Here is a 72,089-nt window from a genome sequence, read left to right on the forward strand (position 1 = left end):
ACCTTATTGAGTCACTCCCAGCCCGTCTAGCTGCTGTCCGTGCTGCACACGGCGGTTACTCTGCATATTAGCTGGTGGTCATAATAATGTGACTTGACTGTGTAGACACATGGTCATGGTTGGAAAGAGGAATGCTACCAACTTTAGATTCAGTCAAGAAGGGATCGTGATGTACTGACAAGTAATCCAGTTGATGGTAAGTTCTGTGGGGCGTAAAGAAAAAGGTGCAGTCTCTAACTGAAAGGTGTAGCAATCTCCAAGCGTCTGTCAGATGGTAGGAAGCGAGGGTTTTCTTCAAGGTGCTGAGTTTACAAAATAAGATATGAGAGGCATTGTCTTGTATAACCAGGGTATCTAGTTTGTGTTGGGGGCGTATAGGTTGGCTATGGAAAAGAGTTTGTTTGCAATTGTCCCCTACAAAAACAATCTCCCTTGAAGGTCCGCTTGCATTGCTGTTTTCGTGAAGGGAGTATGTTTGCTAACTACGATACAAACCCCTCTAACCGCTTTTGAAACATGTGTGCTATGAAACCATTGGGAGTAATATGAGCGAGTAAGGTTGGGGATATTGGAGGCCCTGAAATAAGTCTCCTGCAGTAAAATGATTTCCTCTCCTGATTTTTTACCAGAGGATAGTAACTGTGAGTGCTTTTGTAGGATGTTCATCCCTTTAACATTGAAAGACATGACAGTCACGATAAGTCTGTAAGGAAGTATTGAGTAGCTATCAGAGTAGTTCTGCCTGTTAGAGTGGCGATATATAGCTGTAAATAGGATAGCCAGGGAGGGAGGTCAGAGTAAAGGGGTTGTAGAGAAATCATAAGAAAGTAATGTAACAAAGACCATAAAGTAATAGAACACAAAAATATATAATATAGTATGTGCATTATATAACTGTAAGGATGAGATACAATTGCTAATGTATAAGCAAAGAGGAGCAAGTCATCCAAGGATGGACTCTTCATCTCAGAGGGAGTGTAAGGGGAGGGAGGTAGAAAAAAGGGGCCTAGAATGTAGGGCATATAGCCAAATCACTAATATACAACCATGGACATAACAGATATATCGGGTACGTTATAGTAAAGCAAACATCACGTATCAAATGTAATATAAAGAACAATAGGGCAAAACTTTGGTATGCTTCAGCACAGCATACTATTTCACGGGAGGCCCATTAAGGTAGAAAAGTCATATACTTATAAAAACATCAAACAGGTGTACTCACGAATTTACGACAAGAAGGCGAAAAGTTGTTACAGAAATGAAAAACTCGGAAACTGCATTAAACCCTAGCAAAGTCTCATGGATCTTCCTTGCTGTTGCAATTTATTTTCTGTTTTGGAGACTTTTTCTTCCAGTGAGTGTTCCAAGTTTCCATAATCAAATTAACACATAAAACGCTCCATAGTGCAGTAAAAAAGAAGGGTATGAAAATCCAATCGGCGGACCGAGCCGCTCTCACCAGAGTTGTCCAAAACAGCAGGCACAACTCTTGGATGCGTGTGTAGGAATATTCTCGCCCCCCTGATTAGTGTGGTTTCTGCCCCGCATGCACACCTCAAACCTGAGATCTTTAACAATATAACACCAAGCAAAGGGAAAATACAGGATCCACCGGGCGCCACCAAAATGAGAAAGACTTGAGTGAATGCTGAAAGATGATTTAATGAACGTGCAACACGTTTCAACGCTCTTCCTCAGGTCGGAGCGACCTTGAAACGCATTATACGTTCATTAAATTATCTTTCAGAATTCACTCAAGTCCTTCTCATTCTCGTGGCACCCAGCGGATCCTGCATTTTCCTTTTGCCTGGTGTTATAAGGTTGACAAGGGAAATGGTTCCATCGTCAGCAGAGTAAGAAATTTATCAGCGGAGGCAAACAGTAGCCAAGAAGGAAGGTCCATCTGTGTGATTTACAGATTCTCCCAGGCGTTTGCTAGATCATTTAGCATGACAATCCCAAGTCCTCCTTTAGAGATGCTAGCCCAAAGGGAAATAGCCAACGGAAAAGGAAAAATCTGTGCTCTCCAAGATGGAGAAACGTCCAGGCATATGTGGTATGGGTTACACTCATAATATAGATCTCTCTGCACTTGACCAGCCTGCAAAATGGCAGCAGTATCAGGATAAGTTAGAAGCCCACATATTATGTCTCTCGGTAGCTCTACTTGAGTAGGTCTGGGGTTTAACACTCTAGGTATTCTTTAAATTTTGATGGAGGCTGGCCTTTGCAATGCATAGGGCGAACTCTGCGACAAAATCCACATGAAACACATGCAGAATTTCCCGTGGATTCATTGCAGATTTGCAACGGATTCACTGCAAAATCTGCTGCAGAAATTATCCGCCACATCGTGCCTCACCCTTATACGCTAGTCATATGTTGTAGACAGCCCAAAATAGTCATTTTTTTTAACAGGAAGCTTTGCAGATTCACTTTAAAGTTTAGCTCATTGCATGACCGTTAAAATAAAATGTTGACATTTTTCATATTTAGTAACAAAAAAAGCATAGATTTCATTAAGAGTAAAGCATCAATATGAGATAACATCTGCAAACATTAGCAAATCCTCCACCTACATTATAAAATAAGAAAGAACAGGTATATACTCAGTCTGGTAAGGTATTGAACTACTGTGCTGAATCATGTAGTTGGGGAAAAAACGAATTACTAAACAGGGTCCCACTTTCTGAAAATGTTTCATGTTATTAAATGCGGCTTCCTGCCATCACTCTTCATTTGAGTCATGTCAGTTTTGAGAACGAGATATACAATTGTTACAGGAGAATAATTTCTAACATTGAAACATCAGTCTAGCACTTCTACCACCTGATGACTGTTTGGACATTTTACAACATAGATGGAAACATGAAAGGAAGTTAGATGAACCGATATGTAGAATGCAAATCTTTAACAAAAACTATGATCCCTATGCAAGAATCCATGATTTATTTATTTTTATTGTATTTTTATACCAGATGGAAGAGCTGCAAAGATAAAAACAATGCGTCTTCAGAAGAGAATTGTTGAGAGATGGTATATATCAGATCGATTCACAGTGCCCCCACAGCAGTTACAGCCACAGTTTTACTATGGTAACCCCAGCCACAATGCCATTATAACATTATCCTTATAACACTAACAGCCATAGTTTTACTATAGCAACCCCAGTCAGAATGCTACCTAAACAATGTCCCCACAACAAAGTCAGCAGCAGTAATAGCACCCTTCCTCCAGGCTGCACTACTGCTCTCCTTCTACAGTAATAGGAAGTTAGTTGTGAGGATCCATTCAATGGCTTCCCAGTGATAAATTTCCCATCTTTAAATAGACACTAACTTTTCAAACAACTTATGCTAATCTAATAGTATACCTGATAAAAAAAAACAAGTTTGTAATTTACTGCTAAAATTCTGTTGTTTTATCCATTCAAATTCTATGTAAAGTTACTGCCACTAGGTGTCTCTCTTCCTGTAATCTGCTGTCCATCCCGTTGTCAAGCATTGGCGGACCCCTGGTTACAGAGCAGAATTGATGGACTGCAGAAAGTGGAGGTTTGTCACTTCACTGCCTGGCTATAACTTTCTATGGAGAGGGGAGCAGTAAGAGGGAGCAGAGAGAGTGTAACTCAGCAAAAATACGCTGCATGAATGTCTATGGAGGGGGAGGGAGAACAGGGGGAGGGAGAACAGGGGGAGGAGTAGGAGCAGAGTGAAATACACAGAGATGCTTCTGGTAAGATGTAAATTGCACACCAGAGCTGGATTCTTCGCTACACTGCTCATTACTGCTGTATAATGTCCTCCATGCTGCAGCTTCTAAATATGTGATAGAGATAGGAGGATTCTCTTCTCTATGTGCGCAGTGTATAGAAGACATTATAGCAGTTGGGCTTCGCTCACTAGCTTTCAGACAACCTAGAATTAGGCTGGATTCACACGAGCATGTTCGGTCCGTAAAGGACGAAACGTATTTCGGCCGCAAGTCCCGGACCGAACACACTGCATGGAGCCGGGTTCCTAGCATCATAGTTATGTACGACGCTAGGAGTCCCTGTCTCTCCGTGGAACTACTGTCCCGTACTGAAAACATGATTACAGTACGGGACAGCTGTCCCGTAGCGAGGCAGGGACTCCTAGCGTCGTACATAACTATGATGCTAGGAGCCCGGCTCCCTGCAGTGTGTTCGGTCCGGGACTTGCGGCCGAAATACGTTCCGTCCTTTACGGACCGAACATGCTTGTGTGAATCCAGCCTTAGGCTTTATTCAGACGAACGGGAAAAACGTCCGTGCAAACATGTCCGTGATTTTTACTCAGCGTGAGTCCGCTGAAAAAAAAACTCACGACATGTCCTTTTTGTGCGCTGTTCGCGAATCACGCACCAATTGAAGTCAATGGGGGCGTGAAAACCACGCATGCCACACGGAAGCACTTCCATGCGAACTGAGTGATTCGCGCAACAGCTGTCAAAAGGATGAATGTAAACAGAAAAGCACCACGTGCTTTTCTGTTTACAAACATCCAAATGGAGTGTCATAATGATGGCGGCTGCGCGAAAAGCACGCAGCCGTGCATCATATGCTGCTGCCACACGGAACTGTTAAGTGGCTTTTGCGCACACAAAACGCTGCGTTTTTGCGTGCGCAAAAACGCCGCGCTCGTGTGAACCCAGCCTTAGAGTTAGAGCCTGCAGAGGGGAAAACTGATAAATAATGGCACATAAAAGTCGTATAATGGTTCAGAAATAGTGTTATTCCTCATGTACACACATATGACAGCATATCCTGAAAAGTCAGCTGAAGTTAGGTACCTTTTAAGACATAGGGCATGTCTATGTAAAGATCTGTTATATAATTACAGTGAACATTAAAGGGGTTTTCCACTCATTAAAAATTGGTGGCCTATCATCAGGATAGGCAATCAATAGCTGATCATTCCCAGGACCCCCAGCTGTTTTGAAGGGGGTGCAGCACTCGTATGAGCGCTGCTTCCCTTAATTTTTTCTTGCTCACTTTGAATGTTCAACACGCATTTAGCAGCAATTCACAGGTATTGCAGTCTTTTCTCTCACTTCAATTGCTGGCGAGGCTCCCAAGAAAAAAAGTTTAATAACCCCCTGTGTAGAATATGTAAAGTGTATATAGCTATGCAACTGGACATTACATATCTGCATGCACCACATGTCAGAGGGAGAGTAAAACTGTGAGAAAAGTAGTAGAAAAGGATCTGGGAGTACTGGTAGATCATAGACTAAATAACAGCATGGAATGTCAATCAGCTGCTACTAAGGGCTTAGTAACATTGCGTATTATGGATCTTTATGCGTAACGTTTTATTTATTTAAAAAACACTGCCAATACAAAAATGGTTTTATTCACATTTGCGGTTTTTTATCTGCATGTTTTTGTTATGTGCATGCTGTATTTTAATGCGCAACATAGAAGTCAATGGGTTGAATTTAACAAGGACCTGTTACCTCTCCTGACATGTATGTTTTAGTAAATAATTGTCTTTCTGATGAAATAACATTTCTAGAGCATCTTTTCTTAGTACTCTACGTTCCTGTTAGCGCCTGACAGAACCCCTCAAAGGAAAGACAACGCTGATGTGAACAGGCCCTTATTCCTCCTAGAAATGAATGAATGAATTGACAACTGAGTGTTAGGCATCATTTACACGAGCGTAATATACACGCATGCGACGCGCGTGCTTTTCACGCGTTTCGTACGCACCTATATTACTCTATGGGGCAGTGCAGACAGTCCGTGGGTTTTGCACAGCGTGAGTGCGCTGCCTAAAACTCACGACATGTTATATATTTCAGCGTTTTTCGCGCATCACGCACCCATTGAAGTCAATGGGTGGGTGAAAACCACGCAGGTCGCACGGAAGCACTTCCGTGCGAACTGCGTGATTCGCGCAACTGCTGTCAAACTCTGAATGTAAACGTGGTACTTTTCTGTTTACAAACATCCAAAACGGAGTGTCATAATGATGACGGCTGCGCGAAAATCACGCAGCCGCGCATCATATACTGATGACACACGCAGCTGTTAAGTGCATTTTGCGCACGCAAAACGCAGCGTTTTTTGCGTGCGCAAAACGCACACGCTCGTGTAAATCAGGCCTTACTAGTTTGGGATGTGTCGCTACATAGACTAACAAAGTCCCAACAGTGCTGACAGAGTCAGAGGGTGCAGGGACATGCCCCTTTGACAAGGGAAATGGTAACACTTAGGGTATGTGCACACACAAAATTAAAACCGTCTGAAAATACGGAGCTGCTTTCAAGGGAATTTTTTATTCAAAGTCGCGTTTTTGGCAGCGTTTTTAATGTCCGTTTTTGGAGCGGTTTTTCTATATAATCTATGAAAAACGGCCGAAAATAGCCGTGTGAACAAACCCTAAGTTGTAAATTCTTGGAATTGTTATTTCATGGGGAATACAAGTATGTAATAAAATAGACATGTCAGGAGAGGTGACAGATCCTCTTTAACTGTTCCGTGTTTGCATAGTTCACATGTGCATATTTGTTCTATTTTTTTTATCATCTGTATTTCTCCAACTTTACACATTACAAAAGCATTAATGAAAACAATATATTTTTAACAACATTTAATCCTGGATGAAATAGGGCTGAAAAACAAACAACTAAGCACTAGTGCGGTCTCATCTAGAATATGCACTTCCGTTCTGGGAACTAACATAAAAAGGATGCCCTGAAGTTGAGAAGAAGGGCTTGTTCACATCTGCCTGAGAAGCTCCATTAGGGGCCCCCATCACAGATCCGTCAGAAAATACCACCATGCGGTGCTATTTTTTCGGGTATAACCAGCTTCCAAAATTGTTGTTCTTCTGCTCCTCTGGCGGAGCAGAACAACGGAAACACCAACTCAGTTGTAAACCAGGCCTAAGGGGATTTTTTACATGATAAAATTTGTTCAAACATACAAATGGCCAATACAAAACAAGAACTAAACAGCTGTTCACTCACAGGTCATCTCAACAAACAAAGGGGCACTCCCTTTCGACTTTTTTCTCCACTCTCGTTCATGTCATTAACATTACTATTCCCTCCAATTGTTCCATCCTATTAACAAATGTCTTTTTTCAACCATATTAACCATTAAATTATATACATATATTCACTGTAAAAGGGAGCTTAAAGTTAAATCCTGTATCCAGTCTACATAGAAGCTGTATCGTTCTGTTTTAACCGAGTCCACCGGTTCAGCTGAACTGACGGCTTGGCAGGAAATTGTTCCTGCATGTCTCTGACACACAGGATCCAGCTTATAACAGTCACATAAAAGTTCATAACTTACATATGATCGTTATTAGCTGGATCCTGTGTGTCAGAGAATCCCGGGACCAGCTGTCAGCCGAGCAGTCCGTTCAACTGAACTGACAGAATTGTATTTTAAAGAAAGATACAGCTTCAATGTATACAGGATACATAGAACCTGTATCTTAAAACATAAAACAAAAAAATTACTAAAAGTCAATTTAAAAGTTTTATAAGAACTCCTAAAACTTTAATTTAATAAATAAAAAAAACCTTTCAAAGGTGTACATAGCCTTTAATTTTCAAATAAATGATTTGGTCCATAAAATAATCACACCTAAATATTATAAAGAATGCATTTTATATTTTAATGAATACAAATAAACAATAAAAAAAATTTAATACTTAAAACTTCACAAAGACATAAACATCAGTAGAGCTATGGTATAAACGCAAACGGAGTACTATATATTCAAGTTTGTATCCTAATATGCTTCATATTGAAATATGACCGTATTCATGTTATGTGTTTATCTTTGATTCTGTATTAGTAGCCTTTGACTCCCTACCCTGCATGGTAGCCACCTATGATATTGTACGGTTGTTGAATATGCATTGTACAATTATGCCTGGAACAAGACAGGGGGTAGGGGGGTTATGGGGTTTATTGAAATGTGTCTATGTTTTGATTGATTTTGAAAACTTCAACTAATAAAAATTATCTGATTAAAAAAAAAAACAATATATTCAAGTTTATTTTAAAATGGTAACACAATTTGGTTTACAGGGTACGTGAAATCTAGATAATTAAAGCTACAACATCCCGTTTCAAAAATTCCTGTCTTTGTGATGAGAAGAAGTGTACAATCAGCAGTTCCACATTTTCTTATCAGTGACCACATTCATTTATTTATTTTTCCATTTGTGTCATTATGGCTTTGTGGGCAGCTATGGTTTCCACAGGAAACTGAGCATTCCTGCGTTCTAGGAGCAAGTCGATTTTTACAGGAAATGCATCCAGTAAATGGCTAGATCAATGCAACTGTCACATCTCAGGTGATGTTTTTTTCCAAAAATGACCATGTAAGAGCTAGCACTACTTCACATACCGAGAAATACCCAATAGAATTATAAATTAAAAAGATCATAATGAAGAATACAAATATATAAGACACATATCACATGTAAACTATATAACCAAAAGTATGTGGACCACCCTCCTAATTATTGAGTTCAGGTGTTTTAGTCGCACCCATTGCAAACAGGTGCATAAAATCAAGCACACAGCCATGCAATCTCCATATAAAAACATTGCTAGTAGTATGGGCCATACTGAAGAGCTCAGTGACATTAAATGTGGCACTGTCATAGGGTGTCACCATTGTCGCAAGTCAGTTTGTCAAATTTCTTATCTGTTAGAAGTGCTATTATTGTGAAGTGTCGAAGAGAACACTACAGACTAGTTGTAAGTCTGTAGTGTTAACACTATCTACTTTATGAATACATATTACACAAAATATTGTTTTGTTATTCACCTTAATTTCTATTCAGTGCACGATTCAGTTATATATTTTTTTTATACCAGTATTTATTGTGCATATATATTTGCCAACATATATATTTGGGATTTCCCAGTTTTTTAAGGTTTCTAATTGTGTTTTAACGGTTTGGTCTTCCGTGTTTAATACAGGATTTGTTTTTCATAAGAACAAGGTTGAGTGCCTTTTGTATACTGCTTATCTTTATGATTTAGGATTAACAACAGCTCAGCCACAAAGGGGTCTATTCTATGTTGCATCACACATGAGAGTCCTAAACTGCCTCCGGAAGTAACATCATCAAAAGGATTCCGTCGGTAGCTTCATGAAAAGGATTTCCATGGTTGAGCAGCTGCACATAAGCCTAAGATCACCATGCACAATGCAAGCGTTGGCTGGAGTGGTGCCAAAACAGTGGAAACTCCCCAAAGGTGACCACATTTTGGAAACTACACCCCTCAAGTAATTTATCTAGGGGTATAGTAAGCATTTATACCACACAGGTTTTTTTGTAGAATTTAGTAGAATTAGGCCGTGAAAATGAATATATACATTTTTGTCCACTAAAATTTTTCATTTTTTAATTTTCACAAGGGATAAAGGAGAAAAAGTCGCCCTAAATTTGTAACGCAATCTCTCCCGAGTATAACAATACCCCACATGTGGTAATAATAAAAATTTTTATAGAAATTAATTAACCTTTGCAGGACTGATCCTATTTTGCTTTTCCATTTTAGTTTTTCACTCCACGCCTTCCAAACGCCATAACTTTTTTATTTTTCCATGGATTGAGCAGTGTGAGGTCTTATTTTTGGCAGGATGAGCTGTAGTTTTTATTGGTACAATTTTTTGGTACTTACAACTTTTTATTACATTTTATTTAGAGCTTTGGTGACCAAAAAACTGTGATTTTGGCGTTTTTAAATTCTTTATTTCTTACGGCGTTCATAATATAAATGACAATTTTACTTTATTCTGCGGGTCGGTACGATTACGGCGATACCATATGTATATAGTTTTTTTATGTTTTGCAGCAGTTGCACAATAAAATCACTTCTTTATAAAATAATTTATTTTCTGTGTCACCATATTCTGAGAGGCGTAACTTTTTTATTTTTCAGTCAAATAAGCTGTGTAAGGGCTTGTTTTTGTGGGACGGGCTGTAGTTTTTATTGGTACTATTTTCGGGTACATGCGACTTTTTGATCACTTTTTATTCTATATTTTGGGAGGGGTGGTGACCAAAAAATAGTGATTCTGGCATTGTTTTTAGTTTGTTTTTTTTGCTGCGTTCACTGTGCGGTAAAAATAACATTATAGTTTTATAGATTGGGTCGTTACGAATGCGGTGATACCAAATATGTGTACTGTTTTTTAACGGTTTCATTATATCCCTATAATAAGAAACTTATTATAGGAACAAAAAATCTTTTATTTTTACACTTTTGTAAAACATTTTTATTAACTTATTTTTTCACTTTTTTCTTTACTTTCTACACTTTCTTTTTTTACCTGCAGCTCTGATCGCTGCTAGAATACATTACACTACCTAGACGTCACAGTCACTCTGACAGTTAGTCTACGAGGACCAGCCAGAGGCTGATCCTCATAGGCTTGCATACATGGCAGACCCGGAGGCTGTTGTCTGGCCCCCAGTTGCCATCACAAGCATCAGCAGCCCCCACAATTGCATGGGGGCTGCTGATGTGCTACAAACCCCCTACATGCAGAGATCACAATCGAGCTCCGCATTTAACAGGTTAATTGCCGAAATCAGCGGCAATAAGCCGCTGATCAGCAACAGCTAAGCGTCAGCTGTCAGGGCAACAACAGTGTGCATCACGAACGGCAGTGACGTCCTGTCACTCTGACAGGAAGTCTATCAGGGGGCTGGTCCTGATAGGCTTCCGTACATGGCTTACACGGGGGCCATTACTTGGCCTCCAGTCGCCACGATAGCCATCTGCAAACCTCACGATTTCATTGTGAGGTCTGCCGATGTGCTAGAAACCCCTAAAATGCGGTGATTGCAATCGATCACCGCAATTAAGGGGTCAATTGCCAAAATCAGGGGAAATAAGCCGCTGATCGGCATACAGTGGTGTGTCAGCTGTCAGGGACAGCTGGCCTCCCGGTTCACACTGTCGCCGACAGTGTGCATTGGGAACTGCGCAGTAACTGTACGTCTCCGTGCGCTAAGACACTGGCCACATGGACGTACAGTTGCGTCGTGGTGCGCCTAGGGGTTAAAGAACTTTTATATTTGTAAGTGAAGTTTAAATGTGAATATTTTTTTTAGGAAAGTATGCCAAGGTTGTAAAATCCTCCCTGACTAAAAAAGTATGAGATGCCTTAATTCACAAGGAGTTGGGAATATTCTCATAGAGTTCACTGTTACTTAAACTTTCCTACACAAAAGTCAGTACATTTGTCAAAATTAAAACGTTTATCCAAAGAGAACCATAACATTTGTGATCATAATTTCAGTTCAGGACTATGGATCGAAATGTAAAAATATATATTGAATTTCTTTTAAAAAAAACATTAAAATACAGAAAACATTAGCACACATTTTTCAAATCTGTCTCATGATTGCTATTATAAAATATGTATACAGCATACAGCAGCTCTATTGGTTTGTCATTTCTTTCCCCAAAAGTACTCTTTTCTTTTCTGTGCACGCTCTAAAACTTGAGATGCCAGAGAACTTGAAGCTGCTGATCTAGCAGATATTTGTGAAAGTCGATCATCTGGGGAAAAAAATAAATAATAATTTGCTGTTAAGAGTCAAATATTGAAAAGTATTAAAAAAAAGCAGTAAGTACAGTGCACTTTATGGTTAGTAGTTTCCTGTCACTTGTGAAGATTGTGCTACTAGGTAGTGAACAACTGGAGTGTGTAGATGGAAGCTATTTACAATACTAGGAGGTTGCTGCTCCAGATGTATGGACTTACGGTCCTTTTACACTGGCCCATTTTGGACGTAACAACGAGCGCCAATCAACGAAATAGCTCGTTGATCGGCGCTAATTTGCTCCTTTCACAGGGAGCTATGGTCCGTAATGTATGGAGACAAGCACTCGTTACTATGATCGCTCGTCCTCATACATTTCTCTCATGCCAGCAGAATGTCTCCATGATTACACAGGGAGATGTGCTGCCGACAACAATAATATTTTCTGCTGTATAAACGATACGATCAGCCGATGAACGAGTATTTGCTTGTTCATTGCCCTGTTTGCACACTGCAATGATCAGGAACGAGTGTTCTGTGAACGCTCGTTTGACCGAAAATTGGCCCGTTTAAAAACCTCATGTTTTGTACGGAGCCATAATAGGACACCTATAGAGGTGCATGTGGCCTTACAGTACAGTTAAATACGATGCATAACTTATCTTGTACTGGTCAGGAGGTACTGTATTATAGGTCAGAGTTTCATTCATAATTCTGCAGGCCTCAGGGAGAAGAAATCCCCCAGCATTATCTGCAGGTGCCATTGAAAACAAACTGTCTCACCTGCATTACAAGAGCTCAGCTTAACTGTGTCTGACAACAATCTTGTTGACTGTTTCCATTGATTTATAGCAGTATTGTGAATGAAGCTCTGGAGTACAATACAGGTTGCAAATCAGAACCAGTTGGAGATAAGTAATGCAGTGTGTGTACAAAGTTACTCAACTTTTTATATAGCCCAGTCTCCCACCGTCAGTTTTAAACTTCTGACAGTGGACGGAAGAAACCCTTTAATGTATGTGTATTGTAGTTTATATCACAATTTAGGCTAAAAGTAAACTAAGAGAATAAGTACATATTTAAACCATACACCATACCTTCAATGCTATTGTCCTCATTGTCAAGTGCATTGTAAAAGCTGGAACTGTTAAAGTTTCCTGACAAGAAAGAAGAATTCAAGTGTTAAAGTGAAAAACCACATCAAACTCGAAAAAAAATTTTTTTCCGATTTAAGTGTAGTCCTACCTTCTAGCCACTGTACACGTAACATTAGGGAATTGCATAAAGTGCCATTCCCTAATACAATGTTATTATGGAAATAGTTCCATTTAGCCATATGAATTTTCTCATGATAAATAGAAAAGAGGGGACTTTTCAATACCCCTTGTTTGCACTGCAGACAGAGTGGTTTACAAGAGCTTGTAGCCCATTGAAAATTTTATAGAACATATTATTTTAAGGGAGGACTGTCACATATTTTATGGGAAAGATGACAAGTTATGACTACATGCAGGTGCACTGGAATCTACGGGAAGATTGGAATCAGAAAAAAAAACCTTACTATATCCTGTGGACAAAGTGACAGAATGCTTGCTTTGATTTCTCTTATTTATTTTAGGTAAAGGCGTAAAATGGTTAGTCACATGATTTCTTTAATCTTACCATTATGCTGAAACTCAGGATCTCGCAATGATCCATGTATTCGACATGTTGGATTCCACCGCTGAGACAATGGTGGTACAGAAGGTTTCTCCATAGGCTTGTTGACTGGATATGATAAAGTTGCTGGAGAAGTTTTACTGGAAATAAGTGGACATGGCCATGGATCCTCTCTCAATGGCAATGGATCAACAGTTCTCAGACCAGCAACAAGGGGAGATTTTACAGACTGTTCCTCCTCCTCCTGAAACATCAGGTAGTAATGAAGTCAGTCATTAATAACACATATTCCCATAGATTTCTACATGTCATTTCATACACACTGTAGAGGAGAGATAATTGATAGCTAAAAGCATAATTCACATCACGTTTATTTCCCTACTTTTGACGTATTCGCGGGGAAAAGCTTCTGACGTATTCATTAAAGAGGCTCTGTCACCACATTATAAGTGGCCTATATTGTACATGATGTGATCGGCGCTGTAATGCAAATTACAGCAGTGGTTTTTATTTAGAAAACCGATCATTTTTGACGGAGTTATGGCCTATATTAGCTTTATGCTAATGAGTTTCTTAATGAACAACTAGGCGTGTTTTACTTTTTGGCCAAGTGGGCGTTGTGGAGAGAAGTGTATGACGCTGACCAATCAGTGACCAATCAGCGTCATACACTTCTCTCCATTCATTTACACAGCACTAGCGATATAGCTATATCGCTATGTGCAGCTACATAAACACACTATAACGTTACTGCAGTGTCCTTACAATGAATATACATTACCTCCAGCCAGGACGTGATGTGTATTCACAATTCTGACACTTCGCTAACACAATCCCGACACTACAGCACAGGAAGCGTAATCTCGTTTGAAATGACAGTTTACAGCGTAATCTCGCGAGATTACGCTTGCTGTGCTGTAGTGTCGGGATTGTATTAGCAAAGTGTCAGGATTCTGAATAAACATCACGTCCTGGCTGGAGGTAATGTATATTCATTGTCAGGACACTGCAGTAATGTTATAGTGTGTTTATGTGTCTGCACATAGCGATATAGCTATATCGCTATGTGCTGTGTAAATGAATGGGGAGAAGTGTATGACGCTGATTGGTCACTGATTGGTCAGCGTCATACACTCCGCTGTACAACGGCCACTTGGCCAAAAAGTAAAACACGCCCAGTTGTTCATTAAGAAACTCATTAGCATAAAGCTATAATAGGTCATAACTCTGTCAAAAATGATCGTTTTTCTAGATAAAAAACACTGCTGTAATCTACATTACAGTGCCGATCATATCATGTACAATATAGGCCACTTATAATGTGGTGACAGAGCCTCTTTAAATGTAAGCTGTGACGGATTCCTAATTGTGGAATTTGTCACCATAGACTGTAATGAAATCCACTAGATGGATACATCATGAACTAGCGACATGAAAGATCATGACGTATTTGTTAAACGGATACTATTATAGTCTATGGTCTATAGCACCTATTAGGCATTAGTTACAGCCTGGCATCCGTCACTCATAGACTAATATGTTATCCATTTAACGTATAAGTCAGAAAAAGCTATTGAAAAGCCCATGACGTATGCGTTAAACATATGCCTGTGAAGTATGCCATATAGTGAAATACTTCACCCATAGGCTCCCATGTTAAAAAAAACAAAACGTATAACCGTGTGGTATAATTTTTTGCAGGATCCCGCAGGATGTAATAGTGTAGTCGACTAGGCTATTCCCTACTAAAAAAAAAGGTATACTATGGCATACTAGCCTGACAGGGGCCAAAAGAACACTTTTTTTTGCCTCTGTCAGGCGAACATAGCCCTATGGACACGTTTAGCATGTACGCCGGGAGATTTCCCAACCAACACGCAAAACATAAGGAACAAACGTGATGGGAAGAAGGCCTAAAACTGAAGAGATGCAGACAGCAAGCGCTTGAGTGTATTGTACATTCATATTCCCATTCTCACCCTGTGAGGAAAGATATTTGAAATCAGTCTGGCTGGCTATGATTTGATTCAAAGTGATGGTAATATGAGGACGGAAGATCCGGCTCTCTGTTGTTGAGTCACAATGACTTATGGAAAGGCTTACTAAAAAGTTGTAGTACGCCTCCACAATTTGTTTCCCGCATTTTAAAAAATATATAAAAATTGACATGTGTTTCAAGCAAGCTTTATTTTGTGTCATCTTGTACATGCATTTTTCCTGAAAACACCAGAAAAAAAATGTGTTTTGATAAAAACACCACTGTCCCCAAAAATGCTACAAAAAAACAAAACGCTATAGGAGAATGTAACAACGCAAACGTCTTCTGGCTGGCGTCAAATGTATTCAATGGTGCACGGACAGCAAAAGATGCAACAAATTTAGGAGTGTGCCTATTAATAAATTTGTTGTATCTTACTCTGGCTCGATGTAGTCTTAATACATCTCCCCCTATGTATGTATGTATGAAGTCTTGTATTTTAATGTTATAGAAACTTTAAAGTCTATGTACACCTTTGAAATTCTTTGGCTTTTTTTTAATAAAAAATGTCTATCAGTGTGATTGGTGCAACTTTCTAAATACTTTTTATGAAAAATTATTTTAACTTTTTGAGATACAGCTGCTTTGTATCCTGTATACAACTATATTGTGCGCTAAGACCTGTATCTGTCTCTAACAGGATCTATCTGTAATCGATCACATATAAGTTATGAACTTAGATGTGTTTGATTGCCGCTCGGGATGTCAGCGGGTCTCTGACACGCAGGACCCGCTGACACTGAAACCGTCAGTCCCCGCGAACCTGACATATACAGGATTCAGCGCTAGATACAGCTGCTCTGTGTACAGAATACAAAGCAGCTGTATCTCAAAAAGTAAAATTTTATTTCTAATAAAAAAGTATTTACAAAGTTGCACCAATCACACTGAAAAACGATTTCAAAGGTGTACATAGCCTTTAAACTCAAATCTGACCCTGAAAAACGCCACAAAAAAATGCGTCAAAACTATGTGAGTGAAACCGGCCCTACTACTAGACCAAAACCTATAATCTCCTGGCTGCTCACATGGCACAAATAACAGCCTTGCATTAGTCAGTATCTTATTTTTCTCCCTAACACAAAAAACATTAATACCACAAATACTGTGACTTACCTGCAAATACTTTGACCAGAGGCACAGCCTAATAGACTGCCAGCCAGTTTATGGCCGAATTCAGACGACCATAGTATACGTCTGTGTGACGGCCGTTAAAACAACGGCCGTCCCACGAAAGCATGTAATTCAATGGGGCCGTTCTTTCAACAGACCGTGTGAAGGGTCTGTTGAAAAATAGAACATGCCCTATTTTCTTCAGTTTTCAAAACGGGACCTGTACGTGTGCAATTTGGACGTGAAAAATGACTGTTTGCACTCGTTCGTGTGAATCTGGCCTAACAGTATACCAAAACATTACTGCCTGTCAGTGAGTTTCCAGAGCATTATATTAGCAATCAGATTATAGTGGGTCTAAAACAATATTTAAACACAGCGAAATAAAGTTTATTAAAAAAAAAAAAAAAAAAAGTGCACAGTAAAAAGAAATAAAACAAAAAAAGGTTTTATTTTGTAAAAATAAAATAAAATATATATTTATGGTATCACCGTGACCATAACAACACAAAACCCCTTTTTTTTCAGTGTTTTTATTGTGCAAAAGTAGTAAAACATAGAAAAATCTACAGACATTTGGTATCGTCGCAACCCATAGACTAAAGGTAATAGCATAAATTTTAAATGGAAAAAAATGAACGGCAGAATTGCTGTTGTTTATCCACCCCCCCCACCCAAAAAAAGTTGATAAATGTTAGACAATAAATTATATGTATCCAAAAATAGTGCCATTGAAAAAAAAATTCATACCGCAAAAAAAAGGCCCTTATACGTCGACGGAAAAATAAAAAAAACCTTATGGTTCCTGGAATGAGACGATGAAAACACAAAAAAGAATGCTTGGTCTTAAAGGCCAAAATAAACCATGTTGTTAAGGGGTTAATCACTGGATCATGTACTAAATTATTTATAAAATACTGAAGGATAGATCCCACTAACAATTAAGGTCCCATGCACACGAACGTGCTTTTGCGGCCGCAATTCCCCTGAAAGTCCACAGTAGAATTGCGGCCACATTCATTTCTATGGGGCCATGCACACGACCGTGGTTTTCACGGTCCGTGCATGGCCCAGGAGCCTGGACCTCAGAAAGAACGGACAGGTCTTATTACAGCCGTGTTCTCTAAGATCTGTTTTCTCATCTACTATAAAAGACTGTTACTATAGCAAATGAAATAAGAAAATCCAAAAGGAAATCACGATAACTAACTTTCCAAGAACAGAAACAAAGTTGTATTTGTCTCCCTATTGCTAGGGTGCAGTCACAGGTCACGTAAAAATAGGTCACAAAATACGCAACAGTAATTCGAAAACAAATTACTTTTGCAGATTTTGTGGCGAATTTGCTGCGTATTTGTGTTAAGTATTGAAGTGCAGAATTTCACATACCATTGAAGTCTATGATCACATTCCGCATCTAAAATCCGCAACACATACATAAAATGCTGTGTAATGCATTTCCGCAGCGTCAGAATTGTGCAAGTTTTTTTTTACATAGGATTACATGTTGTGACTGTATCCTTATGGATCACTGTAGAAGGTCATATGTTATCTGTTACAATATTGCAATCTTTTTTAACAGTATTGCGACCCATTTCAGCCCTTTCGCACCATATTTGCAAAGCATACATATTCTTACGTAAAAATTAAAATTACAGGTTGCCAGTAGTATGGGCTATGTTTACATTTCATAATTGATAATTAAAGGGGTATTCGCATCTTATAAACCAATGGCATATCACTAGGATATGCCATTCCTTTCTGATCGGTGGGGGGTCTGATGTCTGGGACCCACAAAAACCCTGAAAATGAAGAAGCTGCAGCGTTGATCCCTTCAAGAGTTTTCCCTGCACATCGGCGTCCTTGCCACACGTTTTGCAGGTAACAGAAACACAGACCCATTTAAGTGAATGAAGCAGACTGCAGTTACCTGCACAGCACGGTGGCTGGGAGTGCCTCTGTGCATGGAAAACTTAGAAGGCCAAAATCATTCGTATTTTTCCATTGGTGCCAAATTGCTGCTGCCTGTTAGTGCATGACAAAAATGTTCCTTTTTCAAAGTGGATTGCTTTATCTAGATTAGTCTGAGACATCTTGTAGCTTACAAACTACTCTGTTTCCCAGTCATATTAATAGTGAAAATTGACAGTTTCATAAAAATAAAAAAAATACTTTATTATGTTCTGAAAAGATCAAATATTTGCCTTACCTTTTTGGATCTTTCATGTAAACCTTTAGAAACTATTTTGCTTGGAGAACAATCTATTTTTGGGGATCTTTTATGCTTAAGTTCTGAATTGTCATGTTGTTTACTTGGGGATACTAAAATAGCACCACCTAAGAAAACAGTAATAATGTATAAAAAATGTTTACTTTTCCAGAAATGAAGCAAGGACAAAAGAATGGTCAATTTAGTAAAACAATATTCTTAAAGAGTAACTAAACCTTCAACAAACTTCTGACAGGTCAGAAGTTTTGATCAGAGGGGGTCCGAGCACTGAGACTCTCACGATCGCTAAAACGAAGCTGCGGAAGCGCTCAAGTGAACGCTAAGCTGTTTAGTTTCTGATCTGCTTTTTTTTGGAAAGCCGATGTTGCGGTGTACGGGGCCCATAGACTTTATATTGAGTCCGTACACCGCTACATCGGCTTTCCGAGAAAAGCAGATCAGAAACCTAGCGATCAGTGGGGGTCTCAGTGCTCGGAGCCCCACCGATCAAAACTTCTGACATGTCACTATGACCTGTTAGAAGTTTGTTGAAAGTTTAGTTACCCTTTAACTGGACAGCTTCCCAAAACAGCAGGAGTACTCACTTCAGAAAAAACTACTACCTGAGAGATATGAACGTGCAGAATGAAAATGCAGTGAGGAGGTGACCATTGGCAGCCACTACTAGGCTGGTCACTGAGTCATTCTATGGCAGAAAAAACATATTGGGGTAGATTTACTATTGGTGCTGTACCCGAATTCTGGCCTAAACGCACCTTCTTTTTGGCACAAATAATTTTAGACACATTGATCAATGAAATGCGCCAAAAAGAGCACATGTTTTTGACAAGCTCGACAACGGAGGTGTGATTTAATGGAAAAGGGCCGTGGCTTAAGATGCGCCAAATTGCACCAAAATTTTGGCACACAAAATGGTCTTAAGTTAACCAAGAAGCGGTCTAAAGGTAAAAAGAAGTGTCTAAACGTGCGCCAAATTTAGCATCCAGTATGAGTCACTGTGATAAATTTGGTGCATCTAATTGTAAGCGGTCTACATTTAAGACCGTATTAATAAATCTGCCCCATTATACTATGAGCTCCAGCAAACCACATTTCAATTGGACATCCCGTAAAAGGGTGATCTCTGGGGTCCTGGATCCCATTAAAAGTGAAAGTGTGTCTGTACATAGTGGGATAGTGCAAACATGCCAGTGCTAAATCAAAGTGTATAAAAGAAAGAAATACAAGGAAAAGAAAATAGCATTATTTAATATACAGAGACTGAAAGTATACAAAATCCATCTATTAACTGAATGAAATAGAAAATATAAGGGCCAGTTCACACCTGCGTTAGAGGCTCCATTAGGGGCCTCCGTCGCAGATCTGGCCGAGATTACTGGAAACAATAGAGCAGAATGTTGTGCTATTGTTTCCAGTAAAACCACAGACAGCCCGATGGAAAGCCGACGGAACCCATTAAAGTAAATGGGTTGCATCGCCACCGGTAGTGTATGTGGTGCAGCGGAACTGGTGCTTCCAATTATTCCCTTGTTCTGCTCTTCTGATGGAACAGAACAAAGGAATGGCAAGCGCAGGTGTGAACTGACCCTAATAATAATTTTCCCTTGACTGTCTTTAGTTGGTAATTATAATACACTGCCAATAGGTCTGTAAGGCCATACTGTATAATGCCCATATTCAGGGCTAGATGTACCTATAGGCATAGTAGGCCTGTGCCTATAGGTTTCCCTAGTAGATGGGCACCTGCTGGAGGAAAAATGTACATGTGAGTATACTGGACAGGGCAAATTCATATTTAAATTGAGTGAATATATTGTTAATTAGGTACTCTTTGCATTGTAGGAGTTAGAGGAAGACACATGGGAGGGACACTACACTGCAATGCTCTGCTTTATTTTGTAAGAAACATTTTAAAGCCATACATGACTTAAAGTGTGGCCTACTTCTAATCCGCCATACAATCTGGGTCTACAAGCTCCTACTATAGACTTAAAATCATGCATTTTACATTCTCAGGACTGACACAGGTTAATAGGAGTGGAACAGGGCAATGTGTAAGCTTCATGTATGGGCATCGTGTACTTCTCTCTGGCTCAAATGACAAATATAGCAGGAATAGCGGTGGTTGGATCAATGATCAGCTGAAATGGTGCCAGTAATCAATAGAACAATGGGAGGCTGTTGATTGAACTTGTTGCCATGATTTACTACGCTATGTTAATGAATAGATATAAAGAAAATGAATTGCAGGGGGGGTCACCAAACCATTGTTTAGGTCTATCCAAAACTGCACAGTCTCTGACTAAAATAGTTTCAACCCAATACAGTCTAGAATTCTCAGCGATACAAGCTATGGTAGCAATGTCTTCAGTGCCTTAAGTAAGATGTTACCTGTGGTTGGAGTAGTTCGGTCATGATGAGTCCTCTGTGCTAGCCCATATGTTTTTAGTTTTGGAGTAGGAAGTCTTCCCTCAACCATTGACCCTGAGGAAACCTCAGACAGATCCTCAGGAGGACTACATTTTGCATTCAATGTTCTAAAAAATATACAGAAAAGTTACATTATTTATAAAAACTGTAAATCATGTCAAATAAAAACAAAAGTAGAGCACTATCTCAGTATACATTAGGATTTTAAAAGATAACATCACCCAAAATATGTTTTTCCTCACAAAAACCCCCTGCCCTTTGCTGGGGGGCATAGACAGACAGGTACCATATTTATCCTACAAGCTAAAACAGGTTGCAATATTAAAATAGTAACCACAACAGTATACTATGGATGGCAGTTGCTGGGAGACATATTAACTACGGTAAGGCCTACCTAATAAAGACGGTCTTAAATGCAATTGAGTCTCAACCAATGCCTTATTTGATAAATTAGGTGTTTTGGTCACGAATGGATAATGTAGGGGTTAATTCCGGTTCTTCCATTCATTGTTCATGGTGTGTCATTTTTATTGGCCAAATGAGGTGGCTGCAGGGGAAAAACCCAAACATGCCAGAAAAGGCTATGTGAACTTTTGCAACCAATATTTTTTTATTGCCTTGTTTTTGTTGTATTGAAGCAACGGGTCTTAAAAAGTGTGACATGCTCCTACAGATGCTGAATTACAAAGTTATTCTCTCCCTAGAAACAATGGGGGAAATGTCATAATACTAGTGCACTGGCCTAGTAGAATACAAGTATCTCTCCCCATCCAGCATGAGCCATGTTGATGGATCTGGCGTAGGCTAAAAACAATGCCAAGTCTAAAGTAGAAAAGTGTCCGCAAATGAGCATAAACTGGTTGCTCTTGGTGTAACTCTAAGGCCTGATGCACACGACCGTGTTCGGTCCGTGATATACGGTCCGCATGTCGGCCGCTTGTCCCGGACCGTACAAAGTACAGGGAGCCGGGCTCCTAGCATCATACTTATCTATGACGCTAGGTGTCACTGCCTATCCACGTAACTACTGTCACACACTAAAACATGATTACAGTACGGGACAGTAGTTCCGCGGACAGGCAGTGACCCCTATCGTCATAGATAAGTGTGATGCTAGGAGCCCGACTCCCTGCACTGTGTTCGGTCCGGGACATGCGGCCGACATGCGGACCGTATATCACGGACCGAACACGGTCGTGTGCATGAGGCCTTAAGCTCTGCCGACTTTTCTCAATACATTAATTTGGGCTGGAAAAAGTAACAGAAGGGGCTTTATAAAGATGGTGTTTATCCAAAACAGCAAATGTATCAATGTATAAACAGCAGAAAACGGACGTGAATACATTGATAAATCTGCCCCATTGCTTCTCAGGGAGAATATTGTGCCTCACAGGGCCCGTTCTCCTAATAAATCTAATTTATATTTTGCTAATACCTGCTGTACTGAGCTTAATATGTTTGTTATAAATGTATTACCTGTAAATGTTTTACAATGTATATTGCCATGTAAGATGGTGTTACATAAATAAATAATAACTGTTATAGTCAAACATATAACAATGGCTATAAAATGAAAAAGGTTTTATTTTTAGTTAACATGTATAATACAAAGTCAGTGTGTTCAGCTATAATGATGGTTTCTGTTGCAGAATGTAGGAGGAAGTGAGTTGTAAGGGACTTCACTTTCCTCTTTCTACTGATTAATAAGCAAACATCTACAAACAAAAAAGAAGTAAGAAACTCTCATTCACCTTAACAGCATTCCTAACATATAGAGACCTGGAAATCAGAAAAAAAATGTGACTGTATCGTTCTGACATAACAGCAGAGTTTTGTGGTCAGGAGAGCTGTTCCTCTATGAATCATGGAGAATACTGAGCTCACTTCTTCTTGCCAACCAAAGAAACCTGGAACTTAGAAAAAAACTCCGGCTTCCTTATGACACTAGAGCAGCGTTTTGTGGCTAGCAGAGCTGTTCCGCTACGTGTTATGGTGACTGCTGAGCTCACAACTTCCTGCTGAGTCACCTCTCCGCTCTGACTCCAAGAATACGGACATGTAAGCTGTGCATAGTAACATTGATACTGGCAAATTAAAGGTTACAACTAGGGTGATTGATGGAAATTTTGAGAACAATGCAGAGTGCCCTTTAGTTTTAAGCAGCATTGTCCCAGTAAAGGAAAATCAATTACTTCATTTCACTTGTATTAAAGACTGGTATCATTAAATCATAAGGCAGGGGATTCAGAACACTTGTGAAATATATTGTTTTAATTAGTTGACTTTCTTTAATTAAATATCTTCTCCCCATAACCCTGGTTTAGGTTTCGACTTATGTTATCAGATTAGGGCACGTTCAGACGTGACGGATTTTCTGCAGAATTCCACTGCGGACAGGCCGAAGTGGAAATTCACAGGAGAAATTTTTTTCTTTGGTTTCTATTGCTTTTTAGGTAACTTAGTGCAGACGTTGTGGAAAATAACAGTGTGGAAACTAGGTTACGGTGCAGAATTTACATTCCACAGCATGCACAGTATGTTGCGGAGAGGCAACGGATTTTCACTGTGGATTTCAGCTTTTGTACTGCAAAGACTTAAATCAGTGGCAAGTCCATTGCAAAATCTGCGACGTCTGACCAAACTGTCAAATATGCAAATTTTGCTGCAGATTCTTTGCATAATTGCTATTTTACGGCAAAATCCACAGCAGAGAATTTACGCCACATCTGCTCTTAAAATACCAAGAGACTCTACTTACCAAAACCAATTTTATATATCTGAAAATCTAAAATTACATCCTGAATTGTGCTTGAGTCTTTTTTGGGAGAATTACCTCTACAAAAGACTATGGCATATGCCGCTGTATAGGCATACAGTGGCCTATGTCATCCATAAAACCCCCTTTGGAAGGTTATAGCAAAGTTCACTATGCTATTTCATACATGGAAAAACAAGGCATGCTTACAGATACCAGCCCGGCATATGTCAAAAGGACACCTTTTTGGCATACGCTAGGTGAATGGAACCCCCTTGGATAGTTCACAAAACATAATGTGAACACAGTCTTAGGATGGGTTCACACGGGTGAACGATAACCATATATAAGACTTTACTTATCAAGAATATACAACATAAAAAAAATATTTTTAATATAAACTGCCAACGTAACTAAGAAAATCCTACCTCTGTGTACCTCTCGTTCCATTGTTGTTTTCTAAGTTCTGTTCTGCTGTGTTTTCTTCTTCACGGTCTTTCTCCTCAATCTTATCGGGTTCATTCTCAATTCCCAACGGTTCAATATTTTCTACTGGTGCTGTATCCTCATATTCATCCCAAACTAATTTCCTTCTAATTGGTAGAGTGGAAGCATCTGAAACCCCTAGATTCCCAGTATTAGATGGCTTTTTCACTTTTGCTGGTGATTGCTGTGACTTTTCTTTCGTCAAAGATGTTTGCAATCTATACAATCAATGTACAAAAACACATCAGAATAATCGATGATAATAATAGGATCTTGTTTTATAAAGGGACAGCATATTTCACAGATCTTAAAGGGGTATTCCAGTGAAAAGTATTCATCCTATGCAATGTTAGAGTAGTGAAGGTCTGACTACTAAAAACCCACACAGATCAGTAAAACGGGGACCCTAGCCTTCCCCCCACCCTGCACTATTGGGATATTCAGCAGTGTTGCCAACTGTTCGCAAATTCCAGAACCGTCCACAAAAAATAGAGGACTTTTTTCTAGTGTCCATTCAAAAAATGGTGTACATAATTTTTTTTAAGCTTTAGGATTCATTTAGGTTTTCCAATTTGTCCATTCAAATTTAGTCTGTTTGTGAAAAGTAGTCTAGAGAAAAAAAAAAAAAATCAGGTTGGCACTCTTGACCATCAGATTAGCTTTCAATTGAATAATAATAATTAATAATAATCTTTATTTATATAGTGCCCACATATTCCACAGCACTTTAAATGACACCCAGCACGGTTTTACTAAGGACAGAAGTTGTCAAACTAACCTGATTTGTTTTTATGAAGAGGTGAGCAGAAGTCTAGACAGAGGGGCCGCTGTGGATATAGTGTTTCTGGACTTTGCAAAGGCATTTGACACCGTCCCTCATACACGTCTAATGGGTAAATTAAGGACTATAGGTTTAGATAATATAGTTTGTATCCAGAGAGTTGTGGTCAATGATTTCTACTCTGAATGGTCCCCGGTTATAAGTGGTGTACCCCAAGGTTCAGTGCTGGGACCACTAATAGGGCCAGTTCACACAGAGTTTTTGTGGCACTGATTTTGACGTGGAAACTGCATCTGAATCAGCACCAAAAATCGGGAGGCAGAGGCAATTGATTTCAATGGGAGGCAGAGTAATTTTTTTTCCAGAGCATCTTTTAACCACTTGCTGGAAAAATAAGCTGAATGTCCTTTATTGCCACGGTTCCACCTCTTACCTCCCATTGAAATCAAGTGGAGGCAGAAAAAGCGTTTTTCGCTGCGATTTTTACCCACGGTCCTCAATGGCCGCAAGCGAAAAACGCTGCGAAAACCACAGAAAGAAAGTGCAGGCAGGTCAAAATGTGCCTCAAAATTCCTGGAGGAATTGTTTCTGCTTGCAAAATACTCAGTGTGAACTAGGCCTTATTCAACTTATTTATTAATGATATAGAGGATGGGATTAATATCACTGTTTCTATTTTAGCAAATGACACCAAGCTTTGTAGTAATGTTCAGTCTATGGAAGATGTTCATAAATTACAAGTTGATTTGGACGTACTAAGTGTTTGGGCATCCACTTGGCAGATGAAGTTTAATGTAGATAAATGTAAAGTTATGCATCTGGGTACCAACAACCTGCATGCATTGTATATCCTAGGGGGAGCTAGACTGGGGGATTCACTTGTTGAGAAGGATCTGGGTGTACTTGTAAATCATAAACTAAATAACAGCATGCAATGTCAATCAGCTGCTTCAAAGGCCAGCAGGATATTGTCGTGTATTAAAAGAGGCATGGACTCGCGGGACAGGGATGTAATATTACCACTTTACAAAGCATTAGTGAGGCCTCATCTAGAATATACAGTTCAGTTCTGGGCTCCAGTTCATAGAAAGGATGCCCTGGAGTTGGAAAAAATAAAAAGAAGAGCAACGAAGCTAATTAGGGGCATGGAGAATCTAAGTTATGAGGAAAGATTAAAAGAATTAAACCTATTTAGCCTTCAAAAGAGACAACTAAGGGGGGACATGATTAACATATGTATTGTTGAATATTATTGTTATAAAGGCTGATGAGAAGCTTTTAGCTAATTTTGGCTAAAGAAGTTGTCTAGTAATTGTCCAGCAATATACCAGGATTCTGCTCAGTGAGACACCTCAACTGTCTAATAAAGAGTCTGCTGTCAAAAAGTCCCTCAGCCCTGAGGGGGTAATGATTGAAGGAAAAAAACAAGGTTTTCAATATTTTCTGTTTCCTTTTTAATATAGGTGTAACATAAAGAAGAGCTATATATAATATAAACCATACCCAGCCAGATCTAGAGCTTTAATATTTCTGCTCAGATCTTCCTCACTGCTAGAGATTGTAGACATATCCCATAGTCTGTTGCTATTAGAGATGATCTGATTGAGGTGTTCACGGGAGAAGTGGGTTCCCTGGGCACGACGTCTATAGTACTCCGCTTTCTCTCGTAATTCTTTCACCTAGTTACATAGAAGATTATTATCTTAACTATTTTCAATCACATATAAATAACATGCTTTAAAAATATCTAGAATTTATAATGTTTAAAGCAGTGCTTGAATGGTAAAGGTTACATTGTGTGTGATGTCAAATTAGAAATAAGGGATTAAACATATAAATGTAAAAATAGACCTCATAACAGCAAGCAACAATATACCGTACAGCACAAATAAAAGCGGTTTGCAGGACGCCTGTAGTTTAGTTGAAAAAACACCATAATATATGTAGATTTATTCATGCAGTTTGTATGTGTGTACATTGCTAGTAATGCAGGCCCATAGGAATAATATAGACCCAGGCCTGGGGCCTACACAGCTATATGCCTATTTATAGTGTGTAGGTTGCTCTGAGGGATAGACTTTCTACACACATGTAAACACAATGATAATCATTATGTCTATGGTACTATTGGTTTATAACCAATGGAAATGGTTCCTTGGGTTGTAAGAACTTGTTTCAGATGCTCAGTTGTTACTAATAAATGATGCAGCTTAGACAGGAAAAAAAATCGATGTGCAGCAATTTACTTGCAATATTGGGAATGATTTTGCACAAGTGGCACCTAGGCAGCTTATTGAAGACATATTTTTAATTGAAGCCTATGGGAGAAATATATATCCGTTATTAGTAGGCTCCCCCTTGTGGTAGCTGCTGGCAGCCAGAATTGAATCATTTTCCTCTTTGCAGAGATTGGAACTTTGTATGGGAAAATGTAACTGCAACCATTAGAAAGAAATATTATGAAATGAATTAACACATAATGGAATCAAACGAAGGTACATTTTAACCCGTTAAAAGGGGTTGTCCAGACATGTTTTATAATGGTCGATCCTTAGAATAGTTCATCAATATCAGATCGGCGGTGGTCCTACTCCCGGCACCCCCACGATCACCTGATTGATGGGGCTGCGGCGTTTGCCCCCGCAGCCTTTTCACAGTTTACAGGCACAGCGCCATATACATTCGGAGCGGCTGTGACTGGGATTGCAGGTCCAGTCTAATTTAAGTGAATTGGACTGAGATGCAATCCCAGGCACAGCCGCTACCAATGTGTACAGTGCTGTGCCTGGTTAACACTGAAGAGATTTCCAGCAACACCTTTTTTCTTTTTGTATCCCCAACCTCTTATGCTTTTGAATTTGTATAATGGTTAAATTTAGAATTTACAAAAAAAAAAACACTGAAGAGGCCGCGGGAACGAATGCCGCGACCCCATCAATCAGCTGATTGGCTGGGGTACCGAGAATCGGAACCCGGGCCGATCTGATATTGGTGACCTATCCTAAGGATAAAAAAAATGGCAATCCTTTTTTTTCCGGTAATTTCCTTCTTTCAAATTTTATTGAACATTATTTCTTTTATTTATTTTTGTACCACTTGGTTTTCATTTAAAAATAATGCATTGGAATTTCGCTGTATTCCAATACATTATTGCCTGTGTAAAACTAACAGGCACCTATCAGGCCCTGTTTAAGGCAAGACCTAATAGGCACTTACTCATGGCAGCCCTGGGGGCCTTTGTTAGGCCCCCGCCTACCATAGCAATCCATCGGCATTGCGGAATGTATAGCGTGGGGGAAGTCGATAGGTTGACAAAAGGGTTGACCTCCCTTCGTCTATACCTTTCGGTGCCATGGTCGCTATTGACTGCAGTATCCAAGGAGTTAAACATTCTGGATCGAAGTTCTCACATTTTGGCCATTACCCCAGGATGTTGGCTGTTAGTTACAGTCAACTTCCGCGGCTGAAGGCCCAAACTTATCACTGCACTGTACAGAGTTCACTGCAAACCGTAATTGGGGGGAAAAAAAAGTATCACTAACCCATGTGCAAAGTACACTATAGTGACATCTAGTGGACTGAAAATAAAATGTTGGTGGGAAAAAAAGCACTGGAAACATCAGGAAGTAATAGGAAGGTCTCAGAAAATTCTGCTGTAAAAATGAATATGGAGAAGCTGCAAGTAAATAACCTAAAAATATTAGGAGGTGCATTATACCAAGATTTCTCACCATCCTATCGTGCCATGTACTAGTCAGAACACAGTGCAAAAGTTTCTTTAATTTTAAAAGTTATGTTTAATCCCTTACTGTAATGAATGATAGATCATTATAAGAATAAAGAAGAATAAATAGAGCGCTTAGGAACCAACCTCAGCAACCCACATGGAGCCTACACTGAGAGAGGAATCCTAAAGAAAGGAACAGAGAACAGGTCAATATACAGCACTGTAAAATAATTCATGGTGAAATCAGCAAAACAGTTCCTTGCTGCCACCTAGCTGTGGGATGCGATACAAGACCGAGTATCAAACAAAACAGCCAACAATGCATTTCTTAGAGGGAATGTATTATCTTCATTTATATTAATATTTTTTTTTACTAATTAAAACTATATACAGAAACTTATTTTTTTCCTGTATTTTGTTTTTATTTTCCGATTGTATTTTTTTTTCTTTTCTATACATAATGCTTTGAGCTGTGAACCGCAGTCGAGCAGTTTTCTTTACACCGGCCACATGGACCTAAGAAATCTGAGTCACAAAATTACTTATTGACTTTTATGGGAGAGTGTTGTAGGCATGCTCAGGAACAAGTGCAAAAAAATACTACGCAGGGTGGAAGAGGAGGGCCAGTGTGTGAAAACAATACATTCCCTTTAATGGTCAATATCGGCAACAGCATCTAAGGTGTTTGATAGAGTTAGGGGGCTCCCTTTGTCAGATCATCGACCCCCTGTGACAAGATCGCGGGGCACCGATGAGTTACAATGGCAGCAGAGGGCCTAAAAAAGCCCCCAGGTCTGCTATTGGCATCTGCTTATAGGTTGTCTGTCAGTGTAACACTTATTTAGTATCACCGTATTTGCACGAACCTGTAGAACAAAGTTAACTTGTTATTTTTACCACATGGTAAACAGCAGGACAAAACCTCAAAAAACTGCTGGTATTTTGGCATTTCCCTCGTCTCCCCCTAAAAAAAAATTATCAATAAATGATATTTACCATAAAACAGTGACATCTTGGGAAGAGACGATAAAAAAAAAATGCTCAGTCCTTAAAGGGAACCTGTCACCAGCATTTTAGCTATAAAGCCAGCAATACCTGGTGAAAGTGGGTGAAAAATCATTGTCATCTAAGCTATAAATATGTTCTAAGTAAGCTCTGCAGCTTTAGTATTCCGTTTTTCAGTGGTCCCACGCCATATGCAAATGAGCAGAAAAGAGTCAAATCTTCATCTGAAAAGTCAGATTTTCATTCCTCCAGCGTCTCAGAGTGGACTCCACCTCCTTCTTTTTGATTGACAGCTCCTTAGCCAGTCAGGGCCGGACAGGTGCCGGTGGTGGGCGGGGTTAAGAAGCTGAGTCCCAGAGGGAAAACTAATTACCATAAAAGGCGGGAAAAGTTTAAACGACTACATTTACTGACAGAGGAGGACTTCAGGAAAGAAGAGAACAGGAACGAACTCTGGACAGCTGTGGCCATTGAGGGGTCAGGCGAGTTTAACAGGTAAGATGTTGAGGACAGGATCCCTTTAAAGAGTGACTGCACTTTCAAATACGTTTCATATGTCATAGAGACATTCGTTTTGATCAGTGGAGATCTGGATGCTGAAACCCCAACCGTCACTGAAACAAAAGTGCAGAAGTGATCAGCTAAGCGCTTTGCACCTACAGGTGTGATCAGCGCTCTTTGTCAGCTTACATAGAACGTCACCGATCCAAACTTTTCTTATGTTTCTGACATATCAAAAGTTGATGAAAGTGCAGATACTATTACTGCAATCATTTCTATTGGGATTTCTTACTCAACAGTAAGATGTTGACACCTGTAATTCCAGCTAAAAATGAAGAGTAAGGCCTCATGCACACGACTGTGTTTGGTCCGCGATATATGGACCGTACGTCGGCCGTATTTTCTGGACTGACCACAGCTCAGGGAGCCGGGCTCCTAGCATCATATGATGCCAGGAATCCTTGCCTCCCCACGGAAATACTGCCCCGTACTGTAATCAGGTTTTCAGTATAGGACAGTATTTCCGCAGGGAGGCATTGCGGTTACATCCTGGTGGTTTTTTATTCCCTTTCAGAACATCCACTTAATTTGTTTAGTGCTGGTGAGAAAAAGACATTTTTAGTTTGTAGATTCTTAATTTTGCTGGCCTTCACAATAGCAAAAACCACTCCGCCACTGCCACCTGTGTACAAGAGGATTCGGGCAGTGGGACTGAGCTACTAAGCATGTGTGCGAGCACCAGCTATGACGTTCTGAGTTTGATTAAAACAATCAAACACCAGGGGGCACCATATATCTGGAAACAAGAGCATCTTTTCTTTTTAAAACCGTTCCAATTGAGAAATTGTTATGTTCTGCATGCTCCAACATAGAAATGTAATACTGATTCGTGCAATATCCCTTTAACCCAATAAGTTATACCCTCACTAACTGCAACTCCTGAACTAAAAATGATTTTATTTATATCCTACATAAAAGGAAATAAATAGTCTAGATTCACAAACACGCAATATTGGTAGCACTTTGCACCACATGGTGCCAACCCTTTATTTAAAGTGCCTGTATCTTATGACAGAAGCACGTTGATGCAAATAGCTTGTATTAACTCATGCAGATATTAACCATTGACAAATCTGCTTAAAGAGGCTCTGTCACCAGAATAAAAATGCCCTATCTCCTACATCAGTTTATCGGCGCTGGAATGTAGTTACTAGCAATGTGTTTTTATTTTAAAAACGATGTTTTTTAACAAAGTTATGGCGTTTAGAACATTTATGCGAATGAGGTCCTTAATGCCCAACTGGGCGTTCTTTAATTTTCAACCAAGTGGGCGTATGACAAAGAGGTGTATGACGCTGGCCAATCCGCATCATATACCTCTCTGCCTTACACCCAAGCTAGATTCACTGAGCAGCGTGATCTCGCGAGACCGCTCTGTGACGTCACTTCCGCCCACAGGTCCTTCATCCCTGCGTCTGAAGACAACATCTTTTGTCTCCCTCCAGGCTGCTGCTGCTGCTACTACCGATCCGACGACTGGGACTTCTCATCGGCCTGGAGGGAGACAAAAGATGTTGTCTTCAGACGCAGGGATGAAGGACCTGTGGGCGGAAGTGACGTCACAGAGCGGTCTCGCGAGATCACGCTGCTCAGTGAATCTAGCTTGGGTGTAAGACAGAGGTGTATGATGCGGATTGGCCAGCGTCATACACCTCTTTGTCATACACCCACTTGGTTGAAAATTTAAGGCCCTTATTTGCATAAATGTTCTAAACGCCATACCTTTGTTAAAAAACATTGTTTTTAAAATAAAAACACATTGCTAGTAACTACATTCCAGCGCCGATAAACTGATGTAGGAGATAGGGCATTTTTATTCTGGTGACAGAGCCTCTTTAACTGATATTCCTCAAAAAAGCGAAAGGCTAAGTACAACCTCCTCTCCTCCTTCTATATGTTACTTACCTGATAACCGACTTGGTTCTTTGCCCTCATCCATGCACCATCCTTGTATTTATATTCTGAAGGTGATAAAAAGTTTGCAGAATATTCTGTTTTTGCTTTCCTGAAATGCAAGAAATCATTATCACAAATATTTTCGATATTGGACTGTTTTATATATTTAAAATATAAAAAACAGTCATTTTTATGGGGGAAGCAAGTCAGTGTGACACAGTATATACATTTGTTGTTACGATGTCTGTAGCCATATATGTATGTACAATGCTTACCCTCTTAATTGGTCTTATACTTATGCCACTGCTATACTTTTCATAAATGTACATAGGGAGACTTAAATAGATAGTTGAACATTTTCACAAGCTGACACTTTTCTCATTCCCTCCCAGTGATGACACACAAGTGAAGATGCATTTACATGAACAGCCAATAAGTGATCACAAATCAGAATATAAATTCAAATCAATTTTCACTTAGGCCTTGTTCACACAGAGCAGATTTGATGCAGATTTTGCATGCATTTTTTATGCCAAAACTAGAATTGGATCCGGAAACAAACATTTAAGGTCTTCCTTTATATATTTCTTGTGTTCGGATTCGCTAAAAAAAATGCATGCAAAATATGCAGCGCGGTGTGAACAAGGCCTTAAGGTGGAGGAATGGCCACTCTCCATTAGAGCAAATGTGAGATTAGTTAAGTACTTCAGGCATTAAAATGCATCATCCCTTTATATACTTGTAGAATGAAAATGACTCATACCTAGAATACCTGGGAGTTTTGAGTAGTTTAAGATATTTTTCTTTGCGAATCCTTCTATTAATTATTTCTTCTTGTTCTTTCTCAGACGTATCCATGAGCGCAATGCCAGTTTCAACTGTACTGATGTCTTTCTTTTTATCCTAAACAAAATGATTAATATATTATGTCTAAGGATAAATTACAATAACACGGAAAAACATGTCACAAGATTTGTATTTTTAACCATTAATGACTATGGAACTACGAGTCCAAATTCAATTCTGTTAGTCCCCATGCACACGGCCGTAAAAATCATCTGCAATTGCAGACCGTAATCGCAGTCCGCAATTACGGACCTATTCACTTCTATTGACTATGGACACCTTCCCGTATATTTGCATGTCTTTTGCTTTTTACGGGCCGTGCTCCCATACTTTATATGGGAGCACGACCCGCAAATGCAGGTGGTTGCCCGCGGCCGTCGGCGGCGGGCCGTGATTACGGGCACGGCCATGTGCATGGGGCCTTAGTCCAAATATTTTACACATTATTTCACGCTGGAACTGAACCTATGTCATGAAAGACTAGGGCTTATAGACAGCAGCCAATGAGAGCAGCAGTAAAAATGCATAAGAGGGGGAGAAACCAGCCAACACTGAAGAAACATAAATGGCAGGTAAGTCTGTGTTCACACACCGTTAGTGAGCAATGTTCGCCGTATGTGGTGGGAAATCTCCTACAGCCTCTTATGTGTGGACCGTAAGTCACTTTCTACGCTTACTATTGGAGGAAACTAAAACAAATTGCTGTGAGTACGTCTTAAAATGAAAATAAACTGACAGAGTCAAATGATCATATACATCAGAATAAGAATATGCATCTAGCAGTCCATATATAATAAGAAATGATGGCAGTCAAGCATACATAGTCACACTTGGCAAGTCAGTGGTACGCAAACCACATAGCCGTATGGGAAAATAAAATAAAACAAATATCATTAAATCGGCAAGCAGATAAAAGTCACAAATTAATGCATTTCAAATTGCCAGCGGATATGAACCAGCCACCTCCTTCAAAGGTCCAGATAGACATGACCATGTGAATCTGTGCCACCCACCAGCATCCCCTACCCACTCCCAATCCCGGCATGTGTTAATTAGTCGGTTAAACCCTGAACTATACAGTGAATGAGATTCGATGAGCACCAACCACCCCATATCAGGTTATATTTAGCCGGCCGTCCACAATGTTTATATACCACTTTTTCAAAAGGAAGAATATCATTACTCAATTTACGCCATTGCGCCACCGTCGGCGTCCCATCCGCCATCCAACATATAGCCACCACCTTCCTTGCCATAAAAAGTGATTCCCTGAGAAAGATCCTCTCATGTACCGACCGCTGCTCCTCTGAGAGCAATCCCAGCAAACACACCTCGGGCCTGCGAGGTACCTCCCTCCCCAATACTGCCGTTAATAAGGCTACTACACCCTCCCAAAAGCTGGGAATCCACCAACAGCCCCACATTAAGTGTATAAACTCAGCCCTATCCTCCCCACATCTATGGCATTGAGAGGATGTCATCCATCCCATACGCTGTAGTCGAATTGGCGTTAAATAACATTGATGTATGATATATAGTTGCACCAGCTTATTATTAGCAGAAGGCGAAACCAACAAATGGGACCTCTAAGCCTCCTTCCAATCCTCATCAGACAGTTGTGGAATGAGTTCCCGCCATCTATCTTCAATCGCTAGGGGTTCAAGTCGCAATTTAGCAGTCAATAAATATGAGTAAATCTGAGAAACAAATCCTCTCGTGGATTAGGCACCCAAAAGTGCCACCAGGTCATAACTAGGGAAAATAGTGGAGTTCGATGGAAATTGCGTGACCAAAGCATGGTGAAGTTGTATGCAATATAACGCATCCCCATGAGGTATATTAAAAGCCGCTAGAATCTCACTCACCGACATGACAGACTTATCTACTGTAAGCATTTGTGATAGGGTATGTACCTCTCTAGAAGTCCAATAATTCTTCCCCAATAATCCGAAAAGATGGGAAAAGCTCGGATTATCCCACAAAGGAGTTTCCGCTACAACCCCCTCAATTCCCGCTAGTCCTTTAGCTTGTTGCCATACACGTCCGGCTAACCTATGCAAGGGTAACAGAGAAAGGGTGCCTAGTCATGTGGCTCCAGCACTGGCCACGAGTTTTTCAATCCCAGAACACGAGCCAAATGACACTCCGCATGAGTTGTCAGGGGGGGCCCAAGATACCAAATATCAAAGCTGACCCGCCACATAATACAAAAATACATCCGGTAACGCAGCTCCTGCTTCATCCTTAGGTCTCTGAAGAGTAGAAAGTTTAAGCCTAGATCCCCCCCCCCCCCCATACAAACGGCACAAACAGTGAGTTCACTCTCTTGAAAAAGCGTTTAGGCACAATCACATCCATGTGTTCCAAAACATACAGAAACTTAGGCAAATCACTCATCTTCAGTATGTTAATGCGGCCTGCTACCGACAGAGGCAGAATTTTCCACACTTGCAGTCTATCCCGAAGATAAGTCAACAAGGGAGCAACATTTAACTCATATGATCGAGAACTGTCCCTAGCGATAGAAGTATTTGAAGTCAGGGGTTACTCTTAAACCACAAAATTCGGATCCCCACCCACAATCGTCCCGTCTCAGGGGCATCAAATATGACTTTTGCCAATTAATCAATAAACCAGAATACCTCCCAAAGTCATTGATAATGGAAATAGCCCTAGGGAGAGTGGCATTAGGATTAGCCATAAATAGCGCCATGTCATCAGCATAAAGACCTACACGGTCCTCTCTAGATCCTATTCTAATCCCCAAATATGCAGAATCTTGTCTAATTCGAATAGCCAGAGGTCCATTGGCTAAAGAAAAAAGAAGCGGCGAAAGGGGACACCCCTGCCTCGTGCCCCTATGGAGGCAAAAGGAAGGGGACAGTACCTCGTTCACCAACACTTGCGCTCTAGGAGACCGATACATCAGAGATATCCATTTAATGAACCCCTCCCCAAATCCAAAACTGCGCAGCACTGCTAGTAAATAAGGCCATTCAACCGAATCAAAAGCCTTGGCGGCGTCTAGTGGAGCCAAAGCCCAGTCTTGTTGCTCCTCCCATCCAATCTGCGACACAACCTGCACCCGTCATACATTTTCAGAGGTGGATTTGCCTGGAATAAATCCACACGGATCTGGATGAATGACCTCCTTGATCACCGTACATAGCCGGTTATGGGAGTACTTCTTTAACCCTTTCATCACCAAGATTTATTGATGCCCCGTGTCCAGGTCAAATTTTCCATTTCTGATCTGCACTTCTTTAACCCTTTTAGGACCAAGGGCCATTGATGCCCTTGTGTCCAGGTCAAATTTCCATTTTTGATATGCACTTCTTTAAAGAGGCTCAGATTATCAAATCCCTATCTCCTATTGAATGTGATGGGCGCTGCAATGTAGATAACAGCAAAGTTTTTTTGCTTTTTTTTAAAAACGATAATTTTTGCCCAAGTTATGAGCAATTTTATATTTATGGAAATGAGCTTTTCAATGGCCAACTGGGCATGTTTTCTCGTTTTACCAACTGGGCGTGTATTGTGTTTTTACCAATTGGGCGTGTATTGTGTTTTTACCAACTGCCCGTTGTGAATAGAAGTATATGACGCTGACAAATCAGCATCATACACTTCTCATCGTTCCCACCCAGCTTCTTTCACAGCAGACACAGAGTGACGTCACCCACAGGTCCTTCAACCTTGTCGTCGGACAAAGAAGATACATCGGCTCCAGGCGTCCAAAAGGTTAATACGCATGTATTAGTACCCATGTAGATAGTGCCACAATACCCCTGTAAATAGTGCCACATTGCCCACTGTAGATAGTGCCACAGTGCCCACATAGATAGTGCCACAGTGCCCCCATAGTGCCAGTTTCCACTGTAGTGCCCTACATAGTGCCACAGTTCCCACTGTAGATAGTGCTCACATAGTGCCACACAGTGCCCATGTAGTTAGCGCCAGTGTCCCCTGAAGGTAGTGCCCACATAGTGCCACAGCGTCCATGTAGATAGTGCCACAACACCTGTAGATAGTGCCACCCCCCTATAGATAGTGCCACATCCCCTGTATATAGCAACATCCCCCCGTCGATTGCACCATACCCCCTTTAGATACCACCCCCCCATGTAGATAGCACTAGACCCCCCCCTGTAGATAGCGCCACCTAAGCTCCCTCTAGGAGCGGAATCCCCGGTAAGAACGCTCTGACCAGGGATTACACTCCTAGAGGGAGCCTCTGACGTCTCTTTCCATATATGGACATTGATGTCAGGGTCTTCGTCTAAGAGCGGAATCCCCGGCCAGAGCAGTCTGACCGGGGATTCCGCTCCTAGTGGGAGCTTAGGTGCCGCTATCTACAGGGGGGTTGCATGTGGCGCTATCTACAGGGGGGTGTATTCCAGGGCTCTCAAAGCCCCGGCAGACCTGAGAGTGCGGCGGTGCTCACACTGAAGCAGCACTGCAGTAATTAAACCCCGTTCCATGCTGCCCACTTATATATACACGTGACAACTACACGGGGCATTAGCAGTTGGAACGTATATAGCCGTATGGCTGACGTGAAGGGGTTATGTAATACGTACGTCATAACTTTAAAGGAGTACTCTAGTTGAAATATTTAGGGTGCAGAACTCATTTTAAGAGAGCAATGAAATGTCCTTACATCCTGATTTTGCGGCTGTGTAGGTGTGATCTCTAATTTGCACATATAGGGGTCAGGTTTTTTTTTTGCTAAAGGGGTGATAAGAAGTGCAGTTGATTATGTATTCACCTCTTGCACCTAATCAGGCCACTTGTCGAATTTATTAGTGTTAAGCGGTATCTGTATTAGTGGGTCAAGTAATTTACACCAAGCACTTGCACCACACGTGTAACTGCATTTTACACGATTCTAATGCCAGTTCATACATAGTCTTTAGCATAAACCCCTATGGCCACTTATTTGGCTAAACCTACTATAGAGATAAAAATTGTCACTACAGAAGAATATACCATACATTTCTGACCGATATTTAATCCTATCATGCAAAATCAGTTGCACCAATAAATGTAGATAGCACAGTTACATGCAAAGTTGCATGAAGGGGTGTCTTTTTCAACCTATGTACACTACCGTTCAAAAGTTTGGGGTCACCCAGACAATTTTGTGTTTTCCATGAAAACTCACACTTATATTTATCACATGAGTTGCAAAATGACTAGAAAATATAGTCAAGACATTGACAAGGTTAGAAATAATGATTTTTATTTGAAATAATAATTTTCTCCTTCAAACTTTGCTTTCGTCAAAGAATGCTCCAATTGCAGCAATTACAGCATTGCAGACCTTTGGCATTCTAGCTGTTAATTTGCTGAGGTAATCGGGAGAAATGTCACCCCATGCTTCCAGAAGCCCCTCCCACAAGTTGGATTGGCTTGATGGGCACTTCTTGCGTACCATACGGTCAAGCTGCTCCCACAACAGCTCTATGGGATTGAGATCTGGTGACTGCGCTGGCCACTCCATTACAGATAGAATACCAGCTGCCTGCTTCTTCCCTAAATAGTTCTTGCACAATTTGGAGGTGTGCTTTGGGTCATTGTCCGGTTGTAGGATGAAATTGGCTCCAATCAAGCGCTGTCCACAGGGTATGGCATGGCGTTGCAAAATTGAGTGATAGCCTTCCTTATTCAAAATCCCTTTTACCTTGTACAAATCTCCCACTTTACCAGCACCAAAGCAACCCCAGACCATCACATTACCTCCACCATGCTTGACAGATGGCGTCAGGCACTCTTCCAGCATCTTTTCAGTTGTTCTTCGTCTCACAAATATTCTTCTGTGTGATCCAAACACCTCAAAATTCGATTTGTCTGTCCATAACACTTTTTTCCAATCTTCCTCTGTCCAATGTCTGTGTGCTTTTGCCCATATTAATCTTTTCCTTTTATTAGCCAGTCTCAGATATGGCTTTTTTTTTTGCCACTCTGCCCTGAAGGCCAGCATCCCGGAGTCGCCTCTTCACTGTAGACGTTGACACTGGCGTTTTGCGGGTACTATTTAATGAAGCTGCCAGTTGAGGACCTGTGAGGCGTCTATTTCTCAAACTAGAGACTCTAATGTACTTGTCTTGTTGCTCAGTTGTGCAGCGGGGCCTCCCACTTCTCTTTCTACTCTGGTTAGAGCCGGTTTGTGCTGTCCTCTGAAGGGAGTAGTACACACCGTTGTAGGAAATCTTCAGTTTCTTGGCAATTTCTCGAGTGGAATAGCCTTCATTTCTAAGAACAAGAATAGACTGTCGAGTTTCACATGAAAGCTCTCTTTTTCTAGCCATTTGGAGAGTTTAATCAACCCCACAAATGTAATGCTCCAGATTCTCAACTAGCTCAAAGGAAGGTCAGTTTTATAGCTCCTCTAAACAGCAAAACGGTTTACAGCGGCGCTAACATAATTGCACAAGGGTATTCAAGGGTTTTCTAATCATCCATTAGCAAACACAATGTACCATAAGAACACTGGAGTGATGGTTGCTGGAAATGGGCCTCTATACACCTATGTAGATATTGCATTAAAAACCAGACGTTTGCAGCTAGAATAGTCATTTACCACATTAACAATGTATAGAGTGTATTTCTGATTAATTTAGTGTTATCTTCCTTGAAAAAAACGGTGCTTTTCTTTCAAAAATAAGGACATTTCTAAGTGACCCTAAACTTTTGAACGGTAGTGTGTTATTAGAAGTGTAAACTAATGGGTATATTATTTACAATGTACGTAGGATCTGTTTTCTAAAAATAGGTTCGTTTTATTTCTGCAATATGACAAAAAGATGTGCAATGAAAAATATTTTTTGCATTCCTGTAGTGTTGTGGAGACATTTCCTGGAGATATGTGTGGTATGTATGAGTTTTGTAGAACCTGCACTTATTAGGAGTCCCGGGATCTACTACGCTTTAAACTATTAGATAGGATTTTACATTCTTCAGGTTATTTGCTTTCATGAAATATATAGGGTGTTGGGGTTATCCTTGTGTTTATAAGGTGTTACTTTTTTTCTACAATTGCTGCTCAAAACCAGATATGTGCATGTAGACCTAGACATAACTGGCAAGTATAAACTATGCCCATCTAGAACTTTTATTTTTAGTAGCTGCTGTGCATCCAGGGCTCTGCTGGGGTTAGACTTTTAGCCATAAACAAAGTTTTATCCATTTTTTTAAAATAAAATCTTAAGCATTGATGCAAAACTACATGAAGCGTCCATAATTGTTAAGTACTGAGTGGAATTTTTGACAATGTGCCAGGTGTCTGCTTTCAGCAAAGATTCATTTATGTCCAAACGAAAAGCATGTGAGTCCCCTGTACGACCAGACCTTTCTTCCTTACCTTCCTCTTAGGAGAATGGTGTTCTTGGTCATATTGTAAAATATGTTTGTCTTCCCAGTCTTTTCTTAACTTTGGTCCTTTTGCAGGTGGTGACCCTTTAAACTGACTTTTATACTCGGTGTCCGTCTGGACTTTAATTGTCTTAAATGGGGGAACTGATTGATTCCTGTTATGTATGACCTGATGGAGGAAATAATACCTTTGATTATGCACACGAAAACCAACTTAGCATCCATAAACGCCTCAATTTACAAATTTGCTTTCTCACACATACCATTTTTCAGTAATTTTATAGTCTCCTTAAAAAAAAAAAAAGGGAGGACATCAAATATAGCTATATTGTAACCACAACGCCCAAGCCTCAGCTTTGGATCAATATGCCTGTACCACACTACTGTATTAAATTCTCCTTTTTTTTATTTTTAACCCTTTTTAGGAAGTGTCTTCTGAAACACATGAAAAAGAACACACTCATAAACCGTGCTCAACTGGTAATGTAAAAATGCAAGATTTAGGTAAATGTTAGGGTGATTTATCTATATACCTTCGTATATGTGGGCGCTACATTAACAACAGGAAATCAATCAATATAGAGACATACCTGTTCAGCAGCAAGCAATGGTGAGTTTTCTGTAGGGCTCTTTCTTTCAAACTGCCTTCCGTACTCAGATATCTTGAGCGGATGGTGTGAAGGGGCTACATTCAAACCTGCCTTCTTCTGAAGAACCCTGTGAAACTTCACATATGACATCAATTTATCAGTCTTTATGCTGTGTATTTACAAGCAAAATTAGTATATATACTATTCACCACAAACCGTAAACTTAGAACTCGACCACTACCCTACAAACGAAGGGCTCAAGTATCAGGTCTCCTGCATCACTGTCAGGCTGTTCGCTCTGATTGGACAGCGTCACAGTGATGCAGAGTCTTTGCCTACTGAGGAGAGAAGAGTCTCCTCCTCTCTGTATCTTCACTCAAAATTAGCATATTAGGCATGAAGTAGAGAAGGGGTCGAAGCGGGACAACAGGAGGGCCAAAAAAATTACTGCGCTGGAATTGAAAGGACACCAGGAATAAGGGGAGGTATCAGGTCCTCTTTAAATAAACAAGTAGTATAAGAATGTAAATCTTAATATGCATTTACAATACAGCATCACAGAGAAAGTGAGTTCATCAGCATCTAAGATTTGTCTGTCCACATCTGCGTCGGGTCATTCCGTTGTTCTGCTCTGTACAAAGGAATACCGGAAGCAACGGTTCCAGTGCACCATGGACACCAAAGGCGGCCGATGGAACCCATTGACTTTAATGGGTTCCGTCAGCTTCTCGTCGGGGTGTCCATGGTTTTACCGGAAATAACAGTGCAGCATGCTGCGCTAATATTTCTGGTAATCTCTGCCGGATCTGTGACGGAGGCCCCTAACAGAGCCTCCAACGCAGATGTGAACAGCCCCTAAGCAATTAAGCTAATTAACAGATTTACTAAATTCTTTTCAGATCTATTTACTAAAGGGCACCAATTGTGATTTTCAATTATATGCTAGGCAACCAAACCATCTCCCTGTTGTTATTATACTTACTGTATATGTGTGTGTGTATATTATATAAATATATATATATATCACCATTTTTCACACCATTTGCCAACATGTGGTCCTAAACTCTATGTTTTATATCGTTTCATTCAAAATAGATGTAGAATGACTAAGGATTATAATACCATGTGCATTTTGAGGAACAAACAGTCATTCCCTTATTCCAATGTAAAATTAGGTTTATTTACAGCACTGAACAAATTCATAAATGTGTTTCAATAAGATGGTGAAGACAAAAATTATCAATGGCCTTGAGTCTGAAGCCTGCTATTTAGGCATCGTTGAAGGTATGCTCACACACAACAAATTTGTTGCAGACAAATCCGTTCCTTACATCTGAATGGGCTTGTTTCTGTAGCATGGGCATGGTTTCCGGAAGTCCCATTCAGATAAATGGGACAGTTACAGAAATTTCTGCAATAAATCTGTCGCACGTTAACACACCCTCATAGTATACTCTGGAGCACATAAAATAAAAGGGACTTTCAACTTCTTGGTCTTTCAAAGAGCTGGAGAATTTTCTTCCATGTGCACTCTTTTCATTCTTTCAAGAATTCTGGAACTGCTTATAAGTTACCTGATTTTCATATAAAACACATTTTAATCTGCTAACACTGATGTGAACATGACTAGTAAATACCTCATGTTAATGTATACTTTTTTTTTCTTCTTACCCCATTTGTGTCTTTTAGTTGAATTGCATCACTAGGTACTGGTGGTCTTTTGCTACCCTCCATTTCTTTGTCCTTGGGTGCACTACCATTTGCAGGCTGTATTATGGGCACTGCTGCGAGATCATCAGCAGACTGAATTCTAGGAACTGCAGAGCAGCCATTGTCAGATACCATTTTGGGTACCACTGACCGGGATCTAGATTTTTTTTGCAACCTTGGTGCCTCTGGCGTGTGTAATTTTTCTTCAACCATGGAATGCTTTTCACAATCTTGCCCTAAGTTTGAGAATTCTGCAGCTAAGCCATCATTTTCTTTCCAACTAAATGTTTTTGAAATCTGAGGATTGTAATATGGAACTCTTCTTTTTGAAGGAAAGTTGGGCTCTTTAGTGATACCTTTAGAAGGAAAGAAGGAGAATATTAAAGTAGACATGTAATCACTGAAGCACACATTTTGATAATCCAACATCTGGCATATTAAGAATAAAACAGTCATTCTACCTAAAATAATTATTAACCCAAAGACATTTTTTGTGCTCCAGCTTCCTAAAAGACTGTGTTACAAATCTGTCAATGAGTACATGGGGAAAGAAGTATACATGCATGTATCGTTCAAGTCTTTTTTTTTTTTTTTTAAAGTGATTGTCCCACGATTAAATATAAAATTTCTGTTAGATATGTAAAATTCAATTGAAATAATTAGAAAAAAAAATGCAAGAATTGGCGCACTAGATGCAGCTTCTCACCAGCGCTGGACACATCAGGTAGACGATTTCAGAGAGAATCAAAAGAACAGCAAGGGACCATAACAAGAGTGTAACAGTAATATCTAGACACAGGGAACATTTTTTTTTTATAAATCCAGTTGATAAATTGTTATGTTTTGTATGATGTAACAGAAATTTAAAGCCCTTTCCACTGCAGCCAATTTTCATTTTTTCATCTTCGTGTTTTCACCCCACCTTCCAAGAGCCATAACGTTTAGATTTTTTGGGTCGGCATAAGCATTTGAGGGCTTCTTTTATGCAGGAGGAGTTGTAGTTTTTAATGGCACCATTTAGTGAAGCAGATAATGTACTAAAATAACTTAAAAACATGTTTTTTTAGGATTAACCCGTTAGTGACCGGCCCATCGTGTTTCTACGTCGGTCACTAACGGGCCTTATTACGATGCCATAGACTTTTTACGTCGCGGCATCGGAATAAGTAAACAGAGCAGGGAGCTGTCAAATCTCCCTGCTCTCAGCTGACTGAGGCAGCTGAGGGCTGGGAGCGTCCCTGCTCTGCCGTGTGAGATCGATATTAGTATCGATCTCACACGTTTAACCCCTCAGATGCGGTGCACAATAGCGTGCACAGCATCTGAGTGGTTTTGGAGAGAGGGAGGGAACTCCCTCTCATCCCACCGACACCCGGCGATACGATCGCCGAGTGTCTGTGTCTCCAATGGCAGCCGGGGGTCTAATAAAAGGCCCCCAGGTCTGCCTGGAGTGAATGCCTGCTAGATCATGCCGCAGGCATGACCTAGCAGATGCCTGTCCGTGTTAAACGGACAGGCAGTAATACACTGCAATACAAAAGTATTGCAGTGTATTATAATAGCGATCGGAGAATCGCATATTATAGTCCCCTAGTGGGACTAGTAAAAAAGTGAAAAAAAAGTTGAATAAAGTTAATTTGAAAAAAAATGAAAAACCCAGCTTTTCCCCTTACAAAATGCTTTACTATTAAAAAACAAAACAAAATAAAGTTAAAAAGTTACACATATTTGGTATCGCCGCATCCGTAACGACCCCGACTATAAATCTATTACATTATTTAACCCGCACGGTGAACGCCGTAAAAAATGTAATAAAAAACTATGGAAAAATTGCTGTTTTCTGTGAATCCTGACTAAAAAAATTTGATAAAAAGTGATCAAAAAGTCGCATCTACTCCAAAAGGGTACCAATAAAAACGACAAGTCTTCCCGCAAAAAAAAAGCCCTCATACAACCGCATCGGCGAAAAATAAAAACGTTACGGCTCTTCTAATATGGAGACACAAAAACAAATAATTTTGAAAAAAAAAGCGTTTTTACTGTGTAAAAGTTGTAAAACATACAAAAACTATACAAATTTGGTATCGTTGCAATCGTAACAACCCGCTGAATAAAGTTATTGTGTTATTTATATCACACGGTAAACGGCGTAGATTTAAGACGCGTAAAAGAGTGGCAAAATTTCAGGTTTTTTTCTATTTCCCCCCAAATAAAAGTTAATCAATAAATAACATGTCCCCCAAAATGGTGCTATTAAAAAATACAACTTGTCCCGCAAAAAACAAGACCTTATACAGCTATGTCGACGCAAAAATAAAAAAAAGTTATAGCTCTTGGAATGCGACGATGGAAAAACGAAAAAAAATGGCTTGGTCATTAAGGTTTAAAATAGGATGGTCATTAAGGGGTTAAATAAAATTAAAAAAAAAAAAGAAATTCTGGCATTGCTTTTTTTTTAAATTTAGATTTACATTCGCCGTGCGGTAAAGATGACATGTTAACGTTATTCTGTGGGTAATGACGATTACGGTGATACCAAATTGATATAATTTCCTATAGGGTATTACTGCTTTTACAAAATGAAATCAATTTGTAAAAACAAAAATGAGTTTTGTGCTATTATATTCTGAGACACATACTGTAACTTATTTTATTTTCCCGTTGATGGGGCTATGCGAAGGTGTGTTTGTTTTTGCGGGTGGGCTGTAGTTTCTATAGGTACCATTTTTGAGTGCATACGATTTTTACCTTTTACCATGAGGTATAATTAAAGTTATATTTTAATAGTTTGAATAGTTACGGACGTGGTATGACCATTTTTTTTTTGTTTCGATTATTTTACATAAAAAATGTGAAAAGATTTTTCTTTCCATTTAATTTATGTTTTAAAAATATATATATTCTTGAAAATGTTATCAAACCTCTATTAATTTTTTTTTTAGTACCACTAGATCATTTATTTACTTGGATAGTACACTGTAATACTTATATATTGCAGTGTATTGTCCTTTTAGTGTTCTCCTATTTAGCCCTGCCTCTGGCTTAATAGGAGTACTAAGATAAAAGACCAAGGGGCCTTCATTATCATCATGAACACTGTGCCCCTTGGATCTACAGTTCCAAGAGTAGCACTTAGGCCAGGATCACACACATAGATTTGATGCAATTTTTGTGGCAGTTCTTGGCTCAGTTTTTTTTAGCCAAACATAAAAGTTGAAACAAAGGAAAGGAGGTGCATCAGTCTGTTCTTTATACCTTTCCGTCCATTTGGATCCGCTTCTGGCTTTGGCTCAAAAATCTGCTACGAAAACTGCACGAAAACTGTGTGTTATCCTGGCTTAAAGGTGGTGTTACAGGGGCAGACATTGGCCCGTGTATACCACAATACAGCTTGTCGATTGGCGCTCGTTTGCTCCATTCAAACAAAGCAATAATCGTTAGTATGGGGACAAACAATTGCTACTACCTTTTTACACAGGAAGATGTGCTGCCGACTAGCGACCATTTTTTTTTTGCCGCGTAAAAGCTGGAAACAGCCGATGAATAAACGTTTGCTTGTTCATCAACTGATCTTTTACTTGTTTACACCGAGCCTGATCGGGAATGAGAATTTGTATGACCACCCTATCATTGGCCAGTGTAAGATGACCATAAGGGACCAAGCTTTGACACAGTCGGGTAAATAAGTGAACGTAATTTTCAAAAATCTCCTTCACACACTGTGAGACACAGGCAGGCAGTTCCTAACACACTTCCTAGAACTGGTCTTAATAAAAATAGTATCTAGTAGCTCTTAGGAATGCTACTGAAATTTGAAAGCGTACCTTTTCAAGTGACTCTTCAGAATAAACGGTCATGTGAGGAATAACACTATTTCTGGCCATTATATGACTTGTATTCTGTATTTTTTAGCAGTTTTCCCCTCTGAAAGCACTCTTGCTAATTCTCAGTTTTCTCTGAGCTAGTGGGCAGAGCCTAACTGCTATCATGTCTGCCATACACTACACACACAGAGCAGAAGACACCCTGCTCTCCTATGTCTATCTATTACATATATATAGAAACTGCAGCAGCATAAAGGACATCATACAGCCGTAATGAGCAGTCTAGCTGAGAATACAGCACTGGGGTAACATATAACACTTACCAGCAGCCTGTGTCTCTTCTCTCTCTCTGGTCCTGCTCTCTCATGCTACTCCCCTCTCTGTAGACTTCTATGAGCAGTGTGTCTTTGTGTCTCTCTCTCTCTGCTCCCTCTTCTTGCTCCCCCCTCCCATCTCCATAGACTTCTATGGGCAGCATCTGTGTTTCTCGCTCTTTCCCTGCTCCCTCCTACTGCTCCCCCTTAACATAGACTTCTATTTGCAGCAGCTTCTGTGTCTCTCTTTGCTCCCCCTTCCCCTCTTCATATATTTGTATGGGCAGGCAGATAAGACACCTCCCCCACTTCCTGCAGCCCATCTGATCTGCTCTGTAACTAGGGATGGATTTTGCTTGACAACAGGGGTGGCCAGCAGATTACAGTAAGAGAGACACCTAGTGGCAGTAACTTAAAACAGAATTTACATGGATAAAACAACTGCATTTTAACAGTAATTAAATTACAAAGTTGATCTATATCAGGTATACTATTAGATTAGCATAATGTGTTTGAAAAGTTAGTGTCAATTTAAGGGTAGTATGTGCTAAAAATACTTTGCAGAAAGCCATAGCCCCTGACACAAAGAAAAATGGTATTCCAGTCAACTAAACTTTTAAAGAGAACCTTTCACTAGCCCAAACATGTGCAGCTGAGTGCACCATGTTATAGGCACTGCTGCCCAGACCCTGGGGCACTTTAAACTACCTGTCTAGCCTCCTCCGTTTTTGAGATATCGGTGCCATTATATTTGGCGCCCAATATGTAAATGACCCCCTGAACTGTCAGTGGGGCGTTTCTTTTTATAGAAAGGGTAGGGTGTGAGATACTTAGCACTCTGACACTGTCCAATCAGCTATGGACACTGCCAGAGCGGCTTCTGTTGTGTGATCCCTCTCGCGAGATCACACAGTCTTGTCTTCACTGTCTGATAAGAGCTGGAGAGAGGAGGAGAGCTTGCATAACTAATTATCATTGCATGCCATACTTACTTTCCTCTCCGTCGAAAGATAGGACATGTCCTATCTTTCCACGTATCACAGACAGGACCCGGCCGACACACACGGCTGTGTGCACGAGGCATGATGCTTTTTAGACTGACAGAAAAACTATTTTTCTCAGAAAAAAACAAAAAACCTGATGGATCCCATTAAAGTCAATGGGATTTGTTAACCCCTTAATAACCAGGCCTGAAAAGGCCTTAATGACTTTTTTTCATTTTTGCCTCTGCTTTTCAATAGCCATAACTTTTTTATTTTTTCATTGACATGCCTAGATCAGGGCTTGTTTCATGTGGGAAATAGATTAAATGTAATTTTTCAGGTTATTACGATCGCGTAGATACCTAATACATGTACGTTTTTTGTTCTTATGTAATGTATGGGCAATAAAATATATTTTTAACAACTTTATTTTTTACTTACAATGTATTAGCATGCTAATATATTATACTGTGTCACTATGACCCAGGATGCTGTTAGTATAGTGTGCCCTAACAGCAGGCTTATAGAACAGACAGCCCTGGGGTACTTTCTAGGTTTGCAGAGGGTTCACCCAGTCTCCGATCATGTCACCAGGTTTCCGGTGACCCAATCGAAATCGGGAGTCCGTGGCGGATTTGCTACAGAGTTTACCTGCGAATATTCGCTGGTAAAATCTGCAGTGGATTACAGTACAAGACAATAAGATGAGATTGGACAAATCTCATCTGCAAGCTGCGGACATTTTCCGTACAGAAATACGAGCATACTGCGGATATTAAAATCACTTTCAATGTAGCAGGGTTGAATTTCGCAGTGAATCCGCAGCACAATATGCAGAAAAATTTGCGTGTAACACATAGATCAGCTGCGAAAATGTATGCGGTATGTGGGCTTAATCTAATGAAAATATTTGTAACTCTTCCATTTGGTTTTGAAGCAAAATATTGACCAAAATACTGTGTGAAAGTGGTTCACACTGAGTTTTTTGCAGGAGGAAAATTCCTCCTGCAAAAACTGCTCCAGACGTTTTTTGCACAGTGGTTTGACAAAAACTCGTCAAAACACTAGTCGAGGCGTTTTTTTCCTCTTTCTGATTGATTGAAATGGGGTTTTGGAGGCGGAAACCGCCTCAAGATGGGTGATGACGCTTCTTTTTAACGCGACGCGGTTTTGTTACTCGCGGTAAAAAAAACTCGTCCAACCCCCATTGAAATCAATGGGAGGCATTTTCGGGCGGTTTTTGAGGAGTTTTACAGCGCCGTTTCAGCGTAAAAAAACTCGTTAAAAAAAAACTGTGTGTGAACAGGGCCTAATAGTTGTAACTTCACACTATAACCTTTCACTAGTAAGGCTGTTTACTGGATACTATTTCTCACCAAGTTCATCAGAAGGAACGCCTGCCCATCTAGACATCTGATCTTGATCCGCGTCATAGGATCTCCACTTGAAATTCCTGTCATATTCCGATAAACCCTTGATTAAAAAAATGAATCAAATATTATTGATGAAAGTAAGGTCCACTGGTCAAAAGGTTGAATTTTTTGTAAATCTGTAGAAGTGCGTTTTGCCTACTGTTAGAGAAGTACATGTTTACTGTGGACAGAGACCTTCAACCTTAGACAATTTATCATACTAAGCAACACGTGCAACATCTGGCCACGGGGGGTACAGTAATTTACCAAAGTGGAATATGTGAATATGACACTGTGAGTATATCCTTAACTGCCATTGCATTGCTCCCGTAACTCTTATATACCTGAATGGAGAGAGCAATGCATATGCACGGCCACCTCTTTACTTTGTCTCCTCCTACATGTCTCTGCCACTGCTTGTATTGGTTTGCTAAATGGGAGTCAGTGACACTTATTTTACTTAACCCCTTAATACCGAAGGTATTTTAAACCTTAATGACCGAGCATTGAAAGAGCTATAACTTTTTTTTTTTTGCATCGACATAGCTGTATAAGGGCTTGTTTTTTGCGGGACAAGTTGTACTTTATAATAGCACAATTTTGGGGTACATTTAATGTATTGATTAACTTTTTAATAACTTTAATTTGTTTTGCGTCTTAATTTTACGCCGTTTACTGTCTGGTATAAATAACATAACTTTATTCAGCGGGTCGTTACGATTGCGGCAATACCAAATTTATATGGATTTATCTTTTCCTACTTTTATACAGTAAAAACAAATTTTTTCCAAAATTATTTGTTTTTGTGTCTCCATATTTTAAGAGCCATAACTTTTTTATTTTTTGACCGATGCAGCTGTATGAGGGCTTTTTTTTTTTTTGCAGGACGACTTGTAGTTTGTATTGGTACCATTTTGGAGTAGATGCGACGGTTTGATCACTTTTTATCAAATTCTTTTGAAGGCAGGATAAACAGCAAACAGCAATTCTGGCGTTGTTTTTTATTATACTTTTTACGGCGTTCACCGTGCAGGTTAAATAATGTAAGCATTTTAGAGTTGGGATTGTTACGGACGCGGCGATACCAAATATGAGCAACTTTTTACTTTTTTTCATAAAGTATTTTGTAAGGGGAAAAAGTGGTTTTTTTTTGTTTTTTTTTTACTTGAGACATTTATTTATTTCAAACTTTATTTAACTTTTTTTTTACTTTATTTTTAGTCCCACTGTGGGACTTTACTGTGCAGACTTCTGATCGCTATTATAATACACTGCAATACTTCTGTATTGCAGTGTATTATTGCCGGTCAGTGTAAAACTGACAGGCACCTGTTAGGTCATGCCTCTGGCATGGCCTAACAGGCAATTACTAAAGGCAGACCTGGGGGCCTTTGTTAGGCCCCCAGGCTGCTATAGAACCCATCGGCACCCCCGCGATGCATGTGGGAATGCCAGTGGGATGAGAGAGGGAGCCCCCTCCCGCTATTCAGCACTGCATCTGAGGGGTTAAATATGATCAGAGAACACTGCTAGTGGTCTCCGATCGTTGCCCTGAAGCCCGAGGCTGTTACTAACAGCCTGGGTTCAGCAGCACCCCGCACGATGCGGGGAAAGTTCTTCTGAAATGCTGACGTGGAAACGCGTCGCTTCGGAAGAACTACCCTGAACGGCCGACGTAAAAACACTATACACCGGTCCTTAAGGGGTTAAAGAGAACCCTTCACCTGCCCATACATGTGCAGCATGTAATGGGGAGGGCTACACAAACACTGTCTCACTTTACGTTTTTTTTTTTCCTATCTTCCTCCGTTATTTACATATCGGTGCTGTTATATTTGGCGCCCGATATGTAAATAAGTCCCTGAACTGTCAATGGGGCGTTTCTATCTAGCTAAATGGCAAGGGGGCGTGATGTCTTCACTGACACTGTCCAATCAGCTACGAACAGTGTCAGGGCGGCTTGCACGGTGTTCCCTCCTGCGAGGACACACAGACTGGTGGTTCTGCAGAGAGCGCTCTCTCAGTCTGTGTTTTCGCGGGAGGGAACACAGCGCAAGCCGCCCTGACACGGTCCATAGCTGATTGGACAGTGTCAGAGCGAAGACATCACGCCCCCTTGCAATTTAGCTAGATAGAAACGCCCCATTGACGGTTTAGGGGCTTATTTACATATCAGGCACCAAATATAACGGCACCGATATGTAAATAACGGAGGAAGATAGGAAAATTATTTCTATTGGGACAGGGTTTGTGCAGCCCTCCCCATTACATGCTGCACTCAGCTACACATGTATGGGGAGGTGAAAGGTTCTCTTTAAAGATGAGGAACCCAGAGGCATGATCCCTACCTGTCAGACATTTATGGCATATCCTGTGAATATACCATAAATATCTGAAGTGAAAAAAGTTTACCAAAAGTTTTGCTCTCCTCATATCCTTCATTTTAAATTGCGTTTTTCCAATGTGTTTTGTAAAGCAATGTAGACATAAAAAAATCCAGAAAGCTGTGGGTGCTCGTAAATCCTCCTGAACTTGATCCTGTGTCGACAGCAGGTTGTAGAAACAAAAATAGTGTGTAGAAAAGGCAGATCCAGCACTCAAATATAAAAAATTCGATTTTTATTGGGTCATTTTTAAAAGGCAAGCTATGATTAAGGACCCCAGTGGTCTGAAACGCGTAAGCGTGGTCCCGGGATTATTGTTTTATCCCAAATTTTTTTTTAAATTACCCAATAAAAATCGAATTTTTTATATTTGAGTGCTGGATCTGCCTTTTCTACACACTATTTTTGTTCATAAATATCTGAAGTGGGAATACCCCTTTAAAGGTTTTGTACACCTTTGAAATCATCGGTGTGATTGGTGCAACTTTCTATATTCTTTTTATTAAAAATAGTTTTAACTTTTTTTTTTAGATACAGCTGCTTTGTATCCGGTATACAGAGCAGCAGTATCTAGCGCTAAAATCTGTATCCGTCAGGTCAGCAGCACTGATGGGTTCAGTGTCAGCGTCTCCTTTGTGTCTCTAACATGTAGGATCGAGCTGTTACTGATCACATCTAAGTTCATTTTATCAGGGCTAGATCTAGTCTCTTCCCCAGACTAACTTTATAATTTACTGACTCTTCTCAGAGTGACCAGTTTCTCCTCTCTCACCGATCGCCACGTGACCTCTGACTTTACGTTTCGTCCATCCTATTGTGACGTGTCTTATGCGTCACATGGGCTAGAATCCGATAGTCCTAGTCCAGTATACAACACGTCATTAGTGACGTCTCGTTTCAAGGCCGTGTATTTTCACAGCAGGGAATACGCATGCATGATCTCATCTGTACTCTTTATTTTAGCTAGCATGGGGAGGAGCCTAATGCATGCTGCCTGGTGTGTGCAAGGCTTTATGGGACATGTAGTCCCAGCATGGAGCTCAGTAAACAAGCAATGAAAACCAACAGGGCGCCCCAGGAACCTAAGTATCGCTAATTACCTATTTTTTTTATATACAAATATTCTAATCATGTTGGCTAAAGTAGGGGAACTTGTTTATTTTATGTATTTTTTTAGGGGATCTCGGAAAACCCCTTTATTGTGTTTACTACCATCTTAAACAATGAATTGTGAAGTTCACATTGAAAGGGCAATTAAAACATCTGTTTTAGGCGGGTTTCACACAGTGTTTAGCAGTGTTTTTCATGTTTTTTTTGTTCAATAAAAACATTTGAAACACATGGTGGTTTTTCACGCAGGAAAAAAGTATGTGTAAAGGAGCCTCTGGGTGTTATGTGTACGGAGCCTGTACGGCTCCTTATTAAGGAGCCCTACATACAGAATCTGACAGAAAAAAAACTTGGTATGCCTCTATATGATATTGGAGGTTCGGATTTATACGAAGGTACAATATGGGCCCCATACATCTCTATGGAAGCCCAAGTCGCTCTATGGAAGTACAAAACTGAGCCATAATATGAGCCCTATGGCCAGATTCACATCACATCTGCCGTGCACTCTCTGTGTATACGCTGAGAAAATCACCCGACGTATACGCTCACATGCCCATAGGCTAACGTATGCCAAAAAAAGTGTGCTTTGACATAGCTTTCTACTTTTTGTATGGGCATATGTTGTCAACAAGGAATGACTGACTGCCCAATGTCACACTCAGTGATATTCTACAGAAAATTGCTGCAGGTTATACAATCATTCATGATCATTAGAATAACGGGATTGCACGACTGATCTTTGCAAGATGGTAAACAGACTTCCAGCAATCAGATTTTCACTCATTCCTATTTCCTTATTACAGTCAGTCGCACAGTGTACACAGCTCACAACTAGTAAACCGGCAGTGTGGTCCCGTCACACACAGCAGCACCTTGAATCTGACCGGCATCTTCCACGTTCTTCGCACCCCCCGATGCTTCCTCAGCGCTGGAGCTGCGGGTCGTCGGTGTCAGGGATCTGTAAACACAACAGGTTACCTTGGTAAAGCCCAGTCCGCGTCCGGGTTTCCTTGCGCATGCGCATTGGTAACGGCTCTTGGCGCAGCTGCACCAATCAGAATGCGTCTTCCTGCGTCCTCTCAGTTGCACTGTTGTCTCGGCTTTGTGTGGGGATTATCTGTGGCGTTCTTGGCTGTTTCTGTAATGGCTATCCCTAGTGACATATCTAATACCCTGTAGTAATGTCTGGCTCGTTACTCGTGAATTCCACTGAGAGAATTGTGTTGTTTTGTCTGAGGAGATAGTAAAAAATTGTGTAGTGATAGTAATAGTCGGGAGAACAGTATCTGTGTATCAATGGCAATGAGTCATGCTTTTTTATCAATTTCTTTTTTCACACAGACGCATCAGAGCAGAGTTTGTTGGTGCCACAGGGATGAGTTTTTTGCATGTTTCCAATGTCACTTGTTTCCAATGTCCCTGTTTTTCGGACGAAGACATGCAGGAGAGGGGGTCCGCGGTGTATCGCGCCATTGAAAATGATTCTAATAATTAAAAAAACCAATTACGATATTCCAAATACCCCCTACATTAAAGTGGACACTAAATAAAGAAATTCCCTGTCCAGAATGCGTTTGTGTAGATTGCCACACTATGTATATAATTACATAAGCGTACAGACCTACCTACCCACACATTATATTAAACTCACCCATTACGTATAGTCCTATATGCGCACATTCAATATCCTAAGCGTGCTCAGCCCATTTAGTTAGGCTGTGCACATGAGAAGGAGGACAGTGCGGCGTGCGCAGTAAGCCGCGACAACTCTCCCGGCTAATGCACAGATACGGTGCCAGGAGCAAGCTCACTACATATATACAGCACCAGAACAAAGCTCAGTACATAAAAACAGCACCAGAACAAAGCTCAGTACATATATACAGCACCAGAACAAACCTCAGTACATATATACAGCACCAGAACAAAACTCAGTACATATATACAGCACCAGAACAAAGCTCAGTACATATATATACAGCATCAGAACCAAGCTCAGTACATATATACAGCATCAGAACCAAGCTCACTACATATATACAGCACCAGAACAAAGCTCAGTATATAAATACAGCACCAGAACAAACCTAAGTACATATATACAGCACCAGAACAAAACTCAGTACATATATACAGCACCAGAACAAAGCTCAGTACATATATATACAGCATCAGAACCAAGCTCAGTACATATATACAGCATCAGAACCAAGCTCACTACATATATACAGCACCAGAACAAAGCTCAGTACATAAAAACAGCACCAGAACCAAGCTCAGTACATAAATACAGCACCAGAACCAAGCTCAGCACATATATACAGCACCAGAACAAAACTCAGTACATATATACAGCACCAGAACAAGCTCAGTACATATATATACAGCATCAGAACCAAGCTCAGTACATATATACAGCATCAGAACCAAGCTCAGCACATATATACAGCACCAGAACAAAACTCAGTACATATATACAGCACCAGAACAAAGCTCAGTACATATATATACAGCATCAGAACCAAGCTCAGTACATATATACAGCACTAGAACAAAGCTCAGTACATATATACAACACCAGAACAAAGCTCAGTACATATATACAGCAGCAGAACAAAGATCAGTACATATATACAGCACAAGAACAAAGCTCAGTACATATATATATATATATATATATATATATATAATATTTTTTATCTTGGTTGTTCTGATATATATGTACTGAGCTTTGTTCTGGTGCTGTATATATGTACTGAGCTTTGTTCTAGTGCTGTATATATGTACTGAGCTTGGTTCTGGGGCTGTATTTATGTACTGGGCTTTGTTCTGGTGCTGTACTGTATATATATACTGAGCTTGGTTCTGGTGCTGTATATATGTACTAAGCTTTGTTGTGGTTCTGTATATATGTACTGAACTTGGTCCTGTTGCTGTATTTATATACAGAGCTTAGTTCTGGAGTTGTATATATTTTTTGAGCTTCTCTTTGGTGCTGTTTATATGTATTGAGCTTGGTTGTTATGATGAATATAACTCCAGAGCCAAGCTCAGTACATATATATATATATATATATATATATATATATATACAGCACCAGAACCAAGCTCAATACATATATACAGCACCAGGATAAATACAGATCAGTACAGAGATAATTTGCAAATTTAGTTTAACCCCTGCCATATAACTTTGTGTAGCTCCCATGGCCGCGGGCCGTCGGTTTCACTCACCTCCCGACGCCCGCAGCCATGGATCTGTGAGCACTGGCCTCCGTCTCCCTCCTAGGAGATGCCAGCGCTCACTTCCGCTCCGTCCGGCTGGGTCCCGTAGGGTGCGCGCGCACGCTCGCGCCCGCTCTTAAAGGGCCAGCGCGCGCACATGAAAATAATGTTCATTAACCCACATGATTTCCTGCTCTATAAGAATGCCCCAGCCCTTCTGATCCTTGCCTGAGCGTTGTTAGTCTTTCCCAGTCTGTCTCGCAAATGGTCCCTTAGTGTCTCCCGTTCCAGCTGTTACCCGTGCCCTGTTACCGTTCCTGTATTCCGCATTGTTCCTCTGTCTGCCACGTCAAGTGCCATCTGCCACGTCAAGTGCCATCTGCCACGTCAAGTGCCATCTGCCACGTCAAGTACCATCTGCTCATCGGATACTGCCCGCCACGTCTGGCGCCACTTTCCGCACCTGCCTCCATCCGTGCTGAAGCCACAGCCACCGCCCGGACTATTTCAGGTACCTAAGCATTACTGTCTGCCATCTTACTTTCACATAGACTGTGACCTGGTCAGCTGCCTCCCCGCTACGGAGGAGCGGCCTAGTGGGTCCACAAACCCAGTGTCCATGACAGTACGCTCAGGCCATGGAACCCGCTGGCCAGCCCAAGACCCCAGTACAGAAGATTCAGACAGAGATGCATGACCTACGCACTCGTCAGGATCAACTCCTTGAGGCGGTGAATTCTATTCTGGTCCGCCTGGATCTACTCGCTGTTCCACCCCCGGTTCTTCCTCCAGAGGCTGTTGACGTGCCACTGCCTGTTGCTCCCCCTGTTTGTTCCGGATCCTCAGTTCCTCTGCCTCTTCCTCCTCGCTACGACGGTGACCACAGAGCATGCAGAGGATATCTTAATCAATGCACGGTGCATTTTAGGCTACGGCCTCATCTCTTCCCCTCCGAGGAGGCTAAAGTAGCGTTCATTATCTCCCTCCTCGCTGGCAAGGCCCTCGCATGGGCGAACCCAATCTTGGAGCAACAGGGACCTGTATCCTCAGACCTAGCCTTGTTCCTGCAGTCCTTTCGTGCCGTGTTCGAGGAGCCGGGTCGAACATCCTCTGCCGCAGCCACTCTGTTGACCCTCAAGCAAGAAGGCTCCACAGTAGGGGAGTATGCGATCTCCTTCCGTACCCTAGCAGCCGAGCTGGCATGGAACAATGAGGCACTGGTGGCAACCTTCTGGCAGGGACTGTCCTCTCACATCAAGGACGAACTGGCAGCCCGCGACCTTCTTTCTACCATGGATGCCCACTCGGGTTGATATGAGAATCCGGGAGCGCTCTCAAGAGGTTCATCAGGAGAGCCGGGCCCACAGACCAGCACCCCCTGCCCAGAGACCACTATTGCCCACTCCTAGTGCGCTACCTGAGGAACCCATGCAGGTAGACAGAGTCCGGTTATCTGAACAGGAGAAGCAGCGCAGACGCTCCTCTGGACTTTGCATGTATTGCGGCCTCAAGGGTCATTTTGTGCGTCAATGCCCACAGAAACCGGGAAACTCCAGTACCTAGGGTTGGTTGGAGAGGCAACTCTAGGTGGAACGTCTCCAAACGTTAAAACCTCTTCCAAATTATCGATACCTGTGGCCATCGTCACCGGACAGACTTCACATCCTTCCTCCGCCTATCTTGACTCTGGAGCGGCTGCTAATTTTATCCACCAAGGTCTAGTGGATCGGTTTCAACTACCCACAGTCCGTCTGGAGAGACCCCTGGCAGTTGCCGCTGTGAATGGTCTACCGCTGCCTGATCCAATCATGCTCATCACTGAGCCGGTGACATTACGGGTCGGAGCTCTTCACTCAGAACAGATCTCCTTCCTGGTACTACCCAAGGCTATCAATCCTATCCTGCTGGGTCTGCCATGGCTCCGTCTACACGCCCCGACACTCGACTGGAGTTCTGGAGAGGTTCTTCAATGGGGCTCCAGATGCCATAGCCATTGCCTGTCACAAGTCCGTCCTGTTGTGCCCCCTCTGCCTCAGTCACTCTCCGATCTACCTTCTCAGTATGCCAGTTTTGCGGATGTCTTCTGCAAACGAGAGGCTGAGACGTTGCCTCAACATCGGAATTATGACTGTCCCATTGAACTGGTTCCCAATGCTTCTCTTCCCCGTGGACGAGTATATCCTCTCTCCTTGCCAGAGACGTTATCGATGTCAGCCTATATCAAGGAGATCCTGGACCGCAAGAGGGTAGGAGGAAGGACTTTCTATCTGGTGGACTGGAGAGGGTTTGGTCCTGAGGAGAGGTCCTGGGAGCCAGAAGAGAACCTCAGCGCCCCTACTCTTATTAAAAAGTTCCTCTCTCACTCTGGTCCCAAGAAGAGGGCGCGTAAGAGGGGGGATACTGTAGCGCCCATGGCCGCGGGCCGTCGGGTTCACTCACCTCCCGACGCCCGCAGCCATGGATCTGTGAGCGCTGGCCTCCGTCTCCCTCCTAGGAGATGCCAGCGCTCACTTCCGCTCCGTCCGGCTGGGTCCCGTAGGGTGCGCGCGCACGCTCGCGCCCACTCTTAAAGGGCCACCGCGCGCACATGAAAACAATGTTCATTAACCCACATGATTTCCTGCTCTATAAGAATGCCCCAGCCATTCTCATCCTTGCCTGAGCGTTGTTAGTCTTTCCCAGTCTGTCTCGCAAATGGTCCCTTAGTGTCTCCCGTTCCAGCTGTTACCCGTGCCCTGTTACCGTTCCTGTATTCCGCTTTGTTCCTGTGTCTGCCACGTCAAGTGCCATCTGCCACGTCAAGTGCCATCTGCCACTCTTAAAGGGCCACCGCGCGCACATGAAAACAATTTTCATTAACCCACATGATTTCCTGCTCTATAAGAATGCCCCAGCCATTCTCATCCTTGCCTGAGCGTTGTTAGTCTTTCCCAGTCTGTCTCGCAAATGGTCCCTTAGTGTCTCCCGTTCCAGCTGTTACCCGTGCCCTGTTACCGTTCCTGTATTCCGCATTGTTCCTGTGTCTGCCACGTCAAGTGCCATCTGCCACGTCAAGTGCCATCTGCTACGTCAAGTGCCATCTGCTCATCGGATACTGCCCGCCACGTCTGGCGCCACTTTCCGCACCTGCCTCCATCCGTGCTGAAGCCACAGCCACCGCCCGGACTATTTCAGGTACCTAAGCATTACTGTCTGCCATCTTACTTTCACATAGACTGTGACCTGGTCAGCTGCCTCCCCGCTACGGCGGAGCGGCCTAGTGGGTCCACAAACCCAGTGTCCGTGACACTTTGTACGGCATAAAACTACAGCTCCCAGAATAGCCAGAACGATGGTAAGGATATGCTGGGAGTCAGGGGCGTAGCTAAAGGCTCATGGACCCCAATGCAAAAGTTCTTATTGGGCCCCCCCCCCCGCAAACTCCTCATGGCCGACGGTCCGCAGCTTTCAGCTGCATCGCTGGGTCTCCTAAGTGACCCAACAATGCAGCACTAGCAGCCGGGGCGTCACTAAGGCTGGGTTCACACAACCTATTTACTGACGTAATTCGGGCGTTTTAGCATTGAATTACGTCCGAAAATGCGGCTCAAAAGCGTTGGCAAACATCTGCCCATTCATTTTTGTTTTATCTGCCTTTTCTACACACTATTTTTTGCTCTAATTGCCTGCAGTCGACACAGGATTAGTTCAGGAGTATCTACAAGCACCCACAGCGTTTGGATTAATCACATTTTCTTTGCATCAGTCAAGCATCATAAAAACGTGGTGGTTATGAGGTGAGCGAAACTTTTTGTAAAATATTTTTTCTTTTTTTATGATGTTCTGTGCCGACGGTCATTTTTTTTACGCGCCGCTATCAAAAGGCGGCGCGTAAAAAAGACGCCCGCGTCAAAGAAGTGCCTGTCACTTCTTCAGACGTAAATGGAGCCGTTTTCCATGGACTCCATGGAAAAACAGCTCCAATTACGTCCGTAATGGACGCAGCGAAAGACGCCTGCACATGCCTTTACGGCTGAAATTACGGTGCTGTTTTCTCCTGAAAACAGCATCATAATTTCAGCCGTAATGGACGCTGCCGTGTGAACATACCCTCAGGGCTTAAAATGTCAGGGGAAATAGCCCCAATACATATGTGTCCGTCCAAAAAAAAAATGTGCGTATAGGAGACAGCATAGCATATCTATAGCACTATGACCCTATAAACTATGGATAGGATTAGATACATTGGCTCAGCAGACAGTATCACACATGATAGGATTAGATACAGTGGCTGAGCAGACAGTATCACACATGATAGGATTAGATACAGTGGCTGAGCAGACAGTATCACACATGATAGGATTAGATACAATGACTCAGCAGACAGTATCACACATGATAGGATTAGATACAGTGGCTTAGCAGACAGTACCACACATGATAGGATTAGATACAGTGGCTCAGCAGACAGTATCACACATGATCGGATTAGATACAGTGGCTCGGAAGGCAGTATCACACATGATAGGATTAGATATAGGGCCCAGCAGACAGTATCACACATGATACGATTAGATACAGGGCCCAGCAGACAGTATCACACATGATTGGATTAGATACAGGGCTCAGCTCGCTGACATTGCAGCTCCAGCACTGGACCCAGGAAAGGTAAGAATAATAATTTTGCTTCTTTATGTGTTACTGATTATTTTTGTGTGTTTGTGTTTTTTTACAGGTTCGGTTGTTGGACTTCGGATTCGAGGACTTCAATGACGGCGTTTTTTTTATTCTCAATAAAATGGTTAATGAGAGTTGTGTGTTTTTTTTTTTATTTCAATAAAATATTTTTTCTATGTGCTTGTATCTTTTTAAATGTTATTATCACCGCTTTAGTAATGGCCGCTGGCTGATTGACAACCTCCATTACTAAGGCGGGGCTTAATGTTAGCAGGTGCAGAGGCCAACACTAACCCCCCATTATTACCCCGGTACCCACCGCCACCAGGGGTATTGGGAAGAGCCGGGTACGAACCAGTACCCGTCCATCTGTAGTGACGGGCAGGCACCGGGGCGGCCGCAGGCTGGTAGTAATAGGCTGGGGAAGGCCAAAACCAGTGGCCCCTACCACCCTGGTAATGCTGCCTGCTGCTGCTGTGTTGCATCTGGCTGGTTATGAAAATTGGGGGGGACCCGACATCGTTCTTTCCAATTATTATTATTATTTTTTTTAAATGACGTGGGGTCCCCCCCATTTTTCATAACCAGCCAGATACAATAAAGCAGCAGCAGCCTAGCATTACCAGGGTGGGAAGGGCCACTGTATCTGGCCTTTCCCCTCCTGATACTACCAGCCTGCGGCCGCCCCAGTGGCCGACCATCACTACAGATGGTCAAGTACTGGATGGTACCCGGCTCTTCCCAGCACCCCTGGTGGTGGTGGGTACCGGGGTAATAAAGGGGGTTAGTGTTAGCCTCTGCACCGGCTAACACTAAGCCCCGCCTTAGCAATGGATGCTGTCAATCAGCCGGCGGCCATTACTAAGGCGGTAGTAATATAGTTTAAAAAAAAAAACAAAGACATAGAAAAAATATTTTATTGAAATAAAAAAAAAACCCACACAACCCTCATTAACCATTTTATTGATAATTTAAAAAAAAGCCGTCATCGAAGTAGTCCTGGAATCCGACGTAGTCCAACGACCAAACCTGTAAGAAAACACGCAAGAAAAATGATTAGTAACACGTGTTAGGCTTAGATACAAGGCCCATGTGTGATACTGTTTGTGGGACCCTGTATCTAAGCCTACCACAACGTAGGCTTAGATACAGGGTCCAGCAGACAGTAATCTTATACAGTATAAGATTACTGTGTGCTGGGGCCCTGTATCTAAACCTACAGTGTGGTAGGCTTAATGTGGTAGGCTACTTAATGTGGGAGGCTTAATGTGGTAGGCTACTGTTTGTGGGACCCTGTATCTAAGCCTACCACAACGTAGGCTTAGATACAGGGTCCAGCAGACAGTAATCTTATACAGTATAAGATTACTGTGTGCTGGGGCCCTGTATCTAAACCTACAGTGTGGTAGGCTTAGGCTGGGTTCACACGACCATGTTACGTCCGTAATGTACTGAACGTATATCGTCCGGAAGACCCGGACCGAACTCAGTGCAGGGAGCCGGGCTCCTAGCATCATAGTGATGTACGATGCTAGGAGTCCGTGCCTCTGCGTGGAACGACTGTCCCGTACTGTAATCATGATTACAGTACGGGACAGTTGTCCTGCAGCGAGGCAGGGACTCCTAGCATCGTACATCACTATGATGCTAGGAGCCCGGCTCCCTGCACTGTGTTCGGTCCGGGTCTTCCGGCCGAAATACGTTCCGTACATTACGGACGTAACATGGTCGTGTGAACCCAGCCTTATATACAGGTCCCATCAGACAGGATCACACGTGGGCCATGTATCTAAGCCTACCATGTGATTGGCTGATATACAGGGCCCATCAGACAGGATCACACATGGGCCATGTATCTAAGACTACCATGTGATTAGCTTAGATACAGAGCCCAGCAGACAGGATCACACATGGGCCATGTATCTAAGCCTACCATGTGATTGGCTTAGATACAGGGCCCAGCAGACAGGATCACACATGGGCCATGTATCTAAGCCTACCATGTGATTGGCTTAGATACAGGGCCCAGCAGACAGGATCACACAATCTGTGATCCTGTCTCATGGGCCCCCTAAGCCTGCTACATCGTAGGCTTAGGGGTTGTGCAGTCCCTAAACATTGATGGCCTATCCACAGGATAGGCCATCAATAGCTGATGTGTCGGGGTCCGTCTCCCGGGACCCGCAAATCAGCTGTTTTGAAGGGGCCGCAGCACTCGTACGAGAGCTGCTTCCCCTTCATTTCACTACTCGCTCACACTGTGAATCGCCGACACCGATTCACAGTGTGACCGGAATGAAGGGGAGCAGCTCTCGTACGAGTGCTGCGGCCCCTTCAAAACAGCTGATTGGCGGGTCCCGGGAGTCGGACCCCGCCAGTCAGGGCTAATCTTACCTTCCTCTTCAGCCGCGGCGGTAGTTCTGTCGTCTCGATGCTGTGCGCGGCGCATAGCGCTGTGACGTCATGCGCCGCGCACAGCGCTTGACGTCAGGACCTCCGCTGCGATCTGGAACCAGGAAGGTCAGTACAGTCTATTACTATAGTAACAGGGGCCCGCGGCCCGAGTTACTATAGTAACTTTTTATTGATGTGGTGCGGGGGGCTGTGGGCCCCCCTGGCTTCGGGGCCTGGTCGCAATTGCGACCGCTGCGACCCCTATAGCTACGCCAGTGCTGGGAGTTGCTGTTTCACAAAAAAGACGGATACACACATCATCTCGCTGCAGATCATACAGTGACTACAGTACTGAGCAGTCACAGGGAGAATAAACATTTACATTTAGTGACTCACCGGTGACGACTTCTCAGATTCTGGTCGTTCTCTTTACTTTTCCATCTTGTCCAGAACTCTATGATGCCTCCTGGCCATGACCCATTTCTGCGGAAATGGGTAAATTTGCTGCTCAGATGTCTTCGGAAGCTCACTTTTTCAACATTTCTGCACCTTTAAACGAAGAGCAAATTCTTATAGTACCACAATCTATGCCCCCAAATATAATAGTATCATACACTGTGTCCCCGAATATTATAGCGCTACACAGTGTGTCCCTGAATATAATAGTAACATACACTGTGCCCCTGAATAAGGCCGGATTCACACAAGCGTGTGCGTTTTGTGCTCACAAAAGGTACATAAAAGCACCGTCTGTCAGCAGCATATGATGCGTGGCTGCGTATGTCCGCTGCGTAAAACTCACGACATGTCCTATATTTGCCCATTTTTCGCGCATCACACACCCATTGAAGTCAATGGGTGCGTGAGAACCGCGCACGGCACATGGACGCACTTCCGTGTGCTGCGCGTGATGCACGCTACAGTAGTCAAAACTATGAATGAAAACAGAAAAGCACCACGTGCTTTTTTGTTTACAAGGGAAAACAGCTCCTGATTTTCATCCGTTTTTTAATCAAACTCACGTTTTTCGCTGCATTTGTTACGGACGTTTTTGGAGCTGTTTTTCTATAGAGTCAATGAAAAAAGGCTCCAAAAACGGCTCAAGAAGTGACATCCACTTCTTTTTCGCGGCCGTCTTTTTACCTGCTGTTTTTTGAAAATGAGGCGTAAAAAAATGCCCCGTTGGAACTGCTTCCGATTTTTCAGCCGTTTTTCGAGACGTTTACGGCCCGAAAAACGGCTGAAAACACTACGCGTGCACATACCCTAAGAAGGGTGAAAGTGAAGTGAATGACTTTTCAATTGACAGGTTCACACGGTGTGTAATTGATGTGGTTTTTTGGTGCATTTCACATGCCAAAAACCGCATTTTTTACACACGCGTTTTAAAAAAATGTGTTGTGTAAATAAAGAAGTGTCGAGTCAATTCCTTTGCACGTAAAACGTGCCAAATGTTCCCATAGTCAATGGGAGTCCTAATTATGCACCAAAAAGCACACACAAAATGCTAATAAAAAAACACGCAAAGCAAGTGTCAAACGCTTGATTAAGCTTTCCATTTACATCAATGGGAAAGCGAGCCGTTAGTTCTTTACGCAAGCGTTTTAAAAAACATTTTACGTAAGAAAGAACCGGGGGGGGTTGTGTGTGGGGGGGATTTGCAGTTGCATGTTTGGGGGGATTTGTGTGGGGGGGGGTGCTCGCCGCTGATTCTTCAAAACAGCTGATAAGAGGCTATGAAGGATCAGCGGCGCCCGTGCATACTCCACTGCACAAAAATAGGACACAGCTCTTCTGCACACACTACACACTACACACACACACAGCTCTGCTGCACGTGCACATACACGCAGCTCTGCTACACACACACACGCAGCTCTGCTACACACACACAGCTCTGCTACACACACACAGCTCGGCTACACACACACACAGAGTTACAGCAGGTGTGAGGGGGGGTTCCAAGGTGGGGGGCTGTGAGAGAGAGAGACAGACACAAACACACCTTACCTGCAGTGCGGCCGGTCTTCATAATGGCGCCGGCTTTCCCCCTACAAACCAGCTTCTATTCTGGGTCACTCTGAACTGTGCCTGCACAGTACAGAGTGCGAGAGCAGAAGCAGTGGATACAATGAACGAGAGCCATTCATTGTGTCCTATTCCCTCTGCTGCCGTATTCCATCTGTGTATGTGTCGTTAAGAGACACATACACAGATGAAATAAAACTTGGTAGCCCCCCAGTAAAGTAAGTGTTAATAAAAAAAAACATTCTGTGTGAAAAAATAAATAAAGTCAATATAATATTTTGTTAAATAAAAACACATAAATGAATTTCAAAAAAATCATGACCCTGCCCCTTTAAGTTACTTTTCTACTAGAATTTGCCAAACTGCTTTGAAGAGCCCTTAAACTATTGCTTGGAAAACTCACTTTTCGGCATCATTTACACGAACGTGATATATGTCCGTGCAACGCGCGTGCTTTTCACGCGGGTCGCACGGACCTATACTAGTCTATAGGGGCATGCAGACAGTCCGTGAGTTTTGCTTAGCGTGAGTGCGCTGAAAAAAACTCACGACATGTTCTATATTTCTGCGTTTTTCGCGCATCACGCACCCATTGAAGTCAATGGGTGCGTGAAAACCACGCAGGTCGCACGGAAGCACTTCCGTGTGAACTGCGTGATTCACGCAAGAGCTGTCAAACTCTGAATGTAAACAGAAAAGCACCACGTTTACAAACATCCAAACGGAGTGTCTTAGAGATGAGCGAACCAGGACAACCGAACCGAACTTCACCGGGTTCGGCCGAACTGGTTTTGACCGAACCCGGCAAAAAAATTTCCGGTACGGGACGTCAGGAGATAGTCACTGTCCAGGGTGCTGAAAGAGTTAAAACTGTTTCAGCACCCTGGACAGTGACTTCTGATCACAATATACTGATCACATAACTCCCTGCTTCTTCCTCCAGTCTGGCCTCCCGGGATGACGATTCAGTCCAAGTGACAACTGCAGCCAATCACAGGCCAAGCACAGGCTGCAGCCAATCACAGGCCAAGCACAGGCTGCAGCGGTCACATGGACTGCCGCGTCATCCAGGGAGGTGGGGCCGGATGTCAAGAGAGGGACACGTCACCAAGGCAACGGCCGGGAGACCGGACTGGAGGAAGCGGTAAGTATGAACGTCTTTTTTATTTACAGGTTGCTCTATATTGTGATCGGAATTCACTGTCGAGGGTGCTGAAAGAGTTACTGCCGATCAGTTAACTCTTTCAGCACCCTGGACAGTGACTATTTACTGACGTCGGCTAGCCTCATCTCTATGATGGCGGCTGCGCGAAAATCACGTAGCCGCGCATCATACACTTATGACACACGGAGCTGTCAAGTGCCTTTTGCGCACGCAAAACGCTGCATTTTTTTGCGTGCGCAAAACGCACACGCTCGTGTAAATAAGGCCTTCAGCTATCTGCTCACCACCATGGGAAATCAGGGTTTTTTGGCAATCTGGGTGACTTGCCTACATTTCTTAGTGTCCTAGTACTTACCATGGTTTCACTACCTGATTGGTAAAGATTACCACAACTTCCGGACCTTCCACGCAGAGAGAAGTGACTCCAAAAAGAAGTCATAAACCCAGATCTCCTATTGTCTCTCTACAAGTCATCACCTGACGCTGCAATCAACCCTTTGATTAGCCACTCTCTGATGGAAGTGAGCTTCCAGAACTGCTTTAGTCATTCCATGCTAATATTTTTGTTTCCTTGTTTGGCTGTTTGGTAATATTTCTTACTTTCACGCCTGCCATATTGTTTAGCATCTCAGATACGTTAAATATTTCATGTTTACAGGTAGGGATGCACGATGTATCGAAACTTTGATATTGTTTCCAGGCCGTGCACCCTCAAATGGTTCAATACTGTTATTTCATCTATTTCGATACTAAGCTGTGCGGCCACATCAGCTTAGCGTTGTGTGATACAGCCATTGCCCCGCTCCTGAGTCCTAACAAGTGTGCGCCGTCAGCATGATGTGATGCGACAAGCGCCGTAATAATGAGCGGCGGTACTGAAGACCGAACATGGTGGGCGCACTGCAAAACACCCCCATGTTCTGTCTTCAATGCCTGCCACTCATTAGTGCACCGTCAGCCGCATCACCTCATGCTGACCACGCGCGCACTGTCCGGAACTGGGTAATGGCTGTATTACACAGCCATAGCCCCGCTCTAACGGCGGAGATGAGAGAAACCTCTCATCTCTGCCGTTAATTCCCCTGAATGCTGCGATCAAAGTTGACCACAGCATTCAAGGGGTAAATGAGAAGGGGGGTACCCTTTGGATCGCTTCACGGGGAATCCCTGTGAAGCTTCCCTGTGACGCGATTGAGGGACATACCATATATGGGCAGACAGCCCAGGGTCCATTGAAGAACCCCAGGGCCGTCTTACGATATTTCCTGTTGTTAGGGCATACTTAGGTATGTCCTAACAACTGCCTGTGAACTACCCGTACACAGGCTAATGTACTGGCATATAGACATATGCCACTATATTAAAGTTTAAAAATAAAAAAGTAAAACCATAAAGTGATGTTAAGTAAAAAAAATACACATACATATTTTTTACAATAACCATTAAAATAAGTTTCGATACATAAAATATACACATATTCAGAATTGGCGTGACCGTAATAACCTGCACACCAAATTTGTTGCCTCATTTATGATGTTATACTTAATATCTCCTAATGCAAAAGTAGTACTGGGCTAGGTGATGTCCCTGCGGAACAACCTCCCTTGTATACTAAGAAGGCAACTCCATAATAATTACGTGTACACACAAGAAACAGAGTATAAAGCCAGGTATATATCAAAAGAATAACAAATTTTATTAGATACATATAAAAACAAACATGTTAAAAAGCTACATGAGTGGAGAGACTCTATATGGTATAAACACAGGTAACTCGGAAAACCAGGTATATAGTATATTGAAGTCCCTATATTGAGGACATATGAATAGGGCAATGTGTTATCATATATAACGTTAGTTGTTTGAGTGTAAATTGTTAAGTTGAGGACATGAATGTCCAAAGAGTAGTTTCTAAAGTAAAAGTACTCCTAACTTTAATGGTTCAAATAGCCTTACCCATATCAGTAGTCATTGGTGGCCTGGGTGCCTGTGTGTAGAACCCCGACGCGCGTTTCGCGATATCCGCTTCCTCAAGGGGTGAAACCTGGTTTTCCCAGTTACCTGTGTTTATACCATATAGAGTCTCTCCACTCATGTACCTTTTTAACATGTACGTTTTTATATGTATATAATAAAATTTGTTATTCTTTTGATATATACCTGGCTTTATACTCTGTTTCTTGTGTGTACACCCATTTATGATGTGTACGCTGTAAAAAAAATAAAATAAAAACTGCTTTGTTTCACTTATTATTGTGAGGCACGAGGTGTGATGAATTTAACCTCCATGTGCCTCACATTAGTAGTAATTAACCCCATCATGTACCTTACACATTAAGCCATTATGACTGAGAAACATGATGTGGTTAATTACTATTAATGTGAGGCACATTCAAAATTCATCACACCTCGTGCCTCACATCAGAAAATGGAAGAACTTTTTTTTTATTATTACTGTTGGCAAAATATCGTTTTGGTATCGAAAATCGCAATACTACACAAAGTATCGGTATGGAAGTTCAAATTCTGGTATCGTGACAACCCTATTTACAGGTGTGTTTTGCCTTTTAACCATGGAAAGCTGCTGTTGGAATGCCAGTCCCTGGGCACTCTCTCAGGGCTTTTAGAACCCCCACATAGGTTGGCGACTCTACTGCAGTCGCCATTAGTTAGTCACTATAGTGATCGCAAAGTTAGGACTATATAGGTCGCAATTAATAACTATGTTTAATTTTTACATAAATTGTTTTTCTTTGTTCTATCCTTTTAATTTTTTTCCCTCCCCTCTTTCTTCCATCTCCTTCTTCTCCCTAATACTTTGTCCTCATGGCTGATGTCACAGTATGTTCCTTCAAGGTCAAGGAATTCAATCTCCTAATTTGTTTAACCTAGAGGTTCTCTATATGTGCGTTGACCCACAAGTGCGCTTTCTGTTTTTGAAAATTGTGTATGCTTCTTAACATTATAACATAGCTAATATGTATTTCTCTAATCAAGGTCAAGTGGGTTTTGCTATTGATTCCTTAAAGTGTAGCTAAACGTTTGACAAACTTCTGACATGTCATAGTGACATGTGAGAAGTTTGGATTGGTGGGGGTCCGAGCACTGAGACCCCCACCAATCGCTAGAACGAAGCAGCTGAAGTGTTCGTGTGAGCGCTCAGCCGCTTCGTGTCTGTTCGGCTTTTTCTGGAAAGCCGATGTATCAGAGTACGGGCTCATGGACTTTCTATTGAGTCCGTACACGATACATTTATTTCCGGAAAAAGCCGAACAGACACGAAGCGGCTGAGCGCTCGCGGGAGAAAGAGGGGACATGCCCTATCTTCGGGCCTTTACGCTTCTCTGACCTCCCATTGACTTCAATGGGAGGCAGAAAACGCGTATTTCGCAGAATTTTATGCCCGCGGCACTCAATGGCCGCGGGTGAAAAACGCCGTGAAGAATCGGCGTGCAGGGAGAGGAAAATCTGCCTGAAACTTCCAAACTGAATTTTGAGGCAGAAATTCCGCCTGCAATAAACTCCATGTGAACATAGCCTAAAGGGGGCTAGGCAGCTTCGCTGACTCCTCCCAGATTATGCTCTGTGACAACTTAATTTGGGCATGGGACGCTGTTCACTACACCAGGTCTGATAAATCCTCCCTGTCTCTCTGAGCAGTGCATAGACTCTGATTTTTTTTTACTCTAGACATCTAGTAGACACAAATATAATGGTGGTTTCTCTTGGCTCAAATACCCACAAAATCTCTCTCAGACCGGAGCAGGCAAAACTAAATTGGGTATGATCCAACAAATACCCTAAATAGCATATATAAAGTACAGTGAAGTTTACCGCTCAGACGGCACTGGTAACAGTCCAATATCATTCAGTATAGACACTCTCTCCCAGAAAAATGCAGTGGACAGTCCGCAATCCAATGAGGGTGTGGATGGTAATTCTTATCCTTGTAGTTCCACCAAGCTCCTTATCGTCTCCCTCCACATTCAAAGAACTCCTGGTAGGAAAAGGATCTTATGTCTCTAATAGATGGAAAAAGGAAGACACATAGTGCAACACCCTCTGAAAAAGATTGCTCCACGCCAAGTTTAATCCATACTCACAGAAGTAACAAGAAATAAAAGCATCAAGGTAAGTAAAAATCTTTAAAATTTCTAGGCGGCACGCCAAACACTCTCGCCCGACCCTGGGTTTCGCCCTTCCGGCTTCCTCTGGGGCATGTGTGACGTGTCTAATTAACAGGTTTATATAGCCGCATATCATTTAAATTTACATAAATTTACATACATAAAAAATGGTTAAAAAAAAAACAAAAAACATATACACCCACAATGATCTCTGCAATATATAGAGATAATCTGATCTTACCATCATAATCGTATACATATATATACACTTTTATTATTTTTATATAAATGCCTAATCTCTTTAAAAAGTAAAAAAATATATATATAATATATTATGCTAAACAAGCCTATTTGCCACCTTTATAGTTGGTTAGATTCCACATATCATCCCATATCCATTATATTGATTTTTATTTATATTTTATCAGTTGTTTTATATTTTTTTTTCTGTCTCTAATTTTCCACTTAGTCTGAACTGTGGCCAATCTCTAAAGCTTCCAGAGCTTCAGTGAGCTGCAGCTAATCAGAACAATTAAGTTCTGCTGAGACAAGATCCCTTGGTCATAATGCTATGTGTGAACAAGTCTCTTACTAATACTATACATAGGGCATTTTTTTGCATAATTGTTTTCATAACATGGAACTACAAATATGGACCAGAATATCTATCAGATGGTATCTCACCAATATTAATAAATACTTGTATAAACAAAACAAAAAAAACAAAAAACCATTTTTATAAAAAACACTTCAATTCGAAGTCTGAATTGAGTCCTAAGGGCTGAAGCGTTTTTAATTGATAGATCCAAAAACTTTCTTGCTTGCTCATTTTTTTAATAAAATCCTCCCCCCTCCAATGATTATCAATTGTCTCAATAGCAAAGAATTTAGTGTCCTTGGGATCTTTATGGTGGAATTTACAATAGTGTGCTGATACACTATGGTCCATCTTGCCTTTTCTGATGTTATTACAGTGTTCTGCTATTCGAGTTTTCAATTTGCGGGCTGTACGTCCTACATATAACTGCCCACAGGGACACTGCAATAAGTATATAACCCCTTTAGTATTACACGTTGTAAAATGTTTGATCTCATATTTTCTTTTATTTTCGGCATCCATGAAAAAGGTAACATTCCCCTTTCTTTTATTATACCCCACTTCTTTACAAGCTTTACACTTGTTACAGGAAAAAAATCCTTTTGTCGCAATAATTGGTTTTGTAGGAGCTTTTATAAAACTATGAGTAATTTTATCCTTTATATTAGGTGCCCTACGATGTACAATACTAGGATTTTTGGGCAACCTAGATCCTATAACAGGATCGTTCCTTACAATATGCCAATTTTTTCTAATAATATTTCGTATCAATGAAGAACTTGTGGAATATGTGGTAATGAACGGAACCCTTAATGTTTTATCATTATCATCAATTCTCTTTGTATGAAAATTATCAATTTTTTTGATGTTATCGCCAGAATGGACTGCGATTTCTTCTCTAACCTCCTTCAATGCTGACGACACCCTCTGTTCCTCATAATTCCTTTCTATCAAACGAGATTTAATAACTTGTGACTGTACATCAAAGTCCTCTATTTTTGTACAGTTTTTCTTTATCCTTTTAAACTGCCCTTTTGGGATATTCCGAAGCCAAGGTTTAAAATGGCAACTTGAACATTCAATATAACTATTACAGTCAGTAG

General features: G+C 41.5%; 1 protein-coding gene across 2 annotated transcripts; it reads right to left on the reverse strand.

Moving 5' to 3' along the window:
* Nucleotides 1–7,699: 7,699 nt before the first annotated feature.
* Nucleotides 7,700–53,765, reverse strand: MDM1 (Mdm1 nuclear protein). 2 transcript variants are annotated; one of them, XM_075856921.1, is made up of 15 exons: nt 53,666–53,765; nt 49,261–49,357; nt 42,725–43,119; nt 41,054–41,188; nt 40,453–40,632; nt 33,007–33,146; nt 32,253–32,352; nt 28,926–28,964; nt 26,558–26,733; nt 24,216–24,491; nt 20,994–21,139; nt 18,582–18,709; nt 13,225–13,465; nt 12,660–12,719; nt 7,700–11,578 (listed from the first exon to the last, which is right to left on the reverse strand). In XM_075856921.1, the coding sequence occupies exons 1-15, from the start codon at nt 53,681–53,683 to the stop codon at nt 11,469–11,471; spliced, it is 2,241 nt and encodes a 746-aa protein (XP_075713036.1). In that variant the 5' UTR covers nt 53,684–53,765; the 3' UTR covers nt 7,700–11,468. The 2 variants fall into 2 exon arrangements, with proteins under 2 accessions (XP_075713036.1, XP_075713037.1); XM_075856922.1 differs by lacking the exon at nt 28,926–28,964.
* Between the last annotated feature and the right edge of the window lie 18,324 nt (nt 53,766–72,089).

This window comes from Rhinoderma darwinii, chromosome 3 (assembly GCF_050947455.1).
Source record: "Rhinoderma darwinii isolate aRhiDar2 chromosome 3, aRhiDar2.hap1, whole genome shotgun sequence".
Taxonomy (NCBI): Eukaryota; Metazoa; Chordata; class Amphibia; order Anura; family Rhinodermatidae; genus Rhinoderma; species Rhinoderma darwinii.

Coding starts and splice junctions, on each gene's coding strand:
- MDM1 (XM_075856921.1), bottom strand. Junction 13,466..18,581: donor TACATGAAAGATCCAAAAAG/GTAAGGCAAATA, acceptor CTGATGTTTCAG/GAGGAGGAGGAACAGTCTGT. Junction 11,579..12,659: donor TGAGGACAATAGCATTGAAG/GTATGGTGTATG, acceptor TTTTTTCCCCAG/ATGATCGACTTTCACAAATA.